Below are 60,948 nucleotides of genomic sequence, written 5' to 3'. Positions count from 1 at the left end.
GCGATTTTAGTTTACACAAATATAAAAAATTTTCAGACCTAGTTGAGATGTTTAATTCAGTATAGTTCTTTTATAATTGTCTCTTGTGCGTAAAATAAGGTTTCTGAGAAAAGTTGGGGGGGGGAAGAAAATAGAATAACAAATTTACTAATTATTTGTAAATTGCAATTCTTTTGTAAATAAATAAAAATTCTTTGCTGTGTAAAAGGAAATAAAAAAAACTGAGATTGACATCATAGCTCTGAAGCCAAATAATTTAAAAAGCAATGCTGCTTTTGTTTGAATCTTAGTTTTACTGCATTGATACTTCATTCTAGTAGTAGAGGTTAGACATGTTTCTGTAAACCAGTGTGAATATAAATAAACCAAGCTCTAAAATTTTGCATGCATTTAAATGAAACTGCCCCAGCAATGAACAAAATCATTAAAGCAACCCAGGTATATGTGCTTTATCCAGTGCAAGAGCTTAAAGTGGTAAAAGAGATTAGTGAAAATGGGAAGTGTTTAGAACATATGCTCCATGCTTTGAAGAAACTGTGGAGGTTAATTTTCATCAAGACTCGATGGCACTAATATTGAGAGTGGTTTGTCTTATGTTAATGTATATGTTAAACAAACAGCTTTTTTTTTTTCATTGAATGTTATGAAAATAAAGTATGGTGAGTAATTGAAATATTTATTTCATAAAAATATTTGCCATTTAGATCACATAATGTTTACAATGTAATGATAACAATGAAACTATATACATATATGTGTGCTTCATATGAAAAGCTCAATAGAAATATTAATAAAGGAAGATAAATACAATATAAATGTAATACAGGCACATAAAAGTTAACACTGTAGCAATTCTCATACAACAGAAAGTATATTACACAATGTAAAGTTACAAACATTCATATTTACATTTGACAGAAACAATAGCATAACATGAACACTTTTATACAAATTAAATAAAGCTATAGAAACAATTTTTTATACATATAGTTTAAAATATAGACCGTATGTTTGGTTTACATTCAAACATATAAATGTTAGACTATTTTGAAATTATATTATTGATATTGCATCATGAACCTTAAATCATTAACCACAAATAATGATTTTTCTTAATAGTTAGTGACATGTGAGGATAGGAAATACAAAAGTTATACCTACTGACAACATTCATTAAAAGTTATGAAGAGAAGCTTATCAGAAAAAGCACAAACGTTGCTTGAATTTTCGCAAAAGCATATTTAATCACATGTTCTCTTCTTTCATCATTCACTTTAATTAAAAAATTAGAATAACGCTTTTAATAACCATTCTTATTTGCTGGAACGTCTAGGTTTAATTTAATGCACTTTTATGCATATATGCATGTCTGCAAAAACCCAGCCTTTGTTTTTGCAACCATTGGTCATAGATATATACTTCCAATTACAGAAATATTTTAAATGACACAAAGATTTTTTTTTTTTTTTAACACAAAATGCAAAACCTGACATTTTGTACATTTCCTCAGTATTTATACTTAAGAAAAGGTTATAAAAATTAAAATAAAAAGTCTGACTCCACAACAAAAATTTACTAAAATATTTTGTGATTACTGACACCACTTAATTTTCATTGAGGGGCCAATTAATAAATAAATCAGGTTAATTTGAGATTGATTTTCCCCCAATGACATTAATTTGTAATTTATAATTTTGTTACATTTGGAATGCTGAAAGAATTTTGACACTACTTATAAGTTTTTGAAGTCTAAGAATAAATTATTAATGTTCTTATGGAACTCTATTGCTTTATAATAATGATAATAATTGTATAAAAAAATTCATAAAACTATAAAGATTTTTCATTAATTCAAATAATATTACAAGTTGACTTCATGCCAATACTGAAGCTTTTCATTGAAGTTTATTGCTTTATAATAATAATAATAATATAAAAAATTCATTGACCTGCAGATTTTTAATTTTTAATTAATTAAAATAATTAATACGCATAAACAGAATTCTTTATATTTGCACAAGTTTCTGCTTCTTTTTGTTTTTATTTTAATGAATATTTTGTGGTAGTAATCATTTCTTACGTTCTAAGCACATAAGTTATATCTGTATTTTATTTTAAACATTTTTCAAGTTCTCTTTTATGGAAGAAAACATTACTATTGCTTGTAGTATGTTTTCATATTATTTCACTTGTAACAATAAAAATGTCCACTAAGCATCATTTAAAATCAGAATGAGATAGAGGTTTACAAAACAAATTTTAAAAGATTATATATAATTATTAATTTAAGAAAATTTGAAAATTATGTACCAATTTATAAAGTAAAGGATTTCACACATATTTATATATATATGGAAGAAAAGTACTGCATTTTCTAGTTACGAAGAAAAGAAAAATTTATTTACTGAAGTCAAATAATAGTGTGCACTTTACATAATGCAATTATAAATTTGTTTCCAACATTAGCTGTCTTTTAAAATACAATTTCTGAAAATTGAGCTAAACATACTTGAGGAAAATTTTACTCAAAAATCAATGAAACATCTAAATTTTTGTGAAGAATATATCCATTTTTTAACTACAGGACTTACTATAATTATTACCATCAGCAGCAACTGAGTTTGGTTTCCTGAGATTCTAAAAGATGAACATCTTGTTCAAACAAAGATTGATTGTTCCGTACTCGACTATTTCGCGAGATCAACTTTTGTGCCACAGTTTTGAACATATCATCTAGTCCTTCACCTAAAAATAAATGTTTACAATTATGATATTACATTTCAGTATACATAAAAGTTGCAAAATATATATCATATTTCCAAAGATTATGGAGCAGAACTTGAAAGACAAATCTCAATTACAATACAAATTCAGTTTTGTATATATTTACCTGTCTTGGCTGACACATTAAAAACTATATCACAGTCATGATGCTGGGCAAAAGCTTTAACTTTCTCTTGAGAAGTACGACAAGTCAAATCACTTTTGTTTGCTACTAATACTTTAAGTGCTGCAATGAAAGTTAATATGAGTTACAATAATGGTTGTGATCAATAAAAATATTAAAAATGCTTATTTTTTATATAGAGAGAAATCCTGATACCTCGTTTACTTATTTCAGTAGTTTTCATGAGTGCTAAATTCTTCCGACAACAAATAATAAGAAAGGTTACTTCACTATTAAAGATATATCATGCATTTTCAGTGCCATTTTGATGCATTTAAGCTTCTTTCCTAAGCTATTGGCTCAATGCTAGACAAAATAAGAATGATTGGGAACAGCAATAAGGAATATTCTTTAATTTCATAACACACGTAGAACACATCCTACGGTATTTATTTATTTATTAACTTTAGTGAATAAGCTTTCTCAATTTCCAGAGTTTTATTGCATTTGTCGATTTTTAAGATAAGACTGAAATAACAAGAAACCTGGCTCATACCTCTCTTATGTTGTTGTTGCCTTTACTCTCTGACGTAGTCAGTTCAAGCCCACGAAAACTCTCATGGCAAGGAGCGCTAGATTATACCTGCCACTAGCAACAGCCTTGAGCACTATTCAGGTGCAATCAACTAATAAGCTATGATTCATTTGAGACAAGTTTTGTTCAGAAAACTCACGTAAAGTGAACTACTGACACCATTACATAAATGAACTGTTTGACAGTAATGAAAGGAATAGAAAATCCAACAAACCACATTTGTATTCGGACATATTTTCCCCCTCTGTATGAGCAAAGGCTGCACAGCTATTTAGGCTTTAAATCATATTTTAATTTTATGAGGCGATTATCAAAAAATAATCTTTCTTTCTTGAAAAAACAAGATAGTCACTTTTGGACAAATAAATCCCAAGTTGTAGAATCCATTGCAGCAGGGGGGGATGCTGATTAGATGAAAAATGTGATTGTGCAAGCAATTCTTATAAAGATTCATCAGGAAAGAAGCTAAACCAAGCTTGCAAAACCTGGCTCAGAAGAAATATGCCCCCCTTCCAAAAAAAGCACAGTAAGTGGCATAAAAGTAAGATATTCATTGTTATGACATGAATAAAACTGGACAATTTTACAGACGGTACACTGAACTGCCTTTAAAATGAGTGTACTGTTTCTTTACCAGCAAAGGATAAAGCATGCTTATTTAAAATTAAAGGAAAATAAAGGCTGAATTTTTATCAAGTCCGAACTATAGAAACTCCCCCCATGGGGAAAAAAAAGCACAAATATCTTTAATGTTAAAAGTAAATAAATGCATACTAAAATAGATCTTTAATTACTGAAGTTTTCTATTACTTTAACTGTGACTTTTTTAAAATTAAACAAACTGGAATTGTAAAAGTTAGGCAAATTTGTAGCCTAAGATGCTTAGTACCATCATAGAAATAAAGCAAGTGGATTAATAAGTGACAGTTCAACTAAGATAAATAAATAAAAATTAGTTTTCTAACAGTGACATGCTGCCAATGGATTAGTCTAGTCCCCTAACATTTTATGGATTTAACACTTTCAAGCTTAATTTTACCTAATATTCAAAACAGTTACAAGAAACAATTTTTTGAAACTATGTGGCATTTCAGTTTAGGTGACTTTTGTGAAAATGGGAGGAGCTTGGGTTTTGCCAGTTCTGTGTAAGGAAATACTAGTTGGCTTTCAGCTCTACCCCTAACAAGTCATAAAACTATTTATTTTTCTCATGATTCTTAAAAGCAAATCTAATTAAACTTTTTGAGCAATACTTTAGTTCATCTTTATGAAAGTATTGTTATGGTATATGAAATAAGGTGAAATAAAATATATGGATTCAGTAATTCCAAGCTTAAACTTTGGAGAGGAATATGGTGTGAAAAATTATAATAAGTATCTTTTTTTTAATTTGATGGATGTCATAAAAAATACATAATTAGTTGAAAACCCTTTATCTCAAAAAGAGAACAATGCCAGCAAAACAGATTCTTTTTATTTTGCATATGATTAATCATTTTGCACAAGAAATCATTACGGAGCATGCACAAGCCATCTCTGATGCAGTTTTATAACAACATGCTCATTAGCTGTCAGTGTCGCAACTCTATGTTCTTGACCACTTGCCTATCAAGGATAATATATTTTCAAACGATGCACTCCATATATTCTCATTTGTACAGCAAGAAACATTATATCTGTTATATTAAATTGGAATATTATATAATTTCAAAATGATTAATCCTATACAAAATAAAAAGAATCTGTTTTGCTGGCATTGTTCTCTTTTTGAGATAAAGGGTTTTCAACTAATTATTTATTTTTTATGACATCTATCAAATTAAAAAATATATACTTATTATAATAAGGCCATTTTAACTTCCCTATTTATCCAATTTACATAAATTCATCACAGCATTTTAAACATTACTATATTCATTAGTTTTCAAACTATATCACTACTCTTCATATTAAAAACATAATAAACACTGTTGTGATGATCACCTCCTTAAGATAACCATTTCTGAACCAATATTTATGCGAACATAAATAAACATTAGTAATGAACTTCTGCATGATGGGGCATCAGTGGTGATGGCGATACAATCACCACTGATGCCCATGAATGGTTGTCTAAGATATAAGTTTTATAATTTTTCTTTATATCTAGCCCCCTATCGTAAAAAACACAGAATGCCACTGTTTTGTATCTTCCAGTCTTGTTACATAATTACAATAAAATTTTTTTCATGTTCTGTAAGAATAGAGCAGAATTTACAGTTTTCTTAAATGTATGATTTGGTCTTATTGATAATGAAATAAATACATAATATATGACACTTCTTGAGAAAATGCAATATACTAAATGTACATATCTTCGTTTTTCTTCCTCTTATTTCTCCCCCCCCCTTTTTTAACATGTTTAGTAGAAATTACAGATTTATATTCTTTGTAGGAAGAATACTTTTTGCATAGTATTTAGGTTTTTTAGATTACATTAACTGACTTATTTACAAAATTTAATTTTGAAATTTTTTAAATTTTTACTTTAACATGCAAGCAATTTTTTTAATGAAATATACTCAAATTTTGAATTTAAATGATATATTTGTGTATATGCTAGGGTTCTAAAATAACACAATAAAAACTTGTAACAGCATTATAATATTACATACACTGTACAGAATATTTGATTACAGCAAAACACATATAGGCCACCTAGCTTTACAGAAGGATGTCTTTGTAAAAGTCTTCTTCTTCTTTTTTTTTTTTTTTTTTTTTATAAACTGTATCATTCTTGCATTACATATAAGGTAGACCTCATGCTGCCAGATCGTTGAACTGACAGGAATAAAACCTAGGCCAAACTAATAGTGTTTCACATATTTACCTACTCACCCCCCAAAAACACAATACAATGAATATATTCACAGAGTAAACTAATGCAATGAAAGCAGCATGTAAAAATAATACGCTAAAAATGTACTTAGTTAAAACTTATTATTTAGTTTATCATATGAATCCTAGAAAAGAAGTGTTAAGAATGTTCAGTGACAAAGATAATGTCACAAGACAGCAAGCATCTGGCAAATATATTGAAAGACTGGAGGGAGAACTTGTGAGAAGCATCAGATAAGATCTTAGCATCTGAAAAGGCTAATTTTATTCCTTTTAAGGTTTTAATATACTATAATGAATATAACCTGAAATTTAACTGAAGACTTCCAAATTACAGTATACTTGACAAATCTTCTAGAAGGCTTCATTAAAATTCCTAGCTACTTCATCCTTTGAGAAGACACCTTTTCCATATAGAATCTGGCTCTACAGTGGACTTTGTTCTCTGCAGGGCCAATTGATACTTCTTCTTGAATAACAAAAAGTTGCTGTTATCATCACTGCACATTAAATTAAGCTTATGAGAGTAATTTGTTAAAGCTGTAGAAAGTCAACTACTTTTAAAAATTAATTCTAAACATTCTTCCTCATTTATAAGGTAATGTAAAGATCAAAGGAGATCATGAAATGTAAAGAACTCAAAAAAAAAAAAAAAAAAAAAACTCATTGTAAATAAAACTAATGGCATCTTACTACTAAAAAGTTTTACCTTTCTTCCACAATACCAAAGATCACATAAAACTTGCTTAAGAAAATTTATCAAAAACTAATGCAGATTCTATCCCAAAATATACATTTTTCACAATACCTTGATTAACTTCAGAGAAAATATATTCCATGTAAAGCAAGATAAGAATTTTCATTAGAACATGACTGGCCTTTGAACATCGTTATTAAGGATAATGTATGGCAAACATAATAAGGTCCATATTTGGGGGTAAGTACGAGAAAATGATCTCAGGTAAGTATGAGATGGTAAAAGTACAAGCATTAAATTCAAATAATTTCTAAGAAGACTTCATACAATGTTAGAGAAAAATTATAATAAAAAAGTTTCAAGGTTTTCGTTATAATAAAAAAGTTTCAAGGTTTTGGTATTTGCTATTTTGATTTAGATTTGGAGATATGATTTATTTTTATCTTTATAAACATATAAATGCACCTGTCAAAATATTATATGCATTGATAAATATATTTAAGTAAACACTATATATGTATCTGTATATTGAATCTACAAAAATATATTTATTAAAAATAAAAATATTCTAGGACATATATATGGCCTGGCTGGCTAGGGGGTGGAGAACTCAATAAGGTATTGACTACATAAAGTTACTATGAAAAATTCATTTGGAGATTAACTATAGCTAGCAATGCCATTATTAGAGATCATCTGCTCTTTGCTTACGAAATAACTGCACCTTTATAAACAATTTATAGAGAGTTAGCTAATTGTTTACCTGTATGCAAAACATTCTATTATGTATAATCATTTGACCACTTCATATAAAGTGAACTCTGTACTTTTCTTTTAAACCCACGTCATGCATTTGCAATGGCATATAGCCTCATTTTGGCCTGTTTCTTTCTTTATGACTTTTTGGCTCAATTCTAGTTGAAAGGGACAGACTGGGAACAGCAACAAAGAACATTCTCTAAATTTATAACATTCTTCTACAAAGTCACCATGGAGGAAGAGCACAATTTACATTACATCCCCCTGTTTTCCTAAATATGTTTTCATTGACTTCCACAATTTTGTTGCATACATTGACTACATAAAGATATTCGGAAAAGATCAAATAATAATATTTAATTCTCTTATGTAATTATTCCAATCAACCATTATATTGTGATTCATTATAAGCAAGTTTTGCTTAGCAACATCCAATAGACATTTAATTCCTAACACCATAAGTAAATTAATCATAATAACAAAAGGAATATGTCATCCAACAAACTAGCTTTGTGTTTGGATACCTTTTGCTACCTAGCATGAGCAAAGACTGCATAGACATTCGGGTTTTAAGTCATATTTTAATTTCATAAAATGATTATTCACACACGATTGTGAAAAAAAAGCTTTCTGAAAGGAACTTCTCTCTTCATCTCTTCACAAATCCCAAGTACCAAATCCACTGTAGTTAAAAAATAAAAAAACAACTTGATTAGATGAACACACAGTTTTTATGAGTATTGATATAACCAGCAATGAAATTCTTAATTTTTTTAACAAACATAACTTTCTAATGACACCCAAACTTTTCTCACATTCACATTTAGAAGTTATATTAGCACTAAATTTCTTTTCTCAAGAAAAATATATTAAAACTTTATCAAAACGAGTTGCAATGGAATGTGGGAGTGCATGTATTTATCTCCCTAAAGAAATGGCTTGCTAACATTTGAAATAGTTTCTTGACAAAAAATAAATAAATAAAATTAATATATATATATATATATATATTTATATATATAAAAATTAAAAAAAAAGATATATAAATTTAAAAAAAAGATGAACAAATAATATAAAAAAATATTTTTTAAAGTCAATTCCTACTTTAAACACTAGAGTTAAAAAATAATTAAAATTGAAATATTTTTTTTAACGTCAAAGTGTCATTCACTAAAAGTTTAAAGAAGTGTATTTGAACTTAAGTGGATGAATAAAAAGTATTTTATTAACGACTGAAAAATTTGAACAAGATATAGGAAGAGTGTGAACTAATTGTAGGAATTTAAAAAGTTAACACCACTTTCTTTCCGGAAAACAAATAGGGTCTGTTCACTCCAAAAGTTTAAATATGACACACCCCTTAACTTGCCCAAGAATATTTGGGATTTTTATTTTTACACTAGCAGCTTCGCTGCCAGCCTTCGTTTGGCTTTTAAATGTACCGGAAAAATGGCTGAAGGGAACACCAAACATTAAATTTAAAAACTGCATAGAATTTTATTCTGCAGAAAAACTTCATTAAAAAAGATATTACGTATAACAAAATTACAATGAAATAAGCAATATCCCTTAATACAAATATTAATTATCCTAATAAATAAATTAACCAACTTCCCTTTGCAAAATCTTAAGAACTCAAATGGTATAAAGGAGGTTAAGAACTTTGTTTCCTAAAAAAAATCACTCAAAACTTTTCAGTATCTTACAGACAGTGAAATGAGCAATAAATAACATAAAAGAATACAAAAAACAAAAAATTCTGAAAAGCAAAGTATAATTAATGATATTTTATGTTATATTTTCAAGAGGAAAAAATTAGGTGCTTTTTTTTGGTAGACGGTTCCACGGATTTTTGGCGATTTACATTGGCGCTATTTTCACAGTCATCAAGCCATCTTGAAAAATGCTGTTTTTACGTATTTTACGCATATAGTAAAGTATTCAAAACTTTAAAAAAATAAATATTGTTAAAAATAATGGATTAATTTTTTGTTGAAAATGTTGTTTTTTAAGATGGCTGGCAAATGTAAATAAATACATTTACTAAGAGTATAAAATGCTAAAGTAAGGTTAAATTATTACTTTCACATAACAAAATAAAAAATAATATTAAAAACATTGTGCCAACATTTAATTGGATTAAAATATTACTTAAATTGAATATCGAAATAAAAACATCATACCAACGTTTAAAAGAATTAAAATATTACTTAAATACTTTAAAATAAGTTTTATAGGAATTAATTATTTAACATTAAAACATATGTGACAATAAATATCTCAGAAACTTTTGAAAACCTTGTATTAATTTTTTAATGAAAGTTGAAGTATACAAAGTGAAAAAAAATTATGTACTTACATTATTTAAAGTTATTTACCTGCCGTATATTGATAAGTACCACAAAAAAAAAAAAAAAAAAAAAAAGTCTTCTAACGATCTTCATCTGTGATCCACATCTCTCGCACTTTATTGAAGAAGCAATTAGCGAGGTTTTCTCCAAAAATTTAAAATAAATTTCCTCTGATGCTATTAACAATTTATAAATAAATCTTTGATTAGAAAAGCCAGATTGGCCGAAATAAGGTCTCAAAGGTCAATTTTTTTATTCCGATACCACTAATTCTTGGTAATTACCAATAACAACATTCATCTTCAAAACGGACATATCCATTCCATTTGAAATCTGAGTAATTCGAAGAGATGAATGATAAAATTTTAAAATGAGGCGGTAATGCACAAATATTCAGTAACCAATCAGGGAGCTGATTACATCACGCATAGAATTAAAATTATTTAAATAATCATTCATCATAAAATCATTTTTAAAATAAATGCAAAATTAAATTGTATTTTAATACTTAACAGCCATAAATAATGTTTAAAACATTAGATTAAATTTATAGATATTAATAAAACCAATTACTTTTTAAGTAAGGTGATGTCATTGATTACATCATCCACGACATAAAATTATATAAAATATTATAAACAACAAAATTTTTATTTCAAATAAAAATGCAAAATTAAATTGATTTTTAATATTTAGAAGCCATAAATAATATTTGAAACACTGAATTTATGCATAATAAAACGCATTATTTTTAAAATAAAATGACAACAAAGTATCAGTTACCATAAATAACTTATCCAGCAATGGGTTTACCATAAGTCGTATTACTCGCCAAACAAAAAATCGGAAAAATCCGTGCAACCGTCTACCCCCCCCCAAAAAAAAGACAATAAAAAATAATAATAAAATGAAATATGCCAATCTCTTAAAAACAGTGACATAAGAAATACGATGAAAAATTGTTGCCAAACCCATATTTCTAAAAGAATGAAACTATTCAAAATAATGCGATTTCATCAAAATCTATCAACAATAAGGAAAATTGTTGCCAAAATCACATTTTTAAAGATGTGAAAGGTGAGAAGTGTACTCGGAAGCTTCATTAAAAAATTTTTTTTTAAATACAAAATATTATCATTTTTCCAAAATTCTTTTTTAAAAACAGTCGCAAGGATGAAAGTTTAACGTGTCCAAAAATCAAAGAAAAATAAACTGTACATTTTTAAACATAAAACTTTTTTAGAAAAAATCCCACTGAAAAGGTGTTAAGCTCACTTTGTTAAATAAATTCGTATTTAATCGATTTATTGAAACACAAAATTTATTTTAAGTTCGTAAAATAGCTAAGTGCCTACGTTGCATGACGATGCGAAAATGGAGTGCGTAGAGTAAAATCTCACTTTCCTATAGCCCATTATGTCTCAAAATGATGTGATTTCGTCACAAAGCATAAAATAAAAAAAAATTCGAATTCGAATTTTGAAAAAATCGCTTCGAGGTACACTGGCTCTTGTCTAGATGCACCTATGTACCAAATTTTGTAGTTGTGGGTCTATTAGCTTAAGCGCAGTGCGAACGAAAGACACACACACAGACACAGACTCTTTGTTTTATTATATGTAGAGAAGATAAACTTAAAGGCTCAGATATACTCATGTATCTTGATAATATCCTGTTTAGAAATTTAAACCTCGAATAAATTTGTTACATTGAATTAGTTACAAATGTGCCTACAAGATGCCACAAGTAGTCTACTTTTTGGTTTTACAACTATTTGAAAGTGTTCTAAAAAGGTCAATGTTAGTAGTTCTAATTAGCAATTTGCTTAAGCTATGCTATATGTATTCTGGTCTTTTTTTTTTCTTTTTTTTCATTATGAAGTTAAATATAGAATTTAGTGGGTCAGAAAGCGACACTTCTCACTCTGACAATGTAAGCAAAACAGCAACAGATAAAGAAAGTGATTCTAGCAATGTTAGTTTTTCCAGCATTACATTATGATGGGAAATAGGTTTGAATGCAGTAGTACCTCCAGATAGACCAATATTTAGAAAGAACATTATCAGAATTATTATTATTATTACTATTTTTATTATTAATTAAAACAAAGCACTTGCTTCTAAGACATTTCTAAGTGGTATTACCTTTTAAAAGCAATGAATACATTTGGGATTCTAATATAACCTTTTTTCAACACTTTTTAATTACTCCTTAAGTGAAAAATTTGTCAAATTGTTATTTGCAATAACTTATACTTAAAACAAAGTTTAAAATTCAGCAATTAAAAAAAAAAAAAAAAAAAAAAAAAAAAAAAGAAAATTTGGACAATCTTTTACAAAATAATTGTTAAGAGGTTAACAGTCAGAGGCAGCATCTCAAAAGTGACTTAATAAACAATATACATTTCATGGAAAAGAACTCCCCCTCTTGGGGGAAAAAAACTGACCATAAGAAGTGTGACTTTCTAATCTAGTTTATAAAGGTAATAAAATGGCATATAAAGGTAATAATGCTGTTGCATTTCAATATAACACATTTTTATATTTAGTAAAACCTTTTATAAATAAGAAAATATAAGTATGAAAAATCTACCATTTTCAGCAAAGTTATCGGCATCTGTCACCCACTGTGTCAAGCTCGTGAGAGTATCTGGCTCATTACCACTGAATACAAGAAGACAAGCATCAGCATTCCGGAAATAGTTTCTTGTAAGAGTTCGAAATCGTTCAGTCCCAACTGTATCCCAAAGTACAAGCTAAAAGAGAAGGAAATAATTTAGTTTAATAAACAAAATAATGTGATTCTAAGATAGTTAATTTTAACAAAAAGTAATCTACACTGAAAAGATCACAAGTTTTCACCTTATTTAAAGTAACAACATTAAAATTATATTGCAAATTTCTAGAATGTTGCTGTTTTAAACTTAAGATGGCTTAGCTATTAATAATAACAAAGCACTGATGAGCTATCTGGCCAGAAAGAGATGTCTTGGTAAGGAAATTGACTTAAACTGAGCATATATAAGCCATTTGCCTAAGCTTTCAGTTCAGTTTTAATTGACAGCTTAAATGGAAGATAATTCTTACTACTACCATTCTTTTTTATCACCACTTTCTTGTGAGATCTTTCATAATGATAGATTGATACTGTTCTATTATCATGACCGGATCCAGAAATATATATATGCAGAAATGTGTTTATGTAAGCATGAATGTATGTATATACATATATGCACATACAATACATACACATGCATACATTCATACACTTCTGAATTTGGTCCTGATAAAAGAGCAGTACCTATAGATTTTTAACCCTTTCAATGGCAAGTTTTGTGACATTATGTGTACACTACAGGTTGTCCATTTTTATTATAACAGAGTACATACTAGGCTGTGTAAGTTTAAACTTTTAATACAAAACACAACAAAATCCTCAATCTGTCATTTTCCAAGAAGGAAAGAGAGATGAATGTAAGAAGACAATTAACTGATATGTATTGTAAATAAATGACATTTACTATTTGTAATATGAGTACACTATATTAAAAATTACTTTTTAACAACAACCATATTTTTTTTTTTTTTTTTCATTATCCTTTACTTTTTGACTGTTTTACCTTAAATACTTTCTGATTAACTGCACACTACTATCAGCATTTGGTAAAACTGCTGTTTTTGGAATATTTTTAAGTATGCATGCATGCACAGAGCATACATGTTTAAGTACATGTGGTTTACATGCCTTATATTTAACCATCATCTCACTGAACAAGAGCCACCAACTGTAAATGTTGGTCATATAGATTGTTTTCTCTTAAAATTCCTTATAAATTTTTTTTTAAACTTTTTATGAAAAGAACAGTATTTATACACACAAATAGCTGAACAAACATTTTTTGCTAATTGACTAAATTAAAAATGAGTCGTTGACTTTTTCTGGGGGTGCAGATAATCAGAAAATTTAAAAAAATCATATTGATCTTTCGAATACTTACAAAAACTCTGAGTACATAGCTCAAGTAAGATACAAAAATTTCTTCAAACTGGATTGAAGACTTAAGAGTACAAAGGCTTACCTAATAAAAAGTAAGTGGTTTAACTTCCATTTAAATTACTTGGATGGCATAAACTTTAAATAATAAAATACAACATATATACAGAGGATGTTCACACATTTTTGTAATGATTTCGCAAAGATTTATATATAAACAAACCTTAGAATTTTATTTTATAATATGTTCAATCTGATAGCCCTTTTGTTGATTTATCATATTATATCTTGATTTCCAAGACAAAAGTATTTTTCTTAAAACATCAACTTGATTTTATTCCACTCCTCCTTCCAAAGTCCATCTAAAATTTTTGTATACTGTGTATAAAGAGCTTGTTTTAAAAGTCCAAATGCACAGTAATCCGTAGGAGATACATCAGGCAGGGTTGCCACTCAAAGAGGAGAATGAAATTCCCTGACTTTTCCAGGTATGTTTCGAGAAAATTCCAGTCTATCCGCGTAATGTGCGTTGGCTGTACTAAGAGGTAAACTAATTATGGTATTACTTGTACTGTGTAGCAAATTCACTTAATTATTCAATAATTACAAGAGGACATTTATTCTTAATTATTCTTGGTACACTTTGTTTGATAATTTTGTTTACTTTTCCGCTTAAAAAACTTAATAAAATTTAAGATATATACATTGGATAACAACTGTGTGTTTTATTTAATTATTACTCATGATCATCCCCAGTTCAACACGAGGCTAATCCGGTTCTTATAAATCACAACGCAATGCTAAAAGTTAGGTTAGATTTTAGGTAAATTTAATTTGTGTGAGGTGTATTCTTAAAAGGCACCTTAACACTTGAAAACACAAATATAATTATAATAGGAGTTGTTTTCTCCACTGAATTAGAATCTGCCCAATCTGCAATAAAATAAGGCTTTTTTTGCAGACATTCTGCAGCTAAACGAAAGAAAGAAATCTATTTAATGATATTTTTTTACTAAATTGAGGTATTTTATATTTATTTCGCAGCATACATAAAGAAAAAATATGTGCATTAAATTTCGTGATGTCATCATACTGCTAGAATTAATTTCAGGATTATGCCAGAGAAAATTTCCTGAAATTTGGAAATATTATTTACTAATGATAAATAAATTTAGAGGGAAGAAGCAACATTTAATGATATGAATAACATAAAAATAAAGATAATTACTTAAAAATTTAATTAGAATAATCAACGATATTTTAGCGCTATATATGGTTATCCTAGATGATTGATTACTATTTTTTTTAAAATTTACTGCAAAATGACAAGGTATTTATATATATATATATAAAAAAGCTTTTGCGTTGAAATCTTAGTATACGATACGGCTTTTGCATGATTTTGAAAATTGTCGCCAAGAACAAAATGACCCGTTTACTGCTCATCATCATGTCGCCAATTCCCACTGTACCATACATGGAGATTATTCTGACCAAAGTACGTCTATGTAACAAGTGGAGGGAAAATTTGCCAAGGGATTTGACGATGGAACGGCCAGAATTTCCCTCTCCGCGATGTGTACAGGAAATTGAGAAACACGTGTTAAGAAGAAACGTTCTTTGACAAAAAAGAAAACTACGAAAATCTGTTTTTAAATTATTGCGAAAAATCCAAGAAGAAACGTTTTATCAAAGAACGTTTTTTCTTGGATTTTTCGCAATAATTTTAAAAACGGATTTTTGTAGATTTTTTTTCCCCCCGTCAAAATAACTAATCCATGAATTAATTTACTTGCGCCAAAAAATATTTTCTTTTCCTTTAGAGTTTAAAGACATTTTAAACGATATTCATTTTATGAACTCTTGATAACGTGACCTTCGAACTTCGACACCGTTTTCGAGCTTTGCCGACAGATATATCGCGCATGCACAGCTGTTTCCCGCTATGATGGAACCGAGCCTTGTCTGTTGCAGAGAGGTTTTCCTTCTTTACAATACATATTTTTTTAATTCTAACCTTCATGGTACCGTATACTAGGATTAAACCCATTTTGTTTTATACGAGAACAGGTACTTTCTTTAGTTCATGCACTGCACATGCGATTCTCGAGGTTTCTGGAAACCAAAAGTTGCAGGAAACTTGCTTTGCCTTTCTAAAAAGACAATCAAATTGGAGCTGCGAAAATTGGCTCTATGCCAGCTGCCCGAATGACACTAACATGATACACAATTCGCCAAAAATGTGACCTCTTCCGACGTCGGCGCAAAACTCGCTTTTTTTGGCGGGATCGTTGTATGAAATTCCCTGACTTTTCCAGATTTTGACTAAAACACTTAAATTCCCTGACTTTTCCCTGAATTTTTTGGTCAATTTCCGAATTCCCTGACTTTTTCCGGTTTTCCAGGTAGCGTGGCAACCCTGATCAGGGAAATTGGGTGGGATGCAACAGTAATCCGTAAGAGATACATCAGGGCACTTGGGAGGGATTCATTTAAAGGGAAGAGCTTCAATTCCGGTTTCATTTCTCATTTTTTCAAAAAATAGAGCAGTAGATTTAGAGCTATGGCTTCAAGTCTTATCCCGATGGATCTTAACACAATGAAGATTGTTTGGTTAAAGAGATGGAATTTTTTCTTTAAAAATAGGTGTTAAAGCATATTTCTGACAGTAATCCGAATCAATTAAAAATTTTTTTCTACTTTCCTTATTTTATGTTTTCCATTATAAGAGAATCCAGTAATATCCATGAAACCTCTAGAAAAACTTTCCTTGTTTTCTTTGAACTAACATATCAAGTTTTTTTCTCCTCTTTTTTGGCAATAAATCGATCTTTCTCTACTCTTAGTCAGATAAGTATATCCAAGGCCTCATCAATTGTAACTATATATTTCCATTTTTCACATGCCAAATAATTTTCATACAGCAATCTGCACACAGTCTTATGCTGAGAAACAAGTTTTTGTTTTTGTTTTGTTTTGATTAGCTTTAAATCAGATTTTATAATTTTGTTCAGTTCCTACAGTGATATTTAAAGATTTTACAATAGCTCTTTGGTGGCTGGATTTTCCTTCAAAACATGAGATGCAACTTTAGATTTAATAAGAGCTGTACACACCTTTGTTGGGTATGCATTTTTTGCCTTTTTTTTTAGTCAAATGTAAACTCTGACATTTTTTCCTATAATATTAATTATGTCACTTATTTTACGTGTAGAAATATTAAAACCATCCTTTTCACATCTTCTTTTAATAACTGAATAAAAGTATTTCTCTTCGGACAGTACAAATATTTAGCCTACAATCCATTGTTTATTTTTCAGAGACATTTTAAAGAAATACTATATACTAACAACCATAGTTGGTGCGCAGTTCAGCACCATGGGCACTATACATATGTTGATGGTGGTCATTTTGAACACATAGCATAATATTCTCTCAGCCGCAGATCTGTTACAAGATATGGACTAGCAAACAGTCAACAATTTTTTTATGGACCAATCTATACAGGGTTGCCATACATCTTGTACAAACAGGATTATCACTGTATTTCACTATTCAATCCCATATTACTATTTGAACCCTTTTCTCCCTAAACCTTGTGTCAGACAGCCAGCAAATGACGATAAAAACTATACTTGCAGATACAAAATATATTGATCAGAAGTCATGTCTAATAAAGACATGCAAATACATATTTACCTTCCAGCCTACAATGCAAATATGAAGAGAATATTTTCCCTAATGTCAACTCGGTGGTTGAATGAAAGAAATAGGTTGTCAATGAAGACAAATGAAGCAATTTTGATTTGTCATTATAATTTTAAAATCACTAGCACCTAATTTTATAATAATGTAAATAAAGAAAATGAAATAATTAAGAAAGTAAAATCCATTTTAAAATATGACTGGCATACAAAGGGCCATGCATCTTTTTATTATGTGTGTTCATTCCATTAGATAGCTTAATTTACTGATTTTTTTTATCAGGGCAAAATAACCATTACATACCCACTTTTTTCATGTTTTATTAGTTTGTTTTCATGTAGCACTTAAATGTCCGATATTAGTGCTTGGCAATTATGACAATCCTATATATATAAGCCCCACCAGTGGCCAAGTTTAAAAGACCTCTGAATACTGGAAGTTTGACTTAAATTCGATCTTAAGCAAATGGGCTGGTTGCATGGTTGGTTCTAGTGGTTTCCTCATATATAATGTTTCCCTTAGAACTTCTTTCATGAAGCAATCTTTCTCCTTAGGCAGATAGCTCTCAAGTGTTTATATTCAAATAACTTAATCATATACATACAGTGGTTATCATTAATTAAGGAAAAATCATAACAATGACAATTACTCAAAAAGTTACATGTAGAATTTAATGAAAGTGATCCATAGCATGTGACATAGTAAGGTACAAAATAACATGGAAAGAAATTAGCACATATATATGATGAAGAATGGGATGTTTCAATTTGATATAGAAAAATTACCTTCAATATGGAGTATGATCTTCCCTAGAAGCAATACAACACTTACAGCCATGTGTGATGTTGTCAATAATGTGATCAGTAATGTGTCAATAATATGTCAGTTCTGTAGAAAGTGAAAGCTACTGCTCTTGCATAGTAGCTGCAAGCATGGCAAGGGTCTGAAGAAGAGGACTAACAGCAGCTATATGTCTTTCTAAAGCATCAGAAACATGTTCGATACGATACAGGTCTGGTAACTAAGCTGGCCACTCTTTGCACTGAATTGTTTGCTGCTGAAGATAATTATCCATGATGCAAGTCCTGTGCAGTCTAGCATTGCCATCCTATAGCAGGAAATCATAACACATTGCCCCGACATAAGGGAACACACAGTACAATATTCTCTCAATCAAGGATGTCATCTCTATAGGTCTGAGCATTCACAGAGAGATACCACCCCAAACATTGACACTGCCTCCTCCGTATGCATCTCTTTCATGGATATTTGATGGATGATAATGGGTTTCAGGTTCTCTGCAAATTAAATAATACCTACTGTCACTTTGGAGGCTAAACTTGGACTCATCCACAAAGAGAACAGCCCTCCACTCATCAACCTTCCAGTGGACATGTGTGGACATGTTGATATGCCCACCTCACATGTCCTCTTCTATGACTTAACATGAGTGGCTCACAAATGGCTGGTCACCTCATGTACCAACCTCCTTCATGAAGGCTTCTAAGCATAGTTGATGTTGACACCAACTTTCTGGTGGCTGCAGCAAGGAAGGATCTATTGACTTTGTCAACTGTTTCAAAATGTGATATGTTGTATAGTTACTGTAAAGTGCTTATTGCATTCATAATGTCGTCTCAGGTAAGCCGATATGTACTTCTATGAGATCATTCCTCAGAAAATAAATGTATGTCATGTATAAAATTTTGCGATTCTTCAAAAGTGCAGTCATCTACAAGGCAACATAATCGTAATGAGTAATTGTTCATCACCGTCTGGTTAACTGCAAAACAACTAATGCCCTCTCATTCTTCATAAAAAATGTTTCTTCATTTCCACAGTCTAAATCATTATACGAGGGCTGGAACTTTAATAGTGGCAACACAGCTGAAAAAACGCTACGCAACAAAACCAAAGAATACTGTGTATACCACACGTGAACTACATACCTACCTTACCTCTCAGCAAAAAAGACTCGTCCTGCCTACGTCATGCGCATGCGGAGTGACGCGAAGAACGGATCCTTGTATTAGCTCGCGGTCTAAAGTACCGTAATTTCGCACGGATAGTCCGCACCATCGTATAGTCCGCAGACACAATTTTATATTAAAAAAATTTCAAAAATCGTCAGATAGTCCGCATTACCGGATAGTCTGCGGACTATACGTCCGAAATTACGTTTTTTTAATACGGCAATATTCCCATGCCTTTTAAACACATCCTTTTGTTTGCGCCAATTTCTCACCGCTTTCTCGTCCACTTCAAAATAACGGGGTAAAATCCTAGTACACGGTACAGCCTTGGTGCGACTTTGAAAATTATCGCCAACACCAAAAATGATCCAAAGAACGCCTATATATATAGTATACACACATAGTATATACTATGTTTAACTATATATTTTCTTTGAATGACCCGTTAACTACTCATCGTATATGTCCCATTTTCATTGCTCATCATAAAGTCGCCAAAAGTAGCCAAATCCCGTGTGCACCGAATACTAATATTAAACCAATAACGGCCCGCTTCTCTATTTCATATTAAGCTTTCTCAACTACCTTGAGTTTAACTCAGCAGTAAAAACTTCGGCGATGTTTCATCAACGTTATCGAAGATGAAAGACAAAAAACGAAAACAAAATACTGTGCAACGTGCTATACTCGTGATAAGTGGTAATGAAATGTGACCTTCGACCCCACTCACTCGGTGTTGCCGAATCACGCTTTTTTCTTTTTACTCCAGGTACTTGCTACTATGGCTCCTAAAAACCGAGCTGACGCATTACTTTTCCCCCTCCCGGCAGTTGCGCTAAAGCAGTGCGAAGGATACTGGGATACAAGACTCTGGTTGCGCTAAGTGAGTGCTCACACAAGACTTTCTTTGGCTCATATCCCGGCATCGCTTGATGCGCGAGCCTGGATTTTAGGAGCTCTACTTGCTACTACTCATTCGTTCTGCACTATGCTCTATGGTTTACTATCGATACGATACATACGAATGTTTTCATGGAATCTCGCGCTTTTTTTATATTTGATCATCGGCAGTTCACGACAGCGTGTTTTTTAAATTTCAACGATTTTAACCGTGAACAACCAGCGTATTATCCGCACTGGTGGATAGTCCGCAGCTTCAAAAATTCGCATTTTAAACACAGATAGTCCGCGGACTATACGCGCGAAATTACGGTAAGTGTTGTCAGGATGTTTTCAAAACAAGAACAACGATGTTGGATAAAAATTGAATGTGCCAGAGGTCGTACAGCACGACAGTGTCATTAAGGGCTTCAAGAGGCTTGCGGGGAATATGCATTGCCTTATGGAACTGTAGCAAGATGGGTGAAAGCATTCAATGAAGGACGCCAAAATGTGGCAGACATGCTGTGACCAGGTCGTCCGAGTGTCAGCGATGCAGACGTGCAAGCTTTTGCCGCACTAATGGACAGTGATCGCCGCCAAACGATTCGTCAGCTGGCCGGACAAACAGGATTAGCACATACGACTGTGCTGCACATTCTGAAGGAATGCCTTTCCATGAAAAAAATTGCTTTACGATGGGTTCCACATCAATTGATGGAAATGCAGAAATGGCTACGATACGATGCTGACCGAACCCACCTGGAGCACTATGAGCGCGAAGAAGATGCTTTTTTACACCGTATCATTATGCTGGATGAGACTTGGGCCCGATCGTACCAGCCAGAACTGTAACACTAATCATCACCACGACGTTCGAAATTTCGTCAGAACCCCAGCAATGTGAAAGTTATGGTGATTCTCGTGTACGACTGTGATGGTGTCATCCTAACACATACTGTTCCCCCACAGCAGACCGTCACTGAGCAGTATTACTGCTCATTTTTTGAGCACAATCTCCGACCAGCTTTGAGAAAAAAACTGCGACACTTTCTGAAGAACGCTCCTCTCATTTTGCATGACAATGCTAAGCCGCATGCAGCGCAAGCTGTGACTGATTTGTTCAACCGATGCGACTTGGAAGTGCTTTACCATCCACCATACTCCCCAGATCTAAGCCCTTGTGACTATGACTTAATTCCTAAGATGAAGGAACCACTTCATGGCACTCGCTTCCAAACTGTTGCTGAGATTCTTCCGGCAGTAGACCGGTCCATTCAAACTATCAACAAAACAGGTGCTGCTACAGGTATTCTGCGACTTCCACATCGTTGGAAATGGGTTGTACACAATGCTGGTGACTATATTGAAGGACTGTAAAACATGGTGACATGAATCACTTTTGTATTCCTTATAAATAAATAGTTGCCATTATTAAAGTTTCAACCCTCGTATATATAAATATGTAAGATAAAAAAAATATGTTAAATCAACTTTATAATTTAATTTAGTAATAGTCTCTTAATTCCTCATTTTTAATTTGGGTATTTCGTTTCTCCATGTTAAAAATAATAACAACATTCCTGGGCTGCACCAATTCTAGATTAATCTATGCCGCAGAGAGCTGAAACCTTTCTAAACTAAACCAAAACCTTTTTGTTAACAGACTGCCATATTGAATTAAATGTGCACTTTTAGCTTCATCTGTGTTGCTTGGATGGTATTTCGCTATGCTTTCGTCCTATCAAACAACTGTGAAACAATGCTAATTTTCCTTTTCAGGAAGATTTTTGAAATAAAAATGAATATTTAATACTGCTAGGCTGCCGAGTTTTCTAATCACTATGGATTCAACAAATTAGCATACTGCGCAATCAGAATTCTTCCTCTTCAATATAGATATACTACATTCTGTGATAAATTCTATGTGCTACGCCATCAATATTTGCTATGTCCTTTTCATCTTTTTTACTTGATGCAAAATCATTACTGCCACTCCAGTACTTCAAATTTTGCTTTCATTACATATATATACATATATGCGATAATTTTGTCGATGATTTGAGGATTTGAAGATAGTGTAGATACATAACATGACACAACACGGATGAAAAAACTTACAGATAAGACACAATTTTGTATCTTGATGACTAATTCTGAGGACACATATTCTCTTTCACACATCACTATGGATACAAAAAGCACCCTAAAATTTTTCATAGTGATGATTTTTCATTGCATTCTTTCAGACAATGGGCACCACAGAAAACAAAGTGATGAAACAGCATATCTCTGCATAGTGAGAAGAAGGCATGCAAAGCGAGTGTGAAGTTCAGCAAGGGGTATTTATATAATTGGGTTCTTTGTTTAACTTTTGGACTGCAATTGGAAAAGCGCTTACTGCACGGCAGGATTAATAAGATGACATAATGTGGATTAGTTTGTCAGATTGCACTTTAGATTCTAAGAAGAGAGCACAGCAAAATTAAAAGTAGTTATCTTGCACATGTGTAATATAATAAATTCTGTAGATTTCTTGAGATTAGAAAATAACTGTGCAGACACATACGATGACACAATGAAAAAAACAAAGCTTTCAGATGTGGTTGTAGATTCAACGTAGTTTTATTTCGTAATAAAGGAAGCCTGTAACAAATAAAAACCAAAACTATTTTCTCTTCTTCCCTCATTTTGAACTCAGTGGGACTTTGCTCTCCTTTCCCATAAAGGTTTAATATGAATTGAATTTGACAGCCAAAAAAGAACGAATGAGTAGTTCTCTTCAGAAGCACCATGCTCTAATACTAAGTGTGCCACTTTGAGTTGTAAACATTATGCTTGTAATTCTTTTTACATTATGTTTAAAAGAAAATCTTTTAAAGATCATTCTGTCTTTTGAAGTAAGAAAATGAATCTTCCTGTTATAAATTGGCAGCTCAACTACAGGGCCTAAAAACCAGGAGGATCATCAAAACCAGGAGTGAACATTATGGACAGTCCACGGATATGTAGCAGATAAGTAAACTTTAATGCTTGATAATTTATCGTTAAGCAAATTCGAAATTGAAGGAATACTAATTGAGAATTCCAGTCACCTTGACTTAATTTCGCTTTCACTCATCATCAAGTAAATATCAGAAGAATTCTGGTCAAACTAACCTAATTTCATTTTCACTGTTCCTCCAAATCAGCTAAATGTTCTGTTGAATTTGAATCTATTTATATGAAATGTGATCACCCTGATCATGGCATAGAGTTCTGTTGCATACCAATTCCTTTAGCAACGAAAGATAAATTTTGAAGTATTGCTGAAATTTAAATCAGGAATTTTGTGGTAAGGCCCACTATGTTGGCGATTTGATAATATTTGAATGAACATTTCGCATAAAGTTCAAGTATTTTGCTCCATACAAATTTCAATACGAAGCAGTGAAAATAAATGCCAAGTATAATAAATGATTCTTAGTTTTGTTCTGAAAACAGAACAACAGAAAAGGTATAGAAATATATCGTCTCAAGAAGCTATATTTTGCATTAGTATTCTATAACAGTTTATGGTTCAAGAATGGTATTTTATATATTATTTCAGAAAATCGAAAGAAAGTGGTGTAAAATGAGTTATTTTTTTGTTTCACATTTTGCTTTTGATTATGTATGTTTGATATATTCTAAATCCATATAAAAATATTTTTAAATCTATATATGTTGGCATACTAAAAGTTTTAGGTGTACACTTTGAGGAACTTTATCAACTTTCATTTAAACATGGAGCATCATTTAAGAGAAGAAAGAGGATTTAACTGAAACAGCAGAGACACTAGAGGTAGTGACAGAGAAAAATTTTAGAATTCCAGAGATAAGTAATGCTATAATCATTAGACCCACATATGATGCAGAGTTTAAAAAAGAATGTTTGAATCGCATCAGAAATGATAGTAAAGATATGGAAATAGAACAACGTGCTGAGACAGAGAAAAAGAAAATAAACAGTTGTTTGAATTGAAGAAATTAAAATTACACTTTAGTATTACTGATAGTAACGCAAAGTCTGCAACACTATCTTCTTCTATAGACACAGAAATGCCTAAGTTAGAACTGAACAAGTTAATTCGTAATTTTGATACTAAAACAGCTGACATAGTTTACTTCTGGACCTGACTGAAGGTACCAATTTCAAAATGGGTAATCTATCTTGTTGGTCTTCTGTCAACAGATGTTGCAAAACTAATTGCAAAAGAATCTTCTGATGATGCTCTGGATTGTCAGAAAATAAAAGAAATGATCTTAAAGCACTTGAAATTGAGTGCTGATGAATTTTAACAACTGTTCATCCAACAGAAGAAAAGTCCAGAAAACACATGGTAAGACTTTTATTTTGACTTACAAAACTTATTTTAATGGGTGGCTTAAGGAATCAAAAGTCACAACGCTTGAGCAGTTAAAGAATTTGGTACCGGTAGATCAAGAAGAGAGCCCCTCCAGATTATAAAGAACACTTTTTGAATACTAAATCAGAAGACAAACAACAAAAATCAGCGTTATATTTACAAAATTTCCACAGGACTACTTTCGATGGTTTTAGCGAACCACCACCCTCAGCTGCAAAAACCACAAATGAACAAGATAGGAAAAAAATGATTAGATAAGATAAGAAAGCCTGGACAAGAATAAGCAAGTGGAGCCATCTGTTGGTGAAACCAGAACTAAAACATAATTTCTTTAAAGGCCGAAGGCAAATTTGGATTGGAATTAGGATCGTTAACTAGAACAGAAAGATTTTTATGAATGTGAAATGCCTCTAGAAAATCCAGTTCTCCAATGGAAGATGTTTTTTTGAATAATATTGGCAGCAGAAAAATTGAAAGTGTGATTTTCAGACCAACAATGTTGAGCAACAGAAGACTTCTGTGTTTCCTTTTTTCTAACATATGCCTCATGTTCCTTGACGCGAAATTTTAAGGCTCTCTTAGTTTGGCCAATGTAAATTAAACCACAGTGGCAAGGAATCCTATAAATACCCCAGGAATTCATATCCGGAATGGGGTCCTTAAGAATGGAACTCAGAATTTTATTGATGGGAGAATAAACAACCCGAAAGTTAAATTTCTGCAAAATATGTGCAACTTTATAGCTAATTGATGGAAAGAAGGGAATGACAACAGAATTTTTATAATCTCCTAAAACAAGAGTGTGCCTTTTAGTGTGTTGAGATGAGAATTTCCTTCCCTTACACTTTAAATCATGTCATCCGACTAAACAAAAATTAGCTTAATTTTATTCCTATGTTTTTCATGCTCTTCAAGTTTGCTCCTCCAAACTAGCCCTTGATGAAGAACTAAATTATTTAAAAGCAATAGCTATTAACAGGGGCTTTTCACCCAACATTATTAATCAAGCAGTTTAAAAATTCTCAACTCAACACACTAAAAGGCACACTCTTGTTTTAGGAGATTATAAAAATTCTGTTGTCATTCCCTTCTTTCCATCAATTAGCTATAAAGTTGCACATATTTTGCAGAAATTTAACTTTTGTGTTGTGTATTCTCCCATCAATAAAATTCCGAGTTCCATACTTAAGGACCCCATTCCGGATATGAATTCCTGGGGTATTTATAGGATTCCTTGCCAGTGTGGTTTAATTTACATTGGCCAAACTAAGAGAGCCTTAAAATTTCACGTCAAGGAACATGAGGCATATGTTAGAAAAAAGGAAACACAGTCTTCTGTTGCGCAACATTGTTGGTCCGAAAATCCCGCTTTCAATTTTTCTGCTGCCAAAATTATTCAAAAAACATCTTCCATTGGAGAACTGGATTTTCTAGAGGCATTTCACATTCATAAAAATTTTTCTGTTCTAGTTAACGATCCTGATTCCAATCCAAATTTGCCTTCGGCCTTTAAAGAAATTATGTTTTAGTTCTGGTTTCACCAACAGATGGCGCCACTTGCTTATTCTTGTCCAGGCTTTCTTATCTTATCTAATCATTTTTTCCTATCTTGTTCATTTGCGGTTTTTGCAGCTGAGGATGGTGGTTCGGTAAAACCATCGAAACTGGTCCTGTGGAAATTTTGTAAATATAACGCTGATTTTTGTTGTTTGTCTTCTGATTTAGTACTTTTTGAATAGTTGGAGTGAGTGAAACAACCCATTTCAGCTTACTGACAAATCAGATCTATCTGTACGAAGAAAAGTATGAAATAAAAATGTTAGAAAGGAAACCCCCAAGTTTCAACAACGAGATGGTCCCAAAAATTATAGAGGTAATCCTCAACATACTAAAAATGCCCTATTTAGAGATAGTATGAAAATAAAGATCGACCACCTGTAGTGTGAAAATGAAGATAGAACACCTGCTAGTTTCTATGGATGTGGGAAGTGAGGCTTTATTAAGGCTAAATGCCCTGACTTGCTCCTCTCAAGAAAGTAGAAACTGATTTCAGAGCTATATACCTTCAGACGTTCTCCATCCAGTAACCCCAGACAACTCTTTTGATCGCTCTGAATAACTTTTTATTTCTGTTACCTACAATAAAAGATAATAGAATGCTTTCAGGAACTAAATTTTTACATAGTGCTGAAACTGTTTTAGACCTTAAAAATAATAGATAGTATTTCTATGACAGCCCTAAATAGAAATTTAGCTTTAATGATGATGTTTTAAAACCCCTGAGTATCCATAAAATAATGCAAATTTAACATGTTTTGATTAGTAGAAAATGAAGGAAGAAAATTAATTGAAAACTAAATAGAAAAACTCAATGCTCTGTTAATAAAATACAACACTATGTTCCAGTGAGAGGGAGAAGCAACTCTCTATGTTGAGCAGCATATAAATATTGGGTTACTCCAGATATCAAAAATGACCAATGGTTTGAAACCCTTGCTATTGATTTATTTACTACCTGAAAGTAAGAATGAGAAAAAAATGGATTTTTATTGTTGTTTTATTATTATTGAAGATTGCAACACAAAATGGGAGGAGCTTTTCACTTTAGCCACTGCTACTGCAAAGGAATTTGCCATTACATTAATCGAAGAGATTTTCTTATGAAATGGATTGCCTCAGAAGCTAATCAGTGATAATGGAACTCTGTTTGTGCTCTCATGCAGCAAGTGTGTTTTCTACTTAACATTGACTGATTGTTCACTCCAGTGTATTATCCTCAAACAAATCCAGCACAGTGAAAGAACAGAGATTTAAGATCTAGATTAGCCATACCTGTGGGCAATAAACATTCCTCTCAGGCAGAAAAGCTTCTGACAATTCGTTTTGCAATGAATACACATAAATGCGAAACCACCAGCCAAACTGCTGCATTTCTCCAATTTTGTAGATAGTTATGTTAGCCAGACGATGTTACACATGATCTCAGACCAGTTATCTCCAATTATAATTTTGTAGCCGAAAATTACCCCATATTTGAAGACATTTGCCACAACAGTCAACCAGGTTAAAGAACTGGTTGAAAAGAAACAAGAGTATCGAAAACAATATGCTGATACAAGCTGAAAACCTGGAGATCAAGTTTGGAAGCTGTAACATATCAAAACAAAAAACTATGTATTAACTCTTCTTCCCTCATTTTGATCTTGCCGGAGGGACTTATGTTTTTCTCTTCCCTAAAGGTCTGAAATTGGATTGTGCTGCCATTTTTACTGGTTGAGCGGATAGATCGCCAGGGGTTCATACATAAAAAAAAAAAAAAAAAAAATTATGACCACCCTGTCTATATCTATGTAATGAAAGCAACAGAATTAGAATGATATTGTAGAAATATTGACGCTGTACAATGTTGATCCATAATAATAAGCAACTAGGCAGCCAAGGCAGATTACATATTGATATTTATTTTAGTAAAACATGTTGTGGCTACATACGACTTAGCACACATTTCTGTTCACTTTGCAGTAAGAAGAGAGTGGCAAGCAGCTGTCCAGCTAGGCTGAAGTGTAGAAAGCAAGTGACTTGTGTTCAGGGTGAAATCTTAATTCAGAATGAGTTAGCTTCAGTTCTCAGTGCATTTGAACTCATGTAACAGTATTACTGCCTGTTTGAGCGTAGTTCCATTTACTTCACCAAAATTATGTAAGAGTGATATGACATGGATTAGTCTCGAAATGATGCAGTGCAGAAAAAGTTTACTATTTTTAGAACAGACAGGTGAAATATCAACTTAAAACTAAGCATTACGGGGCTTTTGCTAATTTCTATGGTGTGCACATGAAATCTAAAAGATTCATTAGAATTAAAAGCTGACATAAAATATGAAGTTTTACAGATTTCTCTTGTGATGTTACATTCATCATTATTGTCAACAATCTCCCACATGCAATGAGTTATTACCTGTGAAGGTGGGCATGTTGAAAACTTGCAATTTCAATAAAAAAATTCTTCCCTCTCCTCTGTTGTATTGTCATTAGTACTTTAGAATGCTCATCTTCGCAAATGTTTTATGCCAGCAATTTTTGTTACATGTGCATCATTCCGATGCCATTTTTTAATGTTCTGATTAATTTGCATAGTCAAAACGTGAGTGTTGCCTTTCTATTTTTTTTTTACTGTAATGTTAAACATGAGAACTCTATTGTTTTAAATCATCACAATCACAAGCGCATACCTTCAAATAAGAATACCTGAAATTTTATTTTGATTGGTTGAGCGGATAGGTCGCCAGGAGTTTATATATAAAAGAATGTGTTATGTTTGTGTGTGCAATATATTTTGTGGGTAACTTGAGATTCTTTCCTGGATACATACAATGATAAAAATACATAACTATGTAAGACGAAATTCACAGACAGATGTGGCAATAACAGCATATCATTTTGATTTTTGATGCAATAATGCACCTCACTCATTTTTTTTCTGATTTTGGATGCAAATGCACATTATTTTGATTTTGGATGCAATAATGCACCCCACAATTTTATGTAGCTTATTGCATCTTTACACAGTGAGTGACACGTGTAAGCACAGTGCGCGATGAATCACCAAGGCAAATGACATATGTAAGCACAATGTGAGGAGAAAAAGGAAGTAAGTGTGCATTTTAGCAAAGCAATGTTAACAGAGCTGTTTCCTTTATTGAAATCTTGATCTGTGATTGGATAAGAGCTGTCGTTTTGTGGAATTAATAAGATGATATAATGCAAACTAAATTTGAGATCATACCCTTTAGATTCATATATTTGTAATCTAGGACATGAAGAGGATATAACCAAATTAAAATGAAGAATAAAAAGGATTATTGCTAAATTAAAGACTATATACCATGTAAACAGAAGTCTTTATGGTATTTATTTTTGCAGCCATTGATTGTAAATATATACTTTTTATTGCAGAAATGATTTAAATGACACAAATATTCATATTTTGGCAATTTAAATTTCAGTCCTTCAATCTCTTAAGTTATATTTAGAAAATTTTTATAAACATTATAAAAAATAAAATGTGCAGTTCCCGTATGATAAAAGGCGACCAAGATTTTTAATTATAACATTTGAGATCATATTCAATAGTTGTAAACAAACTAAAGAACAAAATATTTGCATTTCTATATACTGTATATTCAAGCGTACAATGAGCACTTTCAATACAAAAAATAGGATTGAAATTTATGGGTGTACGTTATATGTGGGGTATAAAAATGATAGATTTAAAAATAAAGAATGAGCATAAAAAAATTAGCTTTCTATATGTACCTAATACGAGATGTTCATTTGAAAGAAATGACATACCTTATGATGTTAAAAATTTTCACTATTGGATAACATGAAAAGTTCATCATATTTACCTTTTGTTACGTTTTCAGGCACTTCATCAAATTCTGTTTCATTTTTACAATCACTATTACTCTGATCCGTAAATAGATAATCATCTTCCGTTTGCATCTAGATTGTTAGATATACTGCACTTTTTAAGTAGCTTCTGAATTATGTTGGGTTTAATTCCATTCCATACTTTTATTATCTACTAGTGCACTATTTCTAAACTGCCATGACACATTTGGCTTCCTTTTGTAAATGTTTTTTTCCCTTCTATCATCCACATATTCCACTGCTGTTTTAAATTTTCTTTGAATGGTTTATTAATACACACATCTAAAGGCTGAACTAATGACGTTAAGCCGCCTGGAATAACTGCGATGTCTGTATTACTCCTTCTTCAATAGCTCAACAGCCCTGGGTGGGCCCTGGCTTTCTTCAGGCATCTCTACTTTTGGTAACTGTTTTCCAATTTTTAACCTTTAAAATATTAAGATCTTTTTCGACACAACAATCCATTTTATTGGGGTTCTGTCCTGAGGTCTATTTCGCTTGGGCTTTGCGAGATAAATCTTTTCTTGCAGCAACGATCTTCATTTTTTCTGGTCAGATGGCCAGCCTATTCAAGTCTCTGTTGTATGCATTACACTCTTTCAGTAATTTTTTTGCATTATCCATCAGATAAGATCTGAACATTCGCAGACTAAGAGACTTTCTGGATTCTTTAAGGGAAAAGGACACTTTCGGCAAACATATCTTATCTACAATTTCATGCCGTTTTGTCCATCTATCCTTTCTCGTGAACATGGATAAAAACACCATTTGGGATATTAAATTTTGGCATCATATTTCTTTTAAAAATAACTATGGGTTTTAATTTTGAACCGTCCACTAAGCAGAAAATCACTACGGTGAAGTGAGATCATTCGTGACCAGCTGAACCGTTTTTGTTTCTTTCACAATTGTTTTATTTTCTTCATATCAAACATTACTGGAGTTTCATCCATATTTCCAATATGTAACAGTAAATAAATTTTTGCCTTTATAGGTCAATAACACACTTCTGGAAACTAATCAACTTATTATTCAAACCTTTTGAAACTAAAGCCTTTGAGAAACTTTTGTTTTTCTCGTAGAGCTAAATTATTTCGTTTCATAAATCTACTACACCAACTCAAAGTTGCTTTAAAGTTTTCGCTTTCATTCGCATTCTTTTTGGCTCACTTTAGGGCAAATAAACATATACTGTTTCTTGTTACAATTAATTCATTATGGCTAGTTTCTAAGGCCCAGTTTGCAACACTTTCTTCTAGGTTAGCCCATTTCATTACTCCTTTATGCAAAGCACATTTATTCTTTGGCGTATTAATTACAATGACTTCATTTTCCTTTCACTCACATATGGGGCTTTCACCAATGCCAAACATCTTTGCTGCATTTTGCATTTGAAACCACCACTGCAGTAGCATAACAAGCATAAGTGGCGCCCGGGGCACAATCCCTTTTTGGAGCCCCCAACCCCAAAATCTAGTAATATAATATATAGAATATACTCATAATAAGAATATAAACAAATATTAATAAAATGCAGCATCTGCCTTAAAATACTCTATAATATATTCCGAATAGTTACTACCTAACTACACTTCTACAAAACGGTATACAATTTTTCGGGATAACAGGCTCAGGTTAGGCTTTAAATTTGAGACAAAACTATCTAGTAAAAAAAATCAAGACTAAGATAAGATTTGGAAATGTGTCTGTGGCATTGAAAAAAATCAGACATATCTAACATAAGACATTTAGAATTAGTTAAAAAGATATTATTTATTTTGCAGATTTATATAATTGTTTTAAACAGTTTTTACACAATGTGAAAAGTTAATATATATTATATATAAGTAGATATATTTATTAATAATATAATACATTAATTACTATGCATGCATTTTTCTAGCCTTTGATGAAAAAATTCATCAATTCCTTTATCAATTATTTCAAAATTTTAGGTGATCTTGTCCTATCATTGATCAAAGATTAGATAAGCAAACATAATTTTAATTTCCTGAATGAATATTGACCGCTAGCAATTCATGCTACTAAAACCAGCAAGAAGTATTTAAAGCGCGACTCTCAGCTTTGGAAAAACATTTCTCCATATGAGATCATAAAAGTAAGATGCCATAATGGAATTTTAGGTTTAATTTCTTTTCTGCTGCAAACATCTTGCAGTCACATATTTAGAAATAGAGTTCTGTTCTATTAAAATCTGTATTAGAAAATTCACCAAAATTTTCATAATCCTTTTCAAGATCGTTATCAACGTTGTGCTTATTTAATATATTTTCAAATTCAGCAAAAAATCCAAATTTGGAATTAAAATCACTTAGTCATGTACTTATTTCCTGCTGAAGATGATCAAGAATGCTTTTCATAATGAGAGAAATTTCACTTTCTGCTAAAATCTATAAATTGTTATGTAGAAACTCTCTTGACATACCAGTTGTAATAAAATTATAAATGGAAGCATGTTTCTTACTAGTAAATTACCAAAGAATATAACAGAGCAACATTAAAGATTTAAAAAAATCAACTTTCAATTATTCTAATTTATTTATTGATTGATTCCTCACGGCAAATGTATTACCACATAAAAAATCACAAATTTTGTAATTCAATATGAATCTGTACATAGTCACACAGTTGCATATTTTGGAAAGATAATGAGCAACATCTTGATAGCTACAATACAAATTAATCTTTGTATGTGTTTTTGCCAATTAAAATGTTTTTAAAAGAAGAACACGCTTATTTATTGTGTCAATATACAAAACAGATGTTGAACATACCACAAATTTTGATAGCTGTTTTTTCTTAATGCTTTGTAAATTTTTCTTCTACTTCTCTATGTGGCTTAGTCCTAGTAGACGGTACACACTACGTGATTTGGCGAAATTTGAGAGATGAATAAAGTTTACATTCTGCATTTGTCCAGTTTTTGATGGGTTACTGTTTTCTTTTAAAGGTAAAAATAATGGGTTATTCCCTTTTTTTTTTTTTTTTTTTTTGTTGCTGTTGTCATTGTTAATTGTATAGCTATTTTACATTCGGCAGCGTAAATGACTTTAGTTTTATCAATTTCTAGGGATTATATTTTTTTCTTTTCTAGTTTAATCCTAATATACTGTGCACAGGTGATTTTGAGAAATCGTGAGCATAAATGATTTTTATTCAATTGATTGAGGAACTTTTTTTAGTCTTGATAGTGTATTTTTTGTTTATGATGAGCAGTGGAATGGATGATCAATATAGAAATGCAAAATTTTTTGGTATGTAGATTTTTTTTTTTTGTATTTGCTGCGATGTATGTTAAACATTATTTTCAATTTTCATACACTTGCTTTTGTTCTTATGTCTCTGTATGCTTATGGATTTATCATTTTCAGATTATCTTTCTGTTTACATTTTTTGCCGATACAAACTGATGGTAATGCTCCATTTTGGGGGCAAATGTAAACATTTGTGATTCCAAATGACATGTAAATGCATCATTTGGTGTTGCCGACAGTTTTTAAAATCGTGCCAAACCCATACCATATACTAGGATTTTATCCTCTTCTTATTTTAAATCAATAGCAGATTATTAAATTAATATCAAATTTTGTACAAATCAAAGAAAAACAAAATACAATTACAACATTCTTCAATGCTTATTTATTATTTACTCAAAATTTTATTTTCTTTATTCTTCAATTTTTATTACAATAATCTGCTGCAGATTCAAAGTTTAGTATTTAATATGATAAAGATTAACTTCATTGTCATCTATATCATTATCATTTCCATCTCTTTCATTTTTAATTAAATCATTCATCATCTTATACATTATAATAAAAAAAACTTTTGTCAAAATTCAATAAATAAATTCATATTCTTTCTATAGCAGCAAGAAATTAATGCTGTAGCACAAAAATAATAATAAAAACAAATTAACACAACATAACAAAACCAATACTATGGGATAAAAATAAAAATAAAAGTTACATTTTTTGGAGCGTATGTAAAAGTATGCACAGGTATAGATCTACCATGTATCTTATACCAATTTAAAAATTAATGAATTATTATTATATCTAATATCATAGCAGTTCTTCGTCTGCATTTTAATGTATTTATTCTGCATAAATTAAGAATATCTGAAAACTAAAAGGAAGAAGAGATTTTGTAGATCAGATTACAAATTATATTCAGAAATTACATTTATGTATGTTTGTCTTGAGTACATATATGTACATATAACAATCTGTAGAAATACAAGTTTTCATTTCTCATAGCAAACTATGGAACATAAGAAACTTTTGCACTATCAGGTTAGTCCATTTTAAGTTGGGATTTCAAACAGGTAAATGCTCAAGTCATTCAAAATTACCACTGACCAATGAAACATTTAATTTTTAAAACAAAACATAGTTAACAATAGTTTGGGTTTAATCCTAGTATGTAATTACCGAAGCGTATATTTTTTTAAAGAGGTGTTACACCAGCAGAGATGAATATGCATTATAAACAAACGTTATTTCAATAGTCTGAAGCATTAAATTAGAAGTTATTAACTGTAAACATAAAACTGATAACAAACATTCTAAAGTATTCTGAGACTTAATGTAATAGGCAATCATTTTCTCTTGTATATGGTTACGAAACACACTTGAACGCACGAAATTCAATACTTACGGTAACATTTTGTTGATCAACTTCGATTACTTTCGTATGATTATCTGCTCCAACTGTCAGCTTCGTATCTTCTTTAAACTCAGCATTCTTAAAACGGCAAAACATGGAAGTTTTCCCCACATTGTAATCCCCTAATAAAATTAGTTTGAAGCAGTAATTCGACAACCTATTTGTATTTACATTACTTGCCATAATGACAACATGATGTCATTCTTGTTTAGAGCTGGAGCAAACCGCATGTATTCGTTACCGAGTAACGGGTACATCGGTTGACTCGAAGTACCGATTCGGTACTCACAAATCAATTTCGTTACTCACATCCATTTCGTTACTCATACGATGCGAGTAGGAATGATGCGGTTTCTACTCGAATACGAATGATGCGGTTGTTCGAATACGAATGCGGTTGCTGTTCGAATACGAATGATGAGGTTGCTAACAATACCTGTGCGTCACAATGCGCGCATATTTTTTTTATTGATAATTTCGTACTTTTTTGTGTAATTCATCGGGTAAACTCTTATTTATATTATGTGTTTGTATTTTAGTTGAAATAATACTTAGTTGATGATATTTAATAAGATGAGCCATTTTGACAGCGTGAAGCGTTATTTTGTACTTACATTAAGATTTATAGTGCATATTATGTTTGTAATTTGAAAATTTGGATAATTTAAATAATTATTGATTTTCTCTTGAGGGTGCCATTGGGATATTTTTATTGATTTGAAATATTTATATACTGCACTTAGGTATTGTTTATATAAGAATATGTAGGTCAATATACGTTCTTTACTTACTTGTACGAAGTAAAAAGGAAGTACGTACTGTAATCGCGAAAAATATTGGGCATCATATTTCTACGGAAACATCCATTTTTGACCATTATATAATCCATGTGGATAATGTTTTTGGGTGACATATGTACGTACGGACACAATGAAGGACTCTTTCTTCCCAAAACGGATTGCTAAGTAGGATTAAAGGGATATGATTCTAAGCTGATACTTAAAAGGGATTTTTTTCATGACGTGTACGTATGTATGTATACATTTCTCATAACTCCAAAATGATTACTTGTAGAACGTTGAAAATTTGTATATGGGACCGCTGTAACATCTAGATGTGCACCACCCATTTTTATTGCAATCGCCGATACTATCAAACGTAAATATATATATTAAATAAATTATAATTAAATGCAAAAGTATATATATATATATATATATAAACTATAGGAATATAGTCTATATATCATATATAATATTATATCCATCTTCCTTACATGGCTTTTATTTTCGCAATCGTTGGCTGCAGTCAGGGTTTAATTTTTAAAATTAGAAATGATGGAGCCTACGGAAGGCTATCAGGAAAGATGAAAATAAATAAAAAAGTTAAATAAAAAAATCTGAAAGGTTTTAGATTTTAAATTACGTCCAAAGAGGCCTTTTTTTAACGTTTTGCGTGCTACCTTTGTTTATTAAATATCATGTTCTACGTACTCAAACCATAAAATTCAGTTCAACAGCAATATCGCAAAATAATTTTAAAATGAACATATCTTTAGAATTTCCGATACACAGTCGCGCGCGCTGGAGATAAAAATATTTTTTTTTTCGTACATTGTTGCCACTCTTCACTTTGAAATCTCTAAGTTTGTTAATCAAAAACAGTGAAGTGTTACAAAATATGAAATCGATAATAAAACAAATTGCAAATTCAAATTAGGACTTATACATACCCATATTCTATGGAAGATTACGTTATTCGAATTTCGATGGCTCTAGGTGCCGCTGTTTTATCACAATGCGAGAAAAATACTTACGTTCATACAGATTCTTCATTATTTAATTTCTTTAAATATAGTACAGGGAGATAATATTTGGTGGCGAAAATTTGAAAATTGAAACAACGCTTATCGTGAAGCGGTGCAAAATGTCAAAACGAAATTAATAGTTCTTCTGGGTAAATTGACCCTTTGGACTAAAAAAATCTGAAAGATTTCAGATTTTAAATTACTTTCACAAGGGCGTCGTTTTAACATTTTGTGTGTTACCTTTACCAAGTTCTTCGCACTTAAACCATAAAATTCAGTTCAGGAGCTATTTTGCAAAATAACTTTAAATTGAGCATATTTTTAGAAATTCCGATACATATTTTTAGAAATTCCGATACATATTTTCGTACACTGGAGATAATTTATTATTATTTTTTTTATTTTTTGTTTTTCTGTACAGCGTTGCCATTGCTCGCTTTGAAATCCTTGAGTTTGTTAATAAAAAATTCGTTAAAGTTTTACCAAAATATGAAATCGATAATAAAACAAATTCCAAATTTGCACTTCTAGATGCCCATATTCTCAGGAGGATTACGTTATTCAAAATTTGATGTCTTTAGGTACTTATGTTTTATTACTATGCGAGAAACTTACATGCACATTCTTCATTATTTAATTTCTTTAAATATAATACAGGGTGATAATACTTGTGTTTGGTGACAACAATTTTAAAAGTGAAACAACGCATGTGAATCAACGCAAAATACCAAAACGAAATGAATAGTCCTTCTGGGAAAATTGCCTCTTTGGACTAATAAATAATAATTAAAAAAATCTGAAAAGTTTCAGATTTATATTACGTCCAAAGAGGCGTTTTTTGAACATTTTGGGTCAACAATATCGCAAAATAATTTTAAAATGAGCATATCTTTATAAGGTATTTCTCCCGCTTTCTTGGCATGCCTTCGTAATGCAGTGGTCCGCACTCTCGGCGTGTATTCGAGAGGTCCGTAGTTACGGGTCCCGGCGAAGGCATTGCTCATTTTTCATCTCGCTTCGAAACAACCTGATGTCTATACAATGGCGCCTGAACTAAAAAAGATGGTAGATGATGATTGTTGCGTTGAATCTACCTGAATATTGTTTCATTCAGTCGTTCTTGCCTTTAAATTAAATTTGACTCCGTTCTATAACACGTGAGAAGAAATATTTTAAATAAACAATTACGTTTTCTTGCTTAAGAAAGCCAAACTTTATTTTCTTACACACTTAAGGAAATCAAAACATTATTCCAAGCTTTCTTACCGTTGCCAAACTGAAAAAAAAAAAAAAAAAAAAAAAAAAAAAAAAAAAAAAAAAAAAAACCTGTCTAAAATGGAACACAACGGCTGATGAATGTCGTTACCAAATATAAATCATGGAGCTCACAACAATGATTCTCCACCACCATGATTTGGCAACTGGGTCGCCTAATCCCCAGTCGCCCTTTAAAAGGGTGAGAATATAAGGTATTTCTCCCTCCTTCTTAGCAGGCTTTCGTAGTATAGTGGTCAGGACGCTCGGCGCGTATTCGAGAGGTGGGTAATACAATTTCCGGCGAGGATATTGCTTATTTTTCACATCTCTTACATCGAAGTAACCTAATGTTTCTATATCTTTAGAATTTTCGATACAAAGTCTCGCGCGCTGGAGATTTTTTTTTTTTTTACCCGTACAGTATTTGCCATTGCTCACTTTGAAATCGTTTAGTTTGTTAATGAAAAATTCTTTGAAGTGTTACAAAATACGAATTGGATCATAAAACGAATTTCGAATTCAAACTAGGAGCTTCCAAATGCCTATACCGTTGTTTTATCACAATGCGAGGAACATACACGCATTCATGTAGATTCTTCATTATATAATTTCTTTAAATATAAGACAGAGCGATAATATATGGTGGCAACGATTTGAAAAGTGATGCACCCTTTTAAAGTTTCCAACACAAAATCCAAAACGAAATTAATAGTCTTTCAGGGCAAACTGTCCCTTTGGATCTTAAAAAAAATTTAAAATCTGAAAGGTTTCAAATATTAAATTACGTCCAAAGGGGCCTTTTTTTTTTAAGTTTTGTGTGTTGTCATCTTTTATTAAATATCATGTTCTTCGCACTTAAACCATAAAATTCAGTTCTACAGTAATATCGCAAAATAATTTTAAAATGAGAATATCTTTAGAATTTCTGATACACAGTTTCGCGCGCTGGTGATAAAAAGGTCCCCCCCCCCGTAGAATATTGCCATTGCTCGCTTTTTAAATCTTTGAGTTTGTTAATCAAAAATTCGTTAAATTTTTTACAAAATATGAAATAGAAAATAAAAGAACTTCCAAATTCCAAATTTGGGACCCACCAGCGGCCGAGCGGTAAAGACGCTGAACACTGGTAGTTCGGTCTGAGGTTCGGATCCTGCGAATGGGCTGGCTGCATGCGTGTTTTCGTGGTTTTCCCCCATGTGTAACGTGTATACGAGCCAGTTTCCCTTAGAAAGCCCTAAACGAAGGCATCCCTCCCTTTAGGCAGATACCCTCGTGTGCTTTGCCATAATTAAATAATCCAATCCAAATTTGGGCTTCCAGATGCCCATATTCGGGTGGAGACGTACCTTATTCAAAATCGGATGGCTCTAGGTACCGTTGTTTTAACACAATGCGAGAAACATACATATATGTGTACATGTATGCAAAAAGATTTCGAAAAAGAGAATTTTGATTTTGAATTTTTTTCAAAAAGAGACATCATATTCATTTCCAAAATGATTTAAATCTGCTGTGGTGAAATAAAAATGTAATAGAGAATATTCTTTGGATTTTTTTACTGTAAATCTAGGATTTATTATTATTACGTGTGTGTGTGTGTGCCTGTCTCAAAGTAAATATTTCAGTTATGTACAAAATGGTATAAGAAAACAATTAAGCTTACATAACAGTTAATTGCGAAAGAAATATTAGAGCCATAAATCTGTCTTAATATAAAGGTACATTTTTTAAATTGACATTAAATTACATTCATTCCATTATCTTGTAGAGACATTAGGATTTTTTGAAAGCAAGAGAGATTGAAAAATTAGAAACCGCTTTCGCTGGGAATGGAACCACGGACTTATGGAATACCGGTTCAGCGTGCAGAACCACTACACCACGAATACATGCTAGGAAGGCGGGAGAAATACCTTATAATCTATTAGAAAATATTTATAAAAATATCTATTAACGTGTGGTAGTGGTGTATTTAATTATGGGAAAGCACACTAGGGCTATCTGCCTAAGAGGAGGGATGCCTTTCTAAGGGAAATTGGCTCGTATACACGTTACACATGGGGAAAACTACGAAAACACCCATGTAGCCATCCCGTTCGCGGGATTCGAACCTCGGACCGAACTACCAGTGTTCAGCGACTTTACCGCTCGGCCGCTGGTGGGCTATCTATTAACGACATCAAGAGAAGAGGACATCTATTAACGACATCAGAGACATCACCATAACGAAGAGGTCACTTTCTAAAAGAGATCTGCATTTTTGAGAACATAAACATACATTGGTAGTGAACATCACCTTTTTTAAGATCATCACATGAATTTCTCTAAAAGCATAAAGAGTTGCATTTAAAGACAACCCATTACTTTTAATAAAGAATGTAACATGAATCTTAATTGCACATTTTTTTTTTTTTTTTTGTGTGTGTGTGTGTGTATGTGTGCGTGCATGTCAAAATAGTGATACCGTGGTTCTGCTGCTTTAGAAATGCGTGAAATTAAAAAAAATGGATACTATATATAAAAAATTTTATTATATTCACATACACACCTTTTGAACACGTCTGAAATTCATTATTCTGCTCAGCATAATTTGTTTGCGTAAAATATTAAATAGTATTAGAAATGAAAAGCTAAGTCAAAGTAGAAACGGTTATCTCCTGGAAACCATTTTAATTAAAGTAAACAGGCGTTCGCCTTATTGTAAAGTGAACACCTGTTTTTCGAACAGCCGATGGATTGAATTGGATTATTTAATTATGGCAAAGCACACGAGGGCTATCTGCCTAAATGGAGGGATACCTTCCTGGAGGACGGAAAGAGGGAATTAAGGAGAAAGCAGTGGACAAAAAGACACTTTTTCGAGCTGGGGATGAAACCATACAGGACGAAATGTTATTAAGCCAGTAAGATGAGATCTGGTATTTTAGTTTATTATTTAACTATTCATTATAAATTTAAGAATTAATTAATTTTTTATTATTTTAAATATTACGTATTTTAATAACTACTTTTTATCATTTTATTTAATAATTATGTTATTATTGTATAATTTATTTTATTTCCCTCTTTATTTTTTTCTGCATTCCTAACGTCATTCCGTAGCTTTCCGAGCTACTGATTTTAAAAATTAAGCCCTGACACCAATAGAAAATTAAATATTTAATGATATGAGTGTACCACAAAATAATAGCCAAAAGAAAGTGAATTATTTCTACTCAAAAATGCGATGCAAAAAAACTCCTGCGGGATTCAGCCGTTCACGTGATTCAATGCGATGCGACGCTTTATACCTACTATAGTCGATTCTACCGAAAGTAACGAGTAACGATACGAAAGTAACGAGTACTGATTCATTGAGTAACGAATACATACGGGTACTCAATTTCTCGTTACTTTTACAGCACTATTCTTGTTTATGTAATCACACAGCTTGTAAACAAACTTCAAGGACAATTCAATTAATAGGATATTTTCAGGTTGGCAAATTATCGCGCCTAAAAAATACTTGCTATTGCTGTCAAAAAGAGTAAATACTGAGTTTGCTTATTCTTATACCTATAATTCGATTTTCGTTTATGCTCTTTTGGAACATTGCCCAAAGACAAGTTTATTGCATAGGCAATTGCTCCAATTTGCGAAAGTTTATTTTTATGAAATACCTAGTACTAGCACGCAGTTTGTCGTAACTGAAGATAAGAGGAAAATATTTTGTTTTATTGAAGAAAGATGAAAAGAGAAAATGACATCAAGTAATTGGTTTCTTCACCGATTGTAGAAAATATAATTTTAAAAGTCAAAGAGCGTACGCAGTCATAGGAGAATTTTGAAGGATGCTTTAATCAGTGAGCTGAGATCAGAAGAGTCTGAGTATTACCCGGCCTCTTTTAAAATTACAAAAGGATAGCTGTGGAAGAACCCCGAATATTTTAATCAGGCCTTGTGTATCGTAGGAAAAAACATATGTATGAGCTCAAGAATACTGCAACTTTAATCATCAGTCAATTTGGATGACAAAACTTGATTTTCGGTAATAAACCAGTAAGCAGACTTGGGAGTCTAGTTTAGACACCGGTCAAGATCCATATCAAAAAACAGCTCGACAGCAGACGGGGAAAGCGAGTCTGACCTCTCGGCGGAAAATGAAGCGGAAATTCCGTACGGAAGTGACGTTTATTGCATAGCAACCAGGCTGTCTCACCTCTACATTGCTCGAGTCTCAGGCAAAAAGCTTCTACATATTCTTTAGTTCAGGGAAAGGGGGTAGGATTCTGCCTTCTCCTCCGTGCATGAAGGTTGCTCTACTTAGCTCGACAGCAGACGGGGAAAGCGAGTCTGACCTCTCGGCAGAAAATGAAGGGAAAATTCCGTACGGAAGTGACGTTTATTGCATAGCAACCAGGCTGTCTCACCTCTACATTGCTCGAGTCTCAGGCAAAAAGCTTCTACATATTCTTTAGTTCAGGGAAAGGGGGTAGGATTTTGCCTTCTCCTCCGTGCATGAAGGTTGCTCTACTTAGCTCTCATGGCTCGCCATGATCCTTAAGTCGAATAGCGATGCTCTTCCGCCGGACAAATGTTTTTTCGATTGGAGTGCGCCTACAGACGATTTCTCAGCTACGGATATGATGAACGCTACGGAATATGGACAATCTGATACTGATGACGGACCGGACTTAAAAGGTCAACTGAAGCAACTTCAACTGCAAATTATGCTGATTGAAAATAAAATCGACAATGTCAAAGAAATGAATCGTCAGTTAGATTCAAATCGACCTGTTACTGCTCCTGATAAATATAGGAACATTATTGCGAAGAGTGTTCGGAATCTCAAGAAGGAAATGGAATACCTTATGGGTAAGCGAGAATTTTTACTATCTCGGTGTGCTAACTCTTATAGTAATGCTAACATAACGCCCAGAAAAGGAAACAGCAGGATATTTCTGACTATTCAGATGATAACACTAATCAAGAAGATGGTTTTTATTAAATCCACCAGCGTAGCCAAAGTAACAAAAAAATGTCATGCAATTAAGGATACTATTACCACAAAAGATAAATGTAGCCTCTTAACCAAAGTTAACTCTAATAATAATTGAGCTACAGAAAATAGCGTAAATACTTAATCTGAATCTCTCGAGAAACAAATATCCGGCAGACAGACAGACAGACAAAGTAGACAGATGTCTTGTTTTGCACCCGCTAAGTCTTTCTGCACCGATGGGCGAGAAATCAAGCATAGGTGCGAAGGAAAGGTATATAGAAAGGGGGGCATTTTCGTATCTGAGGAGAATAAAAAGGAACTTCGTACATTTTGTACGAGTTCAAAAGGCCAGGAAGAAAAGATGGGACAAAATAAAATTTAAAATAAATGGCCCAAAACAATAGAGAAAAAAAAAAGGGCCTAAAGAAAGAAAAGGAAAACAAATAGAAAATATCGTAAAATACGATTGTTTCCATGAGTGTAGATAAAAGGAGAAGAATTTGTCTTTATTTACAATAAATAGTGTCTCACAGGTGTGTGTGTGTGGTGAGTGTGTTTGGTAATGGTGAATAGATGTGTTACTGGGGGGGGGATATTGACGGTGTTAAAATGCTTCGTATCAAGGTATTTAGCATGGAATACAAAGTAATATGTATGCTTGCATCCTGATATATCAACAAAAGTATATATTAATTTAACTAAAGTAACTTATGCTATTTTCGTTCCCAATATTTTCACACATTTCCCAAAAAACAGCAGCAGACAAACAACATAGAACCATATACAATACAAGACCACAACCGCACACACCAAATATATATATATATGTGTGTGTGTGTGTGTGTAAATTACTGAGTATATGTATTAAAAACACAAATTAAACATAGTATTTATTAATTTAACTATTATAATTTATTACAAAATTAATTATTTACTATCATAATTTATTACTAGTTAATTAATGCTAGTATAACACAATGAGGCACACTGTTATTTATATAAGCTCATAGTTCTAAGAATTTATTTAAGGCAGTGAAGAATAATCCCTCCCTTACATATGGACATTTAATAGGTAGCAAGGAACAATATGAGAAAAAATGGGTAAGGTATAATATAATTTAAAGGCGAAAATATATTTAAACAATCTAAAAAAAAAGAAACCAGAAGATCCGAGAGGGAAGTAGCGCGATTTCCCAAATCCCTAATTGTCCCTCTTACGAGATTCCTGAAAACAAGATAAGGTGTGGGGCCTTTGTAAGTGCTGACAGACGTGAACTGATAATGTTGGCGTCTGTTTGGAATTGTAAACACAAAGGAAGCCACTAGCAATGAGCAATTTCAAGTATTGTTTAATGCTAAAAACTGATTAAAAATTAAACTTTATTGATTTAAAGGCACTTATTTATAGAAATTTGATTTAGTTTAGATGAAAGAAGGGTACTTATCTTAAAATTCCATGCTTTCGTAGTATATGCTCACATGTCCGCTGTTTCATTCTCATCAACATCGGAGCCGAAAATCTTTAGAAAACGTGTAGGTTTTGTAGAAAACACACTATTTGAAAGTAATTTAATTGATAATCACTAAGGGGAAAGGAATATTTTACACTTTTTTACAGAGCGCTGCCAATGTGCAGCCACTTGCCTCGGTGATCGCCTAAAAAACAAACATCTCTACCACCAAAAGGAAAATCATTTTCACTTATAACGGTTAAACCACCAGCTAACATTAAACAAAATATTTATTTAAGGCAACTTGGTAACTAGTCTTCAACAAAATTCTTTAGCAAAGTCAGTGGAGAATTTTTAAAAGTATTTCAAAACACCTCAGATGATCACAAAGCTCTTATCAGATATCTCAAGGCCAATTCTATCGAACACTATCTAATCAATGCACAACACACACACACACACACACACACACAAAAAAAAAAAAAAAAAAAAAATTAATTTTTAAATTAAGTCATTCGCGGATTACCTATAGTTATGGACACATAAAAAATTAGCGAAATTTTAACAGATTTAGGCTACACTGTACATAAGGTAGTACAAATGACAAGAATACGCACCCACCAGCCCATGCCACTATTTCAAGTACAATTTCTTCCTACACCTAGCATTGAAAAGATCTATGATATCATACATTTCTCACTTTTCATCGTACACGTTCAAAAATACACAAACAAAAATCTCATTCCACAATGTCATAATTGCCAAAAATGCACCACGCCTCAGAAAACTGTTTCCTTATGCCACGCTGCGTAAAATCTGCAGGAGAACACAAAACTTCAATTTGTCCTCAAAAAGGATTTATTGAAAACACACTTTGTGTAAATTACAGTAATTATCACACGGCCTCATACCATGGATGTTCAAAATTTCCCAAGGCCAGGACAAATAACTCACAAACATTTAGAAAACTCTTTTCAGAAATTGTTGCAAGTAACTCCCAGAAACCAGACTCACAGCAGATGGACAATATTAACCTTATTCAACATAACCCAACACATACTATCCTTAAACCAAATAATATTCGAAATCCCACAAACAACTCAACCTCAGGCTTTCTAGAATTTTTAAAATCAATTAAAGAACTTGAACCCATTTTCTGAATACAACTTTCCAAAATTTAGTAAAGCGACAAAGAAACACAGAACAAAGAAACGGGAAGATTTAACGGCTATTTTAAGCGCAGAAAGAAATAGTCGTTCCGAAACTGCAGATATGTGAAGAATAGTAAGTATAATTTTAAGTACAGTCTTTTGCAAAATGGAAATTTTCTAAAGGGTTGCATGTTTCTAAACTATTTGTTAACAGGAATTTTATGATTAAAATATTTTTTTGTCTCAAAAGGTTATGCAACAATGTCATAAATCAAAGCATTGAAATATAGCAACGCGTAAGCGTGCTTAATATTCCTATTGAATTTGAATAAAAAAATTAAAAATTTTTAGCAAGTGATGATTATATCAATAATTTTATTTATTCATTAATTATACCTATCACGTAACTACAGATATACTCTGTATTGTAGATATCAATAAGCAGAAAACTTTGGAATGATGCATTTAAAGCGATTTACTAGTGAGTAAAAATAAACAAATTTTTAACAAAAGTAACAGAAAGAAAAATAAAAAATATATAACTATAGATTAAATCACAAAACATATCTTGCATGTAAATGCACACACACACACAAATATATAAGATATAACAAAATACAATAGCTGCTTAAAGAAAATAATTGGCGACCTTAAAATTAACATTCTAGATTTGGTGCTCTCTACCTAAATTCATCTGTTCTCCCGAATTCGAGATTTTTTTGCGTTATGTAACTCTGCTTGAAAAGGGCAACCAAAGCTAATATTAACCAATCATAGCTTCTAGTTTCGATGGTTTTTATCGAACCACCATCCTCAGCTGTAAAACTGCAAATGAGCAAGATAGGAAATAATGACTAGATAAGATAAGAAAGCCTGGACAGGAATAAGCAAGTGGCGCCATCTGTTGATGAAAGTAGAACTAAAACATAATTTCTTTAAAGGCCGAAGGCAAAGACGGATTGGAATTAGGATCATTAACTAGAACAGAAAGATTTTTATGAATGTGAAATGCCTCTAGAAAGTCCAATTCTCCAATGGAAGATGTTTTTTGAATAATTTTGGCGGCAGAAAAATTGAAAGTGTGATTTTCGGACCAACAATGTTGAGCAACAGAAGACTTCTGTGTTTCCTTTTTTCTAACATATGCCTCATGTTCCTTGACGCGAAATTTTAAGGCTCTCTTAGTTTTGCCAATGTAAATTAAACCACACTGGCAAGGAATCCTATAAATACCCCAGGAATTCATATCCGGAATGGGGTCCTTGAGTATGGAACACGGAATTTTATTGATGGGAGAATACACAACACGAAAGTTAAATTTCTGCAAAATATGTGCAACTTTATAACTAATTGATGGAAAGAAGGGAATGACAACAGAATTTTTATAATCTCCTTAAACAAGAATGTGCCTTTTAGTGTGTTGAGATGAGAATTTTTTAACTGCTTGATTAATAATGTTGGGTGAAAAGCCCCTGTTAATAGCTATTGCTTTTAAATAATTTAGTTCTTCATCAACGGCTAGTTTGGAGGAGCAAACTTGAAGAGCACGAAAAACATAGGAATAAAATGAAGCTAATTTTTGTTTAGTCGGATGACATGATTTAGAGTGTAAGGGAAGGCAAACCGATGAAGGTTTACGGTAAACCGTAGTACTGAAGTTGGATGTGTTACGTGTGATCAGAATGTCGAGAAACGGAAGAGAATTGCAAGTCTCAAGTTCAAAAGTGAACTGAATAGCAGGATCAATAGAATTCATTGTTGAAAGAACATTATTTAAATCATCTTTATTACTTTCAAACAGGGTAAAAGTATCGTCTACGTAGCGGAACCATGCCGGGAAGTTTAAAGTTTCAAACAATTTTGATTCATAATAATGCATGTAGATATCAGCCAGGATGGGACTGAGTTTGCTTGTAATATTTATTTTGGAAAACAAAATGTGTTTGTTTCAAACAGAGTTGAGTGAGAGAAATTAGCTCATCAATTTCGATGCAAGAGAAATGAAATTCGCGAAGTCTGGTTTCAAGACACCTTAATGCTCCCTCCACTTGAACATTGTTGAAGAATGATTTTACATCAAAAGAAACCATGAATAAATTTCTAGGAGAAATGTTTTTAACCTTTTTTACAAACTCTGTTGAATATTTTATGGTGTAAATGTTTTTGTCTAATAGATTTGAAAATCTAGAAACTAAATATTTAGCTAATGGATGCGAGGCAGTACCTAAATTTGATACAATAGGGCGGAAAGAATACCACTTTTATGAATTTTGGGAAGATCATATTGTTATAATAAATGGTGCAATAAGCCTGAATTACTGGATAACGTGCAGGATGAAATGTGTGATCTAAAAATAAATAGAATTAAGTTCACTTACCCCCAAAGATGACACTTCAAATGATGTGAATTACGAGAAATTTATTGTACCTTGACATCGTGAAAATGCAAAATAATATTATCATAAATCAAGAAATATAACCAGACATAAGACAATTTACCACGTGCCACTATTTTTGAGTCCTAACATTTGTGCACAAATGCGTTGAAGATCCAATTTAATAAATCTCAGTTCATCCTAGTTACATAAAGCTACACTATAACAGAATTAAATTTTTATATCGTAGGTGTTCCACTTCGATGATTATTTCAATATATTTTTGTTGGAACATGTGTCCAACTCAAGATGCGACACGTGCACGGGAATTCCTCTCAAGTTGTCAAGCACCATTTATCTACCGTAGAAGCCAACATCTAAATCAATTTGAATAATTCTTCATTCGCATACTGTTATTTTTTTACAAAACTGCATTCTCTTGAAACTATGTGGAAGTGGTCGTTAGAAATGCACGAAAAGGAACTAATTGCAGACACGCATCATCCCCGGTGAGGACTGTCAGAAGGCCGCCCTACACCTTCGGAGTCTCGCAGCAGAAGAGAGCCAAAACCGGTTGTCATCGTCAACCTCGCTCTGTCATTGAGCGGTCGCAGTGAAGACTTGAAGCTGAATAAATGTGGAGGCTTGCCTGCACACATATAATCTGGCACAATTCGCAATAGATGGGATAAGCGAATGTTTTAAGTTGCTTAAAATGATTTGTGAAGATTTGATCGCAGTTTTTATTTTTGACAAGTCCGAAGGTGAAGGATCTTTAGGGATCGGATTATATTCAAGGGCAGTGAATTTTGGATATGAATTAGCAAGTTCTAGATGAAGCCTATAGAGTTCATGTTCAATTGCGGACAATTGTTGACGTGTATTCCTTATGACGGACCGAAGTAGGGCAAGCTTGCAATTTAACAGAATTCTTGAAACGCGACTGGAAGGTTTTTGATTAGATTTGATTTGAATAAAATTGGGTATCAATCTTGTTTTAGGAGATTATAAAAATTCTGTTGTCATTCCCTTCTTTCCATCAATTAGCTATAAAGTTGCACATATTTTGCAGAAATTTAACTTTCGTGTTGTGTATTCTCCCATCAATAAAATTCCGAGTTCCATACTTAAGGACCCCATTCCGGATATGAATTCCTGGGGTATTTATAGGATTCCTTGCCAGTGTGGTTTAATTTACATTGGCCAAACTAAGAGAGCCTTAAAATTTCGCGTCAAGGAACATGAGGCATATGTTAGAAAAAAGGAAACACAGAAGTCTTCTGTTGCTCAACATTGTTGGTCCGAAAGTCACACTTTCAATTTTTCTGCCGCCAAAATTATTCAAAAAACATCTTCTATTGGAGAATTGGACTTTCTAGAGGCATTTCACATTCATAAAAATCTTTCTGTTCTAGTTAATGATCCTAATTCCAATCCGTCTTTGCCTTCGGCCTTTAAAGAAATTATGTTTTAGTTCTACTTTCATCAACAGATGGCGCCACTTGCTTATTCCTGTCCAGGCTTTCTTATCTTATCTTATCTATTCATTATTTCCTATCTTGCTCATTTGCGGTTTTACAGCTGAGGATGGTGGTTCGGTAAAAACCATCGAAACTAGTCCTGCGAAAATTTTGAAAATATAACGCTGATTTTTGTTGTTTGATATTGTTTTGTTGTTTTGTTGTTTGACAGCGTAGGAGTCACTATGAAGTGAATTAGTATTTATTCGGCGTGTTATTGTGTCTCAATCTTAGCTTGTCTATAGAATCGCACCTTCTCTGGTATGAATACCTCTGGCAGCTAATTACATCACTTCTGCTATCTTCTACCTTGTTAATCGCTCCTCGCTTTGTTTTCCTGTTGTGACGTCGTGGATGCTTCAGTGAAAACGGAATCAACACTGGTATTGGTGATGCATCACTTTTTAATAACACAACATATCACAGATACAACATTAATACATTTAGAAAACTTTAGTAGATATCCGAGCTGGTGACACGATCAGAGACGTTAACGAAGATGGTATTCGTCATCACTCGAAGAACAAAGTCTCCACACCTCAGCTCGCTGGCGGAGCTTCCCAAACTCTCTCCTCTCTGACAGGCGTCTCACAGAAATCTCATCTCTATACGCATGCGTATTACTCAGTTAAGTCGTTGCCATTCACAGTTCTTTAAAATAGGTGTTAAAATGAATTACAGTCCTCGTAGTGTGAGGAGATCGCTAACGAAGTTCTCTCTAGTCGAGAGCATCATAGGTTTTTCTCGAGAGTTCAGGAGCGTTCTTTACACTGTCAAAACTGCCTTCGTCTTAATTTTAAGAATCAACGTACATAGTAATTTACCGTATTTCGTTATGATTGAAACATAGAAATGTCTAGGATTTCATTATGATTGGATGAACATCTATGGAGATGATTTTATATGCGGAGAAATTCGACTGTAAATTCGTCAAGTCATGTTTTGTTATCTAGAGATAATAGTGACCAATTGCAAAAATCCTAGAATGGAAAGTAACTGGATGTAGGTTGCGATCTGAGTGTTCTTGTTTTAAAACTGCACCAACAGCTTTAAAGGCATCAATGAATACATGAAAGAGATATTTTGGATTAAACAAACTTAAAATGGGCCTTAAAACTAATACATCTATTAAATTTTGAAAAGCTGTTTGACATTCATTAGTTCACTTATAGGAAGTAGATTTGTTAAAGGAGCTCTAATTTTAGCATAATTTTGAGTAAATTTATGGTATACATTTATCCTTCCTAAAAATCTTTGTAATTCATTAAAAGTTATAGACGCAGAGACTTGACCTGATTCAGACCATCAACAAGTAGTTAATAGATGACTTTCTTGCCTTCTGTCTACTATCAACCACTTCTCATCGACTTATCTGTTTAAAATTATGATCGCAATCCCCATCTCTGAGCCATAGAGTATTTACAAATTACCCTGTCATTTTGTAGAGACAAGAAGACAAATTATGTTTGTATCACTATGAAGTGAAATTTGCTTCACATGAAACATTCGCTATTGGCCATTAAAAATGCAGCAGCAACAAGGATAAAAGATAATATGACTAAGTTTATTTTTTAAACTAACAAAGATAAAATCATTACAATTTCAGCTACATTTGACAAATAGAATGTGCTATGATTAGAGCTGAATATAGCCAGTATGAGCAATCATAATATCTGCTGTATGGTAAGGCATTGAATCAAAGAGAATTTGGATAACTGCAATTTATTGCCAAAGTTCATCTGTTATACTTGCTAGTGATCTTTGTTTTGGCAATGTGTATGGAATAATATGCCAGTTGTGTTCATTTGATGAGATCTGGTGAACACGCCGGGTAAAGCAGAACTATAACTGCAATCTGCGGAAGAAGTTTTGCACGTTTAATGCGATATGCGGTTGTTCATTATCCTCTTAAATGTGACTCTAGTATATTCCTGAAAGTATGAGACAACCGGTGACCGGAAAAAAAGACCTCTGGACGAAAGCGCACGAGACAAAAGCCCGAAAAAAAAAACATTGTAATAATTGTACAGGCGAAAAACACACACACACACACACACAAAAAAAAAAAAAAAAAAAAAAAAAAAAAGGACAATCTTGCTTAACTGCATTATCATTACATTTATTTGTAAGCTAGAACACTGAAAAACTGTGTAGCCACTATTCGCTGAGTTCTTGTAAGTACAAAGTTTAAAGAAGGGTTAAATTACTCTTTATTCGAACTCAAAAGAAATTAACAGATGGCCCCTTCTCGGGCGTACAATAAGCTTCCAATTGAGCTTTAACTCAATATAGAAAATCTAAAACAAATCTAATGCTAAATAAAACTAAGCAGCTGAAGCTGCACAGAATTAGCTAACAGAGGTGGCCCTTATTTAACAATCATCGGGTTATACTAACAGGCACGTAGATGTATAGTCGTAGAACAGTAAGCTGAGACTGACAGCAACTACGTGGCCGAAAGACAGAACACGGTCTCCTACTGAAGTGACCCAGGCATCAGCTTAAATATCCGTTTCTACCTCATTTGCATAAACCGTAATCCTGAAAACTCATTCTGGCAGGAAAACATATGTGGAAATTTAGAATGTATAGGAAAGGCTTCTTCCAAAATAAAAATAACTATTAGAAAATTAAAGAAAACCCTACAATTGTTCTAAAAGATAAAATAAAAATGCAGAATGGAAAACAGCACATTTTCGGGTTATTCCAAAGGGGGAAAGTCAAAAAATGTAGATTAAATTTATGAAATAAATTACGTTTCTTTTTTAAATACATTTTTTAATCATCACAGGAAAACTCGCAGTTTTCCTCAAAAGGTCACAGGAGAAAAATTATTTCCCATTTCAAAATTTCACAAAAGACTATGAACTCCATCGTATAGAGATATTGACCGATTTTGACTTATGAAGAAAGGAAAGTAAAGAAAATATTTTATTTAAAGCAATTCTGGAAAGAACCAACTTAAAATTTTGAGTTCTAGAAATTCGACTTTCTAGATAGGTGAACTTTAGTTTGAAATAAATACTATTTTATTAATGCAAAATTCTCAAATGTTCGTTTAATTGTCTATGAAAACAGCGTAGGAGGATTAGCACAAATATCTCGAAGATAATTGTCCTTATCACAGAAGTTTCACCTGTGGCCAAATAACTAAAGCAGCTAAATATCGATAGCTTGACAAAGGTTTGATTCCGTCAATAAGGGTAGTTGTATGCCCGTAGCTTTGCCCACATACATATACACCTGTGCCTCTTTGAAAGCCCTCCATGAAAGCATAACTCTGTTAAGCAGATACGTGCTTTTTCTTAATCGATTAAGCACTAACAGTTGCAAAGTTGAAACATAAACGAATGGAATTTTTGAACAGATTCATGCATTTTTTAATAGATTGCTGAGTGGAGTTTTTTCTCTTCGAGGGGGGGGATAAAAGTTAAATTTATTTTAACAAAACTCTCCCACTTTTATAGGTGACTGTCTTCATTTTATTTTAAACAACTTTGTAACGGGAAGACCGTATGTAGGATCAGTATTTAAATAAATAAAGTTAATAAGTCAGTTTTAGAATAAGCCTGTTATATATCTAATTAAGACACGAACATATTATATATCTAATAAATTTGAAGAAAATATGCTTTGTGTGAATAAACTGTAAACATTTTCTGGACTGTCTTCCACAGAAATACAAAGAACACTTCTTTTAAGGGTTTTAGTCAGTCATTACATGTTCAATTTTATTTTTAGAAGAAAAAACACGTCACAAAAAATTCTTATCGAATATATCAAATTTAAATAATGTCTCCCTCTCAAAAAATTCTTTCTTCATCCCCATATTGTTTTTCTTACGCAAATATAATATGCTACCAAAAGAAAAATTGCGGCCACTTCAGTTGCTTGCAGACGATTGAACAATGGAAGAAAAATCCTAGTTATTGAGTTATATTTTGAATAATTTTTCTTTTTATTAAATGAGATAAAAAGTTCTTATTCCTTTTTTCTTAGAATGAAAAATTTCATCAATTTCTAACGTTTGTTTAATGGGAGCTTGTAAATTAAGATAATATAATTCGACAGAGTTGTCGTTGCAATAGTAACTTTTTATAATTCAGTCCAAAATTTGAGACGTATTTTTTCACCCACTGACGAGACTAACGAAGTAACAACCTCGATCTTGCTTTGTGCTCATTGGGCTAATATATGCCAGATGACCCGTAGCGACTTTTGATTCTTATTGGAGAACTGGAAAGCTGCGTTTTCGGGCACATAAAGCAGAAGCACGCCATATCTCACTAATGAAACGACTTCGGTATTCTTTTACAATATGCATCTGAGAAAATTCAAACGCTTTCAAACACCCAAAATAACTCTTTTGGGTGCAAATAACGAAGTATTAAACTAAGAAATATAAAAATCGTGAGAAATTTTAAGAATAAAAGAAAATCGGAAGAAATGTGTTTCAAATAGGGAAATATGTTGCAAATGAAGAAATATGTTGCAAATATGGTCAGAAATCGGAAATCTCCCGCCTACATCGGGAGAGCTGGCAAATCTGTGGAAGGAAGCGTGATAAATAGCAACATCGACCAGCGCATTTTTCGCGGAAGATTAGTAACAGTCTAAAGTCACATAGATGAAGTTACGAGTTTTACTAGCATAGCTTTTCGGACTTAGCTTATATTTCCTCCTAATGTGTAATAAAGGTGACTCTGAAAAGCTCATTCTGTGGATGATTGAAGGATTTGAAAGTGGAGAATAATGTTTGAATAAATTGCTCAGCTTAATCACAAAAAGTGAACATATTGAAGAGGTCTTGATGCCTATTTTATAAGGTCAGAATTTTTTTTTTTTTCTAATGCCAAATGGCATCATATAGAAACTTTCGGGTGATGTTTCTTTAATGTACTCGTATTCATATACAAGATAACAACAAACGGGTTTTGTATCGTTATGGGGCAACTTATATCTTTCAAATGTTGTAACAATGGTTGCAAATACTCTGCATGCTAATAGCACAAAATTGTTGCATTCTGAAGTTTCAATGAAAGATGCTCAAATTCCTTTCGTACTTATATTCGGACATTTTTGGGGTCGGTATTCTAAAACTGCAAAATGACGGACCTTATGACGACTGAATAGCCCAAAAGCCTTTGACACTTTTAAAAAGTCAACCATAGGAAAAAAAATCTTTATAAACGTACATAATAAGTGGTTTTCATTAATAAAAATAATAGTGCAAAAGTTTGTAAAAAGTATCTTTAAATAGACATTTATAAATTAAATGCATATTGAATCCTATCATGGTAACCACCTCCCTACAACAACCACCTTTAAAAAACACCAGTATTTTTGAAAATGTAAATATTGTTACGAATTTTTTATTTAGATAGATAAATTTAGTAGATTTATAATCAAAATTGTTGTTTTTCTCCCCCTGCAATGCAGCGGGAGACAAATTTTAAGAGAAAGCTATGCCGGAAAAGTAAAAATACAAGAGTACCTGCATTTAACATTTAATAAATGGGTATCTTTTTATTTATATTTAAATTGAATAAATGCCAAACACTATGTTAGCTGTAACGTGTTAGCTGTACTTAACCGTAGTTCCACTTTTTCTGTTTTTCAGAAATTTCGAGAAGCAAAAATTACTAGAAAGATTTGGCGTGACCGGTTAAAAACTATTTAAGACCGAAGAAAGAGCGTCTCAGCGTTAGTTCTTCTTAGAATGGTTACGAATTTTATCGAAAAATTCGCAGTAGCTCAACTGATCAAAATACTTCTTGTCGGCTATCGAAAGAAAATAAGAAGATTGTCAAAATATCTACAAAAACTGTTCCTGGTGTTTCTACAGCCCAAGAGGCTAAAGGCCTCTGATACTAAGAATTTGGATTTTAATAAATTTGCTGTTGTGCAATTTAAAAACTTTCTGGACAATTTTGCTGGTTTCTTTGTCAAAATTTTACATTTTGCTAAGATACTTAAAGACTTGACCTCTCAGGAAGATGAACTTCAGCTGTAATTTTTTGAAATAATTGAAAAGCTGAACATTTAATTTTAATCTATTTTCAGCTTCACTGAAAGATGATTAATTAAAACTTCTATCTTGCTCATCAGATGGCAACACGTCATAGAGGAATAATTCAACTATTCTAGGATCATAACGGCCTGTTTTGTTTTTGGACACTTTTTGTTTTCATCTTATGACTATTTATTATTAGTTAGTTAGTTGTCTAATGATGTTTTTGTAATTTTATGTCATGATGATTTTACTTTCAGCCCCTAATTAAGGCACAATTACTTAAACCGAGCCGGAACACGGATAGCAAGTCAGCTAGCTAATTGCAGCATTATAAAGTAATGTCTCAGTTTAGTTGCTTAGTTAGTTAGATAGTGTTGTTGTGAGTTGTTCTGCGTGAGCTGAGATAAATCGGATTAGCTTTCTCTTTAAATGCGCTGTGCATAGCGTTCTACTTAGCGTTTGCAGTAGTTTGAAGTATAACTATTGATTATATTGCGTGATGTTGCGAACGCTTGTACGAATATCTCTGAGGAGAGTTTCAGCGTTCAGTTATATTTCTTTTGATAAGAACGAAGCCTATCTGATATACTTGGATGACATCATCATCTTCGGGAAGAGTTTTGAAGAACATCTATAAAATCTTAGAAAGGTGCTTCAGAAACTGAAAGAAGGCAATCTAAATTTGAGTCCCGATAAATGTAAATTATTCAGACAGGAAGTGACTTTCCTCGGACATGTCATCTCTGCCGAAGGTGTATACAGATCCAGAAAAAGCATGAGTCGTTAAAGACTGGAAATGCCCTGAAAATGTTCATCAGCTAAGAAGTTTCCTGAGGCTTTGCACCTTCTATTTGCTAGGAAATTTGTGAAGGACTTTTCTTCCGTCGCAAGACCCCTTCGCAAACCCACAGAAAGCAAACAAAAGTTCTTGTGGACAAAAGAATGTAAGGATGCACTTAACAACTTGAAGGAAGCTTTAACATTGGCTCCAATCCTGACGTATCATCAGCTCGACAAGTCATTTATTCTCGACACGGATGCGAGCAATGAGATTATCGGTGCTTTTTTGTCCCAAGAAATTAACGGCCAAGAACGTGTCATAGCCTACTGGAGCAAGTGCCTATCAAAACCGAAGAGGAATTACTATGTCACCAGGAAAGAACTGCTCGCCATAGTTAAAGGCGTAGAACATGTTCATCATTATCTTTACGGAAGAAAATTCCTGCTTCGCACGGATCATCCTTCCTTTACCTGGTTTTTAAATTTCAAGAATCCCGAAGAGCTAGGTGGATACGGATACTCCAGGAATATGACATCGCTATCCGTAATCGGAAGGGATCCTCACATGGAAACGCTGACGCCCTGTACAGAAGACCCTGCCTAGAAAGCTGATGATACTGTTCGAAGCTCTAAGCGAAATATGAGCCGCTTAATCCTGTTGCCCGACAAACTATAACATCAACATCGGCTGATCGAAGGTCATGAAGTGATTACGTATTCAGGAAAGAACAACTGGAAGACGGCGACGTTAATCCAGTCTGCAAACAGGTAACCTACCTGGCAGGACATTTCTATCTATAACAAAACAATATTGGTTACTCTGGAACTCACTCCATATTCGAAAAGGTGTCTTGTACCGAAAATTCGAATCGGATGATAGAAAGGCTTTCCGATGGCAGCTGATACTTCCAAGATCACGGAGTTCCTTAAAGGACTACATAGCAGTCATACAACAGGCCACTTCGGAATAATGAAGACCTTACAGAGAGTTCGAGAGCGCTTCTACTGCAGTAACGCAAAGGTTGACGTACAAAAGTTTTGCGGATCTTGCGATGTCTATGTGGGTCGGAAAGGACCGAAGAAACGCAGCCGGGGAAAGCTGAAACGTCACAATGTAGGAGCACCTGTTGAACATATTGTCTTCAACATGTTGGGACCTCTTCCACGAGCTGTTAATGGCAACAAATACATCCTCGTTGTCATTAATTACTTCACCAAGTGGCTTGATGCGTCCTCTATTCCTGATCAAGAGGCTACCACGGTAGCAGAGGTAATGATAGAGTATTGGATTTTCAGGTTCGGAGTGCCTCTTCTGTTACATTCCGATCAAGGAAGAAATTTTACATCGGATGTAATTGAAGAACTCGGCATTTACAAAACCGAAAGGACGCCATTGCATTCCCATTCAGACGGCATGGTAGAGAAGTTTAATCGGCTATTTCCCAAATCAGATGTTCTTCGGTCGTGATCTTCATCTGCCTTGTGATCTGTTGTTTGGTCCTTCTCCGGATGTACCTTCATCGCCCGAGGAGTACATTCAAGATCTTCAGGCACAGTTTGATGCGATGTGCAATTTTGCACGAGAGCGAGTGAAGTTGGTGACGGAGAAGATGAAGACCCTATACTACACGAGAGCTACAGGACATTGATTCAATAAAGAAGACAAGATGTGTTTGTGGAACCCATTTTCAAAGAAAGGACTTTGTCCTAAATTACAGTCACATTGGTATGGTCCTTACACAGTTCTAAAGAGGCTGAATGACGTCGTTGTTCGGATCTATATGTCTCCGAGTTCTAAGTCCAATGTCATTCATTGCGATAGCTTATCTCCTCACAATGGCCATAGTACGTAGTGTATATAATGTAAATAGTAAGTCCACGGTCGTATTTGTTTATAAATTTGTGCACTCATTTATTGATTTAGTATTTGATTTGTTTCATGTTACTTATTACAATTATTGTTTATTTTGTTTATTATTGTATTGCAATGTTTATTATTGCATTCATGCCTTAGTTGTAAGTATGGCTTCCTGTCCAGGGATTGTACTGTCCGGGATGTGCAGTTCTTGGGAAGGGGGCAGTGTTACGAATTTTATATTTAGATAGATAATTTTAGTAGAATTATAATTAAAATTGTTGTATTTACCCGTGCTATGAAGCGCGAGACAAATTTTAAGAGAAAGCTCTGGCGGAAAAGTAAAAATAGAAGAGCACGTGCATTTAACATTTAATAAATGGGTATCTGTTTTATTTATATTTAAACTGAATAAATGTATTTGAACACTATGTTAACTTTAACCGTAATTCCACTCTTTTTGCTTTCCCGAAATTACTAGAAAGATCTCCCGCGACCTGTTAAAAACTATTTAAGGTCGAAGAAAGTTCCGCGTGAACTGAGATAAATCGGATCTTTAAATAATGCGTTGTGCACTCTAAATGCGCGCTCTCTCTCTAAATTCAATGTGCATTGCGTTCTATTTAACGTTTTTAGTAGTTTGAAGCATAACTTTTGATTATATTGCGGGATATTGTGAACACTTGTGAGAATGTCTCTGAGAAATATTCCATCGTTCTCTTATTTCTTTTGATAAGAATAAATTTTATTAACCTTTTATCGGAGTTGTACATTCAGTATTTTATGAACGAATACTCACGCAACAATATATAATTCTGTACTTAAATTATTCTTAAAAATATATTGTAACCTTTAATATTCTCGGATAGCATTTGCTGCTGTTAAATCTACTTGAAAAGATGTTAGCAATTTGTCGCTAAGACTAGAAGATGGATACAAGAGGGGAAGGTTGTAAAAGACTCTTTTATTGAACTCAATTATTTACAGACAACTCTTTTATTGAACTCAATTATTTACAGGCAACTCTTTTATTGAACTCAATTATTTACAGACAGCAGTCTTTATGTTTTCAAATCCACTACTAACCTGTGGCAATAAAACTAACGATAATGGGCATTCGATAGCGCACTCGAGATACGGGTATTCGAGAGGTCCAGGTTCGAATTCCGGCGAGGGCATTGCTCATTTTTCACGTGTCCAGAATCAAAATAACCTAGTGACTCTACGAGTTGATAAAAATTATCGTCAAACAGATGCTTTATAAATTAAATGCTGTCATGGAAATGAATCCTGTCATGGTAGTCACCTTTGAAAATGATCGGTATTTTTGAGAATATAAACAGAAAATTCTGTACTTAAATTAGTCTTTGAAATATATAATGTTTATTAAAATTACCGTCAAATAGATATATTAAAATTAAATGCATACTGAATCCTATCACTGTAACCACCTTCCTAAGGCAACCACCTTTAAAAATGACCAGTATTTTTGAGAATGTAAATATATAATTCTATACTTATTCTTAAAAATATATGACTAATGTCACTTCAATAAGAATTCATTTCTAAAAGTAGGCAAATTTACCCACTTAATACAATAATCTTAAACAAGCACAGATTAAAATCAACAAATGTTACTTAACTGCTCTTTATGTTTTACATCTAAAGCAAGAATTTACAAAACTAAGCGATAGATTGCTCATTCAGTGTCCCATAATCAAATAATAACTACTAGTAATGACTGGCAACAGGTAGGCGACCTTGCCTAGAATGTATAAATATCCTTTAAAATACGACACCTAGTTTTATACAGTTGGACACTTCAAAAAGGAAGCACTTAACAAACTCGATTGGTAACGGGAATCAATGCATCAGAAGTAGAAAGTTTTTTTCCAAACAGATCGCCCCTTCATTCAGAAAGGCGTGAGTTGCGGTTAATCTTGCCTAGCTTTTTAAACTCACTTGTGCATGCTTTAAATTCTCATAACCTCCACTAACTTTGGTACGTGAGACCGTAATGTAAAAGGAGGCAAATGGCATATAGGACAGTATTTAAAGTAACCCTTAACTGTTAGTAAAATTTAAAATAATTGTCACAAGTATGCTTGATAAAAGAGGTCACCCTTCTAAGGTGACAGCCTCCACACAATACCAAAATAGGCTGGAACGTAACAGAAGGGAGGCTGATCTTATTTTATGTGATTTCTTGTTTTTAAAATTATATCAGTTAGATTATATTATTAAAATAAAATTAAATCCAAGATACTGATTTTTGTCACCGATCATCAGGGAGTTTAGATGGATTATTACAGTCAAATTAAATTGAAAGCCACTGGCAACGAGTATGGTATTTGATTACCAATGACCTTTAGATTAAGATTATTCTCGACACGGATGCGAGCAATGAGATTATCGGTGCTTTTTTGTCCCAAGAAATTAACGGCCAAGAACGTGTCATAGCCTACTGGAGCAAGTGCCTATCAAAACCGAAGAGGAATTACTATGTCACCAGGAAAGAACTGCTCGCCATAGT

The 60,948-nt window shown here is 32.6% G+C and overlaps 1 protein-coding gene across 1 annotated transcript; it reads right to left on the bottom strand.

Annotated features, from left to right (window-relative positions):
- Positions 1-660: 660 nt before the first annotated feature.
- Positions 661-35,557, bottom strand: LOC118190629 (ras-related protein Rab-19-like). Its single transcript, XM_035361377.2, has 4 exons — positions 35,217-35,557; positions 12,759-12,921; positions 2,891-3,010; positions 661-2,745 (listed from the first exon to the last, which is right to left on the bottom strand). Exons 1-4 carry the CDS (start codon positions 35,406-35,408, stop codon positions 2,606-2,608), a joined length of 615 nt encoding a protein of 204 aa, XP_035217268.1. The 5' UTR covers positions 35,409-35,557; the 3' UTR covers positions 661-2,605.
- Positions 35,558-60,948: the final 25,391 nt, after the last annotated feature.

Source organism: Stegodyphus dumicola, chromosome 4 (genome assembly GCF_044657685.1).
Source record: "Stegodyphus dumicola isolate Sdum_Otavi_A_Nest chromosome 4, ASM4465768v1".
NCBI lineage: Eukaryota > Metazoa > Arthropoda > Arachnida > Araneae > Eresidae > Stegodyphus > Stegodyphus dumicola.
Note: the sequence above shows the minus strand (reverse complement) of the source record. Positions and strands in the feature narration are given on the sequence as shown.

Excerpts from the sequence above, each read along its gene's own strand:
- LOC118190629 (XM_035361377.2), bottom strand. The coding sequence starts at position 35,408 with ATGGCAAGTAATGTAAATACAAATAGGTTGTCGAATTACTGCTTCAAA. Across the intron at positions 12,922-35,216 it reads TTGATCAACAAAATGTTACC|CTTGTACTTTGGGATACAGT; the intron begins GTAAGTATTGAA and ends CTTCTCTTTTAG. Across the intron at positions 2,746-2,890 it reads TAATGTGTCAGCCAAGACAG|GTGAAGGACTAGATGATATG; the intron begins GTAAATATATAC and ends ATTTATTTTTAG.